Genomic DNA, 72,089 nt, shown 5'->3' on the forward strand with positions numbered 1-72,089 from the left:
TCTGCCTGCCTCTGCCATTGGTCTCATAGGCAACTTTCCACAGGGTTATAACCTCACGCATCTCATTTGCAAAGTGAGGATAATCATAGTATCTGATGCAAAGGTTGTGATGAGGAAATACTTGTAGTTTTCAGAAAAGTCTCTGGTGCATAGTATGTCTTAAATAGTCTTTGTTAAATAATAGAAAATAAATTATATTTCAAAATCATTGTTTCCTACTCCCTTCCCTGTTGTTCCTTATCCATTGGCCATACCTTCAATCACACAAAAAAGTATAAAATGGGGTTAAATAATTTAATCAACACCTCTCCTTTCATTTTTCTCTGGCTTTGGTGATAAGTGTATTGCTGCCAATATTCAAGCATGGATGGGCTATGTGTGCATGTGGAGAAGGGGAGCATACTGATGCATCCAGAATTCATTTAGAAATTAGGCTGCACATAATTTAAAATATTAATGAACAATGCTAACATTTATTAGATGGAGATTTTTAAATATTTTAATTGGAAGACACACTTTTTTCATAATTCCCTTTCACTTTGTAATTCTACGAAGGACCATTTAAATATTTTCTCTGAGAATTGGCAGTTTAATAAAATAGTTTACACTGGAATAATTTGTTTGGCACTATCAAGAACCTGCTTGTTTAAAACATTTGTCATCATATTTTAAGGCCAGGAAAATATGTGTTCAAGGACAGAACAAGCTGACATGATTTGTACAATTCTGAGTCAAAACAACTTCTTGATCTCCTTAAATATGTTGTCTCTACTGAGTTCTAAAGAGTAAGCACAGAGCTGGCTCTGAGTGAAAATGTCAAGTACAGATCCTCAGCCCATCATTCAAAGTCCTCCCTGTTTTGTCCCTTCTTTTCCTTCCTAATCTCACACTGAATACACTCATCAGGTACCGTGGGTTCTGGATTTTTTCTTTTTAAGTTGGACTGACTTACAAGCAGCCCTCGGAAACCACACTCCTCTTCTTGGCCCTGGACAAGCCTGAAGAACAGCCAGGGTTGTCAGGACCAGGGCAGCCCCGCGCTGAAACCCCAGCATCTGGCCTGCACAGCCTGCCTTTCACTGCTCTTCAGCCCTCTCACTTCTTTCCCACCTTCTATTTCCTGCACCGCCAAAACTGAGTAGGAAAATAAATATCTGAAAAATAAAAAGAATACTAAAACACTGATGTATGTCCAGGCTACAGGCCCTAAAAAGGGTCACCCACAAGGTTTTTCCTCCTATCCGTAGTCACTGACCCCTCACCAAGTGGTAAAGTCTATCCCCCCCCCCTTGAACCCGGACTGGTCTTGAGACAGGTTTTGTCTCCACATTTTGAAAGTGACCTTCCAGTCCAAGCCCAGCCCTTACCAGTACCGGCAGCTTTTCTGTTTTGTCGTTTCCTTTTGGAACCAGCCTGCACCTTAGATCAGGCCGTGAGGAAGCCGAGCGCACCGCAGGGCAAGCCCTGTCCCTGAGGCCGCCGTGGCCTTTCGGGCCCAGCTGGCACGGCCGCTGGCGCATCTGATGTCATGTGCAGCAGAACCACTCAGCTCGCCGCATCACTCTGCAGAATTTGAGAAAGAAATGATGCTGCTCACGTCACTGAGTTTGCAGAAGATCTGTTACTCGGCAGTAAGCAATCGAAAGTGTCTTGAACTGCTTAGAAGAAAAATAAATGTGCAGTGAAGAAATTAAAAATAAAACGCAAACCATGTGAGGATCATCTTTGAATTTTATCCATGCTACCTGTGCATTTATTATTATTGATTTTTTAAAATTTCACTAATTGGAGTATCATCCTGCCTTCTTCGCTTGCTAGCTCTAGGAACTTGGCCAGGTTACTTAATCTCTTAACCTCTCTGTGCCTTAACGTCATCCTCATGAAAATGAAGATAATAGACCTCTGAGCTAAGGTATGTAAAGAGCTTATCACGTCATGTATGTAAAGTGCTTAGAAAAATATCAAGCATGTAGAAATGCTACAGAAGTGTTCACAATTATTATTCTTCTCATTATTCCCAAGAGATGTTAATTCTGAAAGCAAGATAAGAAAAAATGAGTTTTTAGAAAATTATCACTTTATGGTAAGTCTCAGATAAAAACATTCTTTTTAGATCTAAGTACTGTGTAAGAAATTTCACATTAATTAGTTTTAAAAACTAACATGTTTTAGCCTATGTTTCTCCTTTTACTTTCTTTTAAAATATTTCAAAATTCAATTTACATTTTAGCAATTAAAATGTTTAGAATTATTAAAATTACCCATATTTGGTCTATTTATTTTTCTAACTTTTCTTAAAATACTAATTTATACTGTAGTCATATTTTATTTGTATATTTGTATTTTATGTATTTATTATAAATATTCAGTCATGAAATATATTGTGTTACTATACTCAATGCTTTGTATAAAGTGCTAAAAATTTAAAGAGGTGACAAGAAATATAAAACGAAAAAACAACAATTCCCTGTATTCATAGAAATTATTATTTTTTAACCCAGGGGATTGAAAATTACAAAAGTCACAAATTAATGTAATATTACAATTGTGAGTGTAATAGACTAATTTAACTGGATAAAAAAACTACTTAGAAAAATACAAAAAAGATTCCTAAGAAAATGGCAACTGAGCTACATTGTGAAGAAGGTGATAACGCATGAAAGCTGTGTGTGTGCGTGTGTGTGTGTGTGTCTAACTCCAAGTATGGAAGGTTGTGTGAAAGTTAATGGGGCAGAGACGTAGGTAGTGGCCTGTAAAACTTTTTCGGGATTAGGGAGGGAGTGCAGGTATATATTTTCAGATTCAGGTTTGAAAGATCACTATGTGGGGAAAAAGGAGAAGGCAAGTGTAGCTGTGTCAACAGGAAAATAACTGAATGAATTATTGTCTATTCAACTCAGGCAACATTTTGTAGTCATTGAAAATAATGAATCAGAAGCGTCTGGATTAATTTATAGTAATATCTACAAGTTGTTAAGAGAAATATAAAACTGCAGCAAATAATTTAAATACTTCTAATATATGCATGTGTGTATATATAAACCTCTGATTTTACTGTGTTGTCATACCAAAAATAATTCCACTGTCAGTAGTACCCCCTTATTATTGGTTTCAAACGCTTTCTGTGATTTCAGTTACCCATGGTCAACCACAGTTCAAAAATATTAAATGGAAAAATTCCATAAATAAACAATTTAAAAGTTTTAAATTATGCAAAATTCTGAGTAACATGATGAAATCTCGCGCTATCCTACTCTGACCCATTCAGGTCATGAATCATCCCTTTGTCCAGTGTCTCCACATTGTATATGGTACCAACGTGTTACTTGGTAGCTGTTCAGGTTATCAGATCAACTGTCAAGGTATTGCAGTGCTTGTGTTCAAGTCACCAGTATTTTAAGTAATAATGTCCCCAAAGTACAAGAGCAGTGATGCTGCCAATTTGGATATGACAAAGAGAAGCCATAAAGTGCTCCCTTTAGGTGAAAGGATAAAAGTCTCAACTTACAAAGGAAAGCAAAAAATTCTATGCTGAGTTTACTAATATCTAAGGTGAGAACAAATCTATCCATGAAATTAGGTATTTTGACAGCAAGAAAGAGACCACATTCATTTAACTTTTATTCCAGATACTGTTATAATTTTAATACTTTATTATTAGTTATTGTTGTTAATCTCTTACTGTGCCTAATTTATAAATTAAACTTTATCATAGGTGCATATGTATAGGAAAAAACATAGTGTATTAGTGTTCGGTACTATCTAGTGTTTTCAGGCATTCATTGAGGGTCTTGGGACATACACCCACAGATAAGGAAGGGCAACTATATAGGATTCAAATGTAGTTTATTTTACTTACTGAATGAGACACTTATAATACACTAGATGACAATTTCAATTTTTGTGTGTTTGGGCAAATAAAGGCTACATTTGGGGGATGAGTTCAAATAAGGAGTTGTTTTTAAATTAATTTGTAATGCCCACATATATAGTTAGTTAACTTTCAACAAAGGTGTCAAGATACATAATGGGGAAAGGACAGTCTCTTTAATAAACGGTGTTGGGAAAGCTGTATAGCACATGCAAGAAAATGAAGTTACACCTTTCTTTACACCATACACAAAATGAACTCAAAATGGAATAAGGACTTGAACTGAATACCTGAAACTGCAGATGTTTATATCTGATTATCCAAATTACTCCCTATAATTCTTGTGCAAACTTTGATTCTACATAAGAAAATAGGAGGGATTTGCATGTTCCTAGTGCAAAAGAATATTGAGTCAGCTTTTTCTATCTGAATACAGTGCACTGGGATTTGTGTCTGCATCTTTAGTCAATTCGGGGAATTAAATAAATCTCCTTTCCCCAACCATACTTTCACCCCATCACCAAAATTTCTGTATGTATTGCGAATTTTCAATGTATTGTTTCGATATATATGCCATGGACTATTAAAATGTAACAAAGAAAAGTGAGGTTTTCTTTGCTGAGGTAATAAGCAACAAAAGAGCCCCAGAGGTTTTCTTTTGTATCACAAAGTGCTTTTAAAGCAGTTTTATCTAACAGCACTTATGCATTTTTCTAAACTAACACTCAGTGAGCTATTCAACGTATTGCTAAAGTGCTGCAGAAGCTTTTTGTATCAAAAGAGTTAATTTCAGCATATATATTATCTCCCCACTTGAGATATCCAAAGAGGACCATGAACCAACAAATGCTGACATACATACATAGCATTTCGCATTTCACATAATGTGGTCGCTGGATCAGTACCATATGCAACTTTTTAGAAATGCAAATTCTTAGACCATCCTCTCCAAAACTTCCTAAGTAGGAAACTCTTCAAGGTAGAGCCCAGAAACTTGTGGTTGGACAAGCTGTATTGGCCATAAAAACATGACACTCAGATCTCCTGCTCCTGGAGCAAGATTTGTGGATGGTCCCAACTATAGCCCTTTGAATTTGCCCTATTTTGTGTGTGTGTGTGCAAAAGCTGCTCCTGCTTAGTAGAGTAAGTATACTAAAGAAGCTGTATTCTTGCAGGATGCAGGACTCCTTTAAAAGGCAACTTTGGCCCATTGCCTCAGTCTTGCCAAAGCATTTTTAGACCTGTGCTGCAGTCTGAGACTCTTTTTTGTTTTTTTAAATATATCTTTATTGATTTCAGAGAAAGGAAGGGAGGGGAGGGGGATTTAAAGAGAGAAACATCAATGATGAGAGAGGCATTGATCGGCTGCCTCCTGCAGCCCCTGACTGGGGATCAGACCCCCAACCCGGGCATGTGCCCTGACCGGGAATCAAACCATGATCTCCTGGATCCTAGGTCGATGCTCAACCGCTGAGCCATGCCCAGCGAGGGGGCAGTCTGAGTCTCTCTATCAAATATTCTTTCCTTTATCCACTCCTTCACTGGGGTCACACTTACCTCTTGGTCTGAATTCTTTCTCTACTTTTTTTTACTCTCTCCCCTTTATTTTTACCTGTTATTTTCTCTAATTCCTCTCTTGTACCCTCTCATTTCATTTTAGAATTGGCTTATCAGAGGACCCCCACTAACCCAAGTGGTGCCAGGAATAATGCTAGAAAGCAGGAAATATGGGTTTTTGGAAGAACTTAGCATTCAAGCTCATCAGGGACCCGGATGCTCATTGAACTTTGAGAACTAGTGCTCTAGACCTTTTCCATTTTTGCTAGTGTTGTCAGTACTAAGTGGATCACAATCCTCATACTGGGAGATTATCATGTGTTTTGAACTGAGGACATTGATCCCTAGACGATTACTGAATTCACAGGGGAATTGACAAAGGAAATATTTAACTCTATCTATTAAATTTCTAATCAAACTGAAAAGCAAAGAGAGCTGAACGTATTCTGTACAAAGTAAAGAGAATACATGAAGATAGAAAAAACATCCTTGAGAATAACTAAGTTCTTTGGATTGATGAAACAAAGTGTGTTCTTGTTTCAGATTCTTAATTGGAGGACCTTCCTTCCACGAAGTCCTCTCAAAGCTTGTTATCCTGACTCCTTGGCTGTTATCCTACCCGGGGTTATCTCCTTTAAAACAAACAAGTTGCTAGCCACGATTGCGTGATATTCTCAATAGGAATGCAGTCTTCTGAAAGCCTTCAAATACTTATTGACACTGTGAAGATTTTGATCTTTACCTTTTTCACCTTATAAATCTTGCAAGAAATGATGTTTAGAGATCCTGCAGAATATATTCAGAAGAAAAACATTCCTTCCGTGAGACGGTGAAGGAAGCCTTGTCCAATATGTTTTCATTTTCACAAATGCTGGCCGCTGATATGACTTCTTAAAGAAAGAAATATTTTTTCTAAACACAGTTTCATATTGATTTTTTTCAAAGTACATAAAATTTTGCTTTCATCCCTTGTGGTCAAGGAGAACAGGATGCACTTCTTGCTGAAAATTGTTTCGTACTCTCTAGTCATGGGGAACTAAAAATGCCTATTCCGTATCCAGGTATTTTCTAAATAGAACTGATTTCATCATCTTGGTAAATTCTTAAGTTTTTTGTTTGTTTTGCAGATTTACCTTTGCATGCTTTTTAGTTAAAATGGATTCTTTTTGCAGAAGGATCACCAAATAACTCATTTAATAAGCATTTTTAAACTAGGTTTACCACATAAACATATTTAATGAAATGCTTTTTTTCCCCCCATTTTTTAATTGATTTTAGAGAGGGAGAGAGAGAAAAAAATCACACATCTATTTGTCTTTCCACTTATTTACGCATTCATTGGTTAATTCCTGTATGTGCCCTGACCAGTGATAGAACCCATAACCTTGGCGTATTGGGACAATGCTCTAACCAACTGAACTACCCAGACAGGGCTTAATTTTCATTATTTTTTATATTTAAATAGAATTTTGCATAGCAATTCTATACTATATCTTAATCCTGACTTCCCTAGATCAGGCTTGCGACAAAGGTGTAGGTTTTATTGATGGTAAGTGATGGTATCATGGGTATTTGCATATGTCCAAACTCATCACTGTACATGTTAAATATGTGCAGTTCTTTGCATATCAATTATGTCTCAATAAACCTGTTTTTAAAAGTTTAGGGTCTGCCTTTATATTTATATCCTGTCACTTAACTGTAAATGCTGTTAGACCCTGAGATTCATTTTTCACATACATATAATGGAGAAAGAATATAATGCTAGTATATACACTGCAAATCCTTTAATTGTAATGCTATTACTGCAGAAAAAGTACAGGTTAATAAAAATTCAGAAAAGTAAAAAATAATTTTCAAAAGCATTATAAATGTATTAATTTAAAACATAAACTTATGTTGAAATGTCAGCCAACGGCACTTACTTTAAACAGTTGTATTAAATGATATTCTGATGTTATCTTAAAAGAAATCCTATACATAATATATTCTCTGAGGGAAATAAAGGCTCTGTGAAGGAGACATGAAGGAGATTTTTTTTTAGATTATTATGACTTTCTCCCATTCTTTATACTTGCCTCTCCTATGCTTACTTAATGAATTTTAAAGCATCTCTGATTTATTGAGTCTATTTAAAGCATTCCCAGAAGTTTTCATATGGGGGGAAAAAAGACCACTTTTTTGTACTTTATTTTTATTTTTACTTACTTTGTCATTATAAATTCAATAAAATACATACATCTTAAGTGTACAGTGAGATATATTTTTACATATGTATATCTCTCTATAACCTTTAACCAAATCAAGGGATAGAACATTCCCTTCACTCCTGAGCTTAGTTTCCCTTGTTTCTTACCCCTTCTGTTTAATATCTGCCTCCCACAATATTATCACTAACTTGACATCTGTCACCATAGATAAGTGTGGCCAGTTCTGAACTTCATATAAATGGAATCATACAGAATCATACAGACTCTTTTGTGTCTACCGAAGAGAAGTATATGATTGTCACCCTCACCTCCCATTTCTTTAACTTTCAATATATGTATCTTTTAGCACCCCCCCAGCAGTGTAAACATCATAGAATTACTTTCACAACATGAGGTATTCTACTGACCTCATTCTCAAGAAGACCCCTTTCCCAGAGTCTCCTGGTATGACCCCAGTGTGCATGGGTGGCTCATGTCATTCATTGGCTGTAGAGCCGATGAACTTGGGTTTTTCTTCCTGTATCATCTTGGATTTTCCCTTCAGATCTCCCTATTTTGAATTTCCTCTTTCTTGGGGCTCTGGATATTTCCTCTTCTTGATTTAGATTATTTAGTGATATTCCTTTCAGGAACTTACTTAGTACCAGGCAATGGTTTAAAAATGTGCATGTATTTTCTCATTTACAGATAAAGAAGAAAAAAAAGCTAAGACAGCCTTAATACTTTGCCTAAGGCCACAGAGCTAGGAAGGGTGGACTTAAACCCCAGGTCAATTTGACAGCAACTTAATGCTCTTATTCAGGGTACTATATATATAGTGATATCATAGCAAAGGGATCAAGTAACTATATAATCCACAAATTAAGTAGTTTCTTCCTAGACGTATAAGTATCAGTTAAAATGGCACTTTAATGATTACAGCAATCATATTCTCAAAGATCCTGTAATAAACAAAAATTGCATTTAAAAAAAATCTAACAAAAACAAAAATTTTCATTATCATCCCAAGACGCAGTGTCAAAAGATCACAGTTTCTTGCTTTTAGCCCAACAATACCCATGAGTTTTGTAATGATAAAGTTTTTTCTTTCGAGGCCTTTTACACACGTGTTTCTGCAAGAAAAAGATATAAGGAGAGGTATTTTACAAGACTTCCGCCTTTCAATATCTGAAAGCTTTTTTACTCCATTGGGTATTTTACTAGCGTTTTCATTTTTGTCTTCATTTTCTGTCTTAGTAACTTATCTGCAGGCTAGTTGCTCTCGGAACTGATGGCTTCAGACAGCTTCAGCTGGGGGGTGGGCGTTGCTAGGCAACCTGCCCTGTAAGAGCAGTGTTGCTGGGCTTTGTGCCTCTGAGACCCTAGTTTTGGCGAGAACCTGAGGCAAAGACTACTTCTAATGCTTGTGCCTTTAGGCCTTGAAAAACAGAGATTTGGAATAGACACTTAAGGTACTTAAAAAGGATTGTCTTCTAATAGAAAAACTCATATGTCAATATTTTACTCTCAGGCTTTAAGTGACATTGTAAATAATTTCCTTCAACAAATTTTAATTATCAGATCAATGTGTTATTAAGATCTTAAAATATGACCTGAGGCACATTTATTCCTTCTGTTTGTAGGTTCTTCTGGGCTGACCTTTCTAGTTCTTTTAAACACAACTTCGAAATTATTTACATGTTATTACATATAAATAACATTGTGGTTATGATTATTTTCTTTGAAACAAGTTGTTCTTATAATACCTTCAATCTTGGAGAAGTAGCACAAAATGAATATTGAGAAATATTACAGGGCTACTGTAGTATTATATAATTCAATGTTATGGCTGTGTCTATTAGATAACTATTGATTATGATCCAGTTATAGGGAAGAGAGGAGGAATGAAATATTGCCGTTAGATTTGGTTCATAGAGGTAGTAAATTTTTATACCTCATTAGAAGCCAAATCTCTACTTGAAGACCTTTAAATAAGAGGTAAATTCTCTGGGGGAGTCAAGAGTGCGATTTTCTGCCACTTTGCATTCCCTACAACTCTGATGTCATCTCAGAACAAGAGACAAGATTTGATTGGCTCACAAATGGAAAGCAGTTGCTAAATGTGGTCTGCTCTGTTGGAGCAAATCTGTTCATTAGTTTGTTTTTAGATTTACTATGGCCTATTCCTCTATCATGCTCCTAAGGCCCCACACACTCATTACTGGGACTGTTAATCCTTCTCAAGACCTTGGATATTTTCCCAGGGTCCCAAAATGATATTCTGGTATTTTACCTATTTTATATCTAAGCTAGACCATCCTAAATATGCTCAGAGTTAGTTAAAATGTACCCCATCATTTCCACATAATGTCAGAATGGACAAATAGAAACACTTGTCCATTATATGCAAAAGAATTTTATGTATGAACAGAAACAATAATGTACTTATTTTGATTGAGTAATTGGAGAAAGTTCTTTAAGTTATCAAAGTTCCTTACTCAAAGGAAGTATTTCTAGTAAATAAAATTTTAGTTTCCTTATAAGTTTGAAGTCTTAATATTATGATGATGGTTTGGGAAGTAAGCACTTATTCATTAGAATGTCCCAAATTGTTAAGACCCTCAAAGTTCACAGATTGGCATCATTTTTGCATTACTTATATTATAATCTGAAACAATTAGGAGCTATGGAAAGTTGAAATGGAACATCCTCCTCCTCTTTAATCACTTATTGCACTCACTGGCTTTCCCTTTTTCAATTATTTACTCTCATTACATGTCCTTGCCATTTTCTGCGTAGGACCCCCCTCTCCCTCCAATCTCTCTTCCTCTCTCTGATGCATCTCAACTCTTCCTTTAAAGTAATTTTCATGTTTACATCTGATGATAAGGACAAGTACAGTAGATAAATTATGTGAATTACGAGTTTTAAACTTTATGGTCTCAGGAGTTATGAACAAGCCTCTTACTTTACATGGGCTTGAGTTTTAAACCAAGATTGATTGAAAATGGAGAGTTCAAAGAATTGTCTACCCAAATAACTGTGTCGGGGAGAGAGGAGGTGTGCATCCGCCCACGTGGGTGCTCTTTTTCATCTGCATTGAACCAGGAAATATGAAGCATGAATAACAAATGGAGGAGTACAATTCTAAGAAAAAAATATATGATGGGATTTGTTTATTTTTCTTCATATTTCAAAACAAAATTTTCATAGGGTAAGCTCCAATTTCAAGCTGTCATTTCAAGCTAGACTTGTGAAATGTTCTCAGTCACTTATGTATATTTTGTTTGCATACTTCCTAGAGCTGCAATGGAAATTATTTGAAAGAAATAAGTTCTGGGAGGTATTATGCATCCCCTAAATGTTATACCCTCAGGTTATTGTACTGATTGCTAAAGAAAATGCACTGCAGGAAAAATGTTGATAGAGAAGCAAATAGGGTATAGCCACCAGTGCCCCACCACCTAGGTTTATAGCCCAGCTCCACCACTCTCTTTCTCTAGCAAGTAATTCGCCATCAGTAAAATGAGATAATAATGGCACCTAACTCTGTATTGTTTTGGGAAGAAAGTACTTATTATAATGTAATAAGTGTGCCTGGCTTAGAGTAAGGATAGATCCTTCAGTTTGCACAATTCTTTGGGACATGGTTCATGTTGAATTCTTTGTGGTAAGGTCCTGCTGGAACACAATGTAGCTTGTGACCAGAGCCCCTTGACATTGTTCTATACAACAGTGCTGTGTGGCATAATGTAAACTAGCTAGTTTTATTATTGTGATTTGGGCTGGGGTGACTTTGTTCTTTGTTTACCTAGGACAGTCTCAGTTTATATATCATCCTGGAAAAAATATTAATAACGTCTTTCATTCTTGGAATCCATTTATTTAAGCCTATTTAGAAGAAATTTGCTACCTTGTGTGTTTAATGAAGAGCATTTTACTTTTATTTAAATTTTAGTATCTATGGATTTAGGCTCCATTAAGTCTACATGGCTTATTATACAAAGTTGGAATTTTTCCCCATTGTTGTTACTTTTGTCTCCCGAATGATATTTTTATTTTATCACACTTTCCATAGTTATTTTGACATGATTTCATCACTTTTAACATGTTATGCTATAAAAGCATCATTTCTAGATAATTGAAGAACACTACACACTTGCTCAGTGTTCCCAAATTTTTCAGACCATCACCCCCATGAAAAGTGATACTTGCATGGAACTAAAATGTAAGGGAGCTGGGACATTTATAAGAAACCTGGTAACATAATTCATCACATTTTCTTTAAATTATACAATTATAAGAAAAATAGAGGTTAGCAAAAATATTAAATATCAAACTTATCTAAAACTTCTGAACAATATCTTTTTATTTTTTAAAGGAACATCTAGAGCTTGTTTTCATAAACATATATCAGATTTTACACATAATTCTGAGCAGTGTTTAAAAATAATCTTTTCATTTTACTTCCAGTAACCATTAGTGATAAATTTGACCTGAATAAGTAGCAATAAATGCCTTAAAAAAATGTGTGCGTGTGTGTGTGTGTGTGTGTGTGTGTGTGTGTGTGAGACTCATTGTCAAAATCATCTTTCTCACCATTATTTCAAATTTGATTAATTCTATATCTTTAAATTGTATTTCAGGGTATAATTGTTTAGAAATCTAACAGTTTGTTCTTTAAAAATAAGTGTTATGTTGAAACTTCTTGTGAAAATAAGTTTCAAAATCAATTGGACTTCTTATCAATCACTTAAAAGTAATCATAAAGTTTTCCTCCAAGAATATGCAGTGGTTATTCTACTAGTTTGGATTTTTTTAGTATACATTTCATTCTCCAAAGTTACATTTTTTTCTCCCTATAAGTCTATGTCTTTCATCAGCACATGTTAGTCTATGTTCATGGTCCTGTCAATTTCCAATTAAGTTCATTCATATATTCAAAATTATTTAATTTACTTATTTTTAAGGACAATGACTATCCTTCAACAAACTGAAAGTGAGAATCATTCGCAAGTTTCTTTAGTGCACAAGTTTTTTTTACATTTTAAAAAATTAAAGCAGCTTTATTGAAATATAATTAATATATTAAAATCTGTACATATTTAATGTATATAATATTATATGAGTTTGGACATATGTGTTCACTCATGGAAACATAACAATAATTAAGGTAATAAACATATTCATCACCTCCAAAAGTTTCCTCTTGCTACTTTGTTGTTTTTATTTTTCTTGTGGTAACAACACAACATGAGGTCTACCCTCTTCAGGAAATTTTTAGGTGCATAAAATAACATTGTTAATTATAGTTGCTATATTCTACAGCAGATGTTTAGAACTTATTCACCTTGTTTAATTGAAACTTATAAGCAGGTCCCCATTGTCCACTCCCCAGTCCCTGAAAACCACCTTTCTACTCTCTGCTTCTATGAGTTTGAATATTTTAGATAACTCATGTAAGTGGAATCATGCAGTATTTTTAATTCTGTGACTAACTTCTTTGACTTAGCATAATATCCTCCAGATTCATTCATGCTGTCACATATGGCAAGATTTCCTTCTTTTGTAAGGATGAAAAACATTCTTGTGTGTGTGTGTGTGTGTGTGTGTGTGTGTATTTGGGTATAAAGGCAAAAGAATTAAAATAAGAATTTTGAAGATATATATAAACTTCCATGTTCATTGCAGCATCATTCTCAATAGCCAAGATATGAAAACAATCTAAAAGTCCCTGGGTGGATGAATGGACAGAGCACGTGAACTCTTGAAAATATCCTCTGGACAACCCCCTCTTCTGTATGAAATAGAGGAGTGCTGAGATTGGGCCTGTCTTCCTACATCAAAGCTGGAAAGAGGTGAGTCTAGCAACTTTGATTTTATTGTATTCAGTCATTTGATATACTTATTTATTTAATTCAGATCTATAAGACAATGTGTACATGTAAGAGTGTCTCTGGGACTAAAACCATGATTTATTGCCATCTCAGTGTTTTCTGATTGCAGACGTAAATATATGTCTTCCTATTCTGATTGTGCCAGCACCATCATTTCACACACTTATGCAAGTTTCAAAAATATCTCATTTTTAAAAAGTATTCATATTTTACTTTGAAGTTTGTTTTGGCATATTTTTACTGAACACATACATTTACTTCAACAATTTTTCTCCAGGGATTCTATCTAGTGCTATTAACTGTGCACAGGGACTAATATCTGTATATCCAATATGCAATAGATATTTCTTAAATCTAATAATCATCTGGATTTATGTTATCTTTGTCATCTGACATGTTGTCACATCCTGTCATAAGGTTTTCTTCAATAGTTAAATATTTTATTTCTTTGCTAAATTAGTGTGGAACATAGCATTGAAAATTGCAAGTCAGCTGGGAAAATAGGCAATTTTGCAACTATGCGAGACATTTTGAATTTAACCGTTGATTGCAATATTTTCTTAAAAGCTCTTGAGTTGATCTCAAAATGTAATAACTGATCTCATAGAAGCATAGTGCTTCTTAATTTGTACTTACAAAAGAAAGCTGAAATGAGTTCAGTTGTGTTTTTTTTTTTGGTCAAGTGCTGGTGGTGTGGTTGGCACCATTGTATTATTTCAAAACGTTTTCATGTAGATAAAACTCTTACGCTAAGAAAGAGAAACATACTGAGGAATATAAATTATATTGAGATAATCCTCACATATAATAGCTATTATCCTGGTGTGCAGTATAGGAAACATTTTATATTAATTTTCATTTAATTCAATAACTGTAATTACTTAAATAATATAAATTTTATGCTCATATAACATCTAATTTTTTTGAAAAAGTAATTTCTGAAGGTGTAAAGGTCGCTTTTATGAATGATTAAATTGAAAGATTTTCAATTATTATTTTTGTAAGTAAGCACTATGTGGTATTTTGGAAAACAAGCAATAACTTATAACATAATTCCATCATGAGCAAGATTTTGAGTAATTGTTAACATCAAAAGCCAAAAATCAACCTATAACACCATAATTAATTATACTCTATATAGAAACATCTAATATCAAATACAACTACTAATACTGTTGATAAAGATATAAGTCATAATACACTCTTTACAAAAATATTGTGAAAACTTTGGAATGATTTAAATCAAAATAAGTACTAGGCCTTTTACACATATAAGAAAAATGACTTTGCTATCTAACTCACATCCAAAGAAATAATCACACTTTGCTGATGTTTCAAGGAAAAGGTCAAGTTCAGGTCTTGTGAGACCCCAGAACAGAACATTCTGACTCCTGGGGATGTGCATTAAATCTTTTATTACTAAATAAAAAATTATTAAATGTAGGCAGGTTACAGAATGATCCATACAAATATTATCTTAATATTATTACAACTGTTACAAAATTTTGTGGGTTTCTTAGAATGATTTTGTATATTTTAATACTATAAAAATGTATAAACATTGATATTTTATGGCACAGTGTATCCACTTGTGGCTCAACTGAAGGCCACATCATACCAAATTTTGAAGCTTTGTATTATGTATAACTTTATATAGATAAGTAACTTAGAAAAAAATGGTAAACCACTAAAAGTAAGATATTTAAAATATTATAGGGAGATTTTGAGTATACCCAAATATCCTCAGCGAACTGTTTCTCACCACTCTTTTGACTAGAGTTTAAAAAAGAAATATTCCTTTTGAGGTAAAGTGTTTATCATTGTACAGGAAGGTGACACAGAAATATAGAATACCTTTGAAATATGTTAATTATAATATTACCAAAAATGATGTTCATCCAGATTCAATATGAACAAGTTGTTTCCATAAAAATTAACATATTTGTGCTCAAGACCATATTGTCAAATATGTCTTATATAGAAGGGGAAACAGCCTCAGAGTAATTAAAAGAATTTCACTAAAATCACATAGTTCATAAGATTAGAATATACTCTGAAATTTTAAAGTTTGCCTGAATTCCACATAACCTCAAGTTTGTTAAATGTAGCTTGATGAATGAGATAAATGCTCAATAAGCTTCAGTAGCAGTAACTATTAGCTATATAGGGAATTCTAAAAGTGGCGGATACTTATCGTAAACTGGCCGTGACAGAGGCATTTGGGTTTAATTTGGGCAATACATTTTCTAATAGAAAATAAAAAATAGTAATAAAGAGATGTCACCTTTATTCACTAGATTTCACACTTCAAGAATGTTGTATTGGTGTAGTTCCCTCTGCCCAAAATAAATATAGACAATATCTAAACCACATTGCTAATACTCTTTGACAATACTGAGGGAACAGTAAATTAGCATTGTGCATTTATATGTATAACATACTTTAAATCTATACATTATAAAATAATGTTAAAATGCTAAAAAACTTTCATTCTTGTTGAATTTATACAATCTATCAAACATTCTCAAGAATTGTACAGAAACAAAAGGAAGCTTAATGGTCAGTGTTCTGTGAGGTTCCTGTTATACTTTTTTCTACTTTACCCTTTATGACATAGGTCTACCCTCTTCACTTTGATTTTTTTCTTTTATATTAATTGATTAACAAGCTTTGTCTTCCACTCTCAGTTAATCTCTTCCATCAGAAATTTCATTCTACTTCTTCCTGAGCGTAATCACATTCCCTGCTTGGTAATTTCAAGCTTATTTTCTGACTATGGTTGCCCACACTGCCTTCTACACCCAAGAGGGGAAAACTTTACCCTGCCTTAAACTCAATGAAATATTGTTCACCATCAATTCACAGAATCATAAATTTCTTGTGACTTCGGGACTCACTCTTTAACAGTAATAATAGTCACAAAATGCATTATCTGTTTGCACTTTCATACCTACTTGTGTATGTGTGTGTGTGTGTGTCATGGACTTTGATTGAACACAACATTTTAATTGAACACAAAAAATTCAGGCTCACAAAAGAAGATGTTTAGTACATGGTGTTTAAACATAAGAACTCCATTAATACTTTTAATAAAAATGATTATTTTTAAAAAATATTTTACATTACAGGTTTTTTTTTTCAGAATACTAATACTCCCACAATTAAAACTAAAATTATAATTTTATTATTCCTTTTTCACTTATTAATAGTCACATATTCTTTTATGCCTCCCTTTATTTTTCTATTTTTTTTATTACCCATCTGCTTGCTAACTGTAGTTTGAATACAGTACTCCAGGAGTAAAACTAGAGCTCAGGCTTTTTATAAAGATTCTATTAGTTTTTAAATTTGGAATTGTATGTAATAATGTTCCTGAGAGTGAGCATACTTTTCAATTTTACTGAGAGGAGTCACTGTGTGATCCTAACATCATTCCAGCAAATAGAAATGCTGCAGCATTCAAAAAGAAATAAAAAGGTTAATGAAAACTTTTCTAACAGATTTTCAAAAGCAAGATTGAAAAACGTAGATGCAGTGTATTGGTTTCCTTGGTGATATTTTTTTCAGCGGTATTGTATCAATTATTTTGTGCTACACACAGATGGCCAGTTATTCAGAAGGGCTGATAAAGCAATAATTTGTGAAAATAAAGATAAAAAGCAGATACCTAAGTATCCAAGTCAGTATTTTCTAGACACTATTGACAGGCAAAAGGAATCAGAGAAAAATGCAGGAAAATAAAGGTAAAAAGCTTCATTCTGGATGGACAGGAAATAAAGGACATAAAATATCATGGAGTTGCTAACACAAAAATCAACATGGTGAGACTCATGAGGGTAAGGAATTTCACGTTTTCTTCTGGCATATCTCACGTACCCACAGCAAAGGAGATACACAATGTATATTTGAAACTGGACACAAAACTGGCCCGGGCCGCCTGTCACTACTTGAACCAAATTAAGCAGAGACACAGTTGAATCATCTATGAGGGTTTATTCCAATAATTCCGGCAGTATGGAGAGAGCAGCAGGTCATCCTGTAAATTCTGCCCTAACCTCTCCCACTAGCTGGCTGATTATGATAAGGCAGAAAGGCTACATGCAAGAGGGAAAGGGGGCAGGGAAGGGTTCCAGGGTCTGAAGTCTGTGTGTCTCCTTCCAGGATCTTGAAGTTGGATAACAAGGTAGTTAATTGTCTATGTTGTTAAAAGCAGCTCCACCTACTCCTAGGACTGGAGAATCATCAACATTCCTGAGGAAAACTCCCGGAGAGGGACAGGGTCCAGGCACAGCAACCAAATCAAAGCATGTCCTGTCCTTAGTTAGTTCTAAAAATGTTATTTTCTTTTCTTGGTGCTGGACCCATCCAGGCTCTGAGGTGTTTTATCTTTTTACAACCCTGTTTTTCTTCTTGCAGCACATCTTCCTATTTCCCAGGGTCTGTAAGAAACCTCTTGTCTATAGTTAATAATATGAATAATTATTAAACAACCGTGGTCTTATTCCTATTATGTGCCCTTCCCCCTGGCAAATTGAATTAATGAAAGCATAAATAGATAAGAAATAGCTATCCGGTCTTGCTTGATGTAAACCAGGAGGTAAAACTCAAAAGAACAAGGAAATACAAGAACAGGAGCCAAATATGAACCCAGGTAATCAAATATTTTTAAAGTAATCTGAATAAAACTGGCCAAGAAAGAGGGGAGGCTCTGAATACTGTTATCAGATGATCTTATTTGACTATATGTCTGTTTATCATCATCTATCTATCATCTATCTATCTATCTATCTATCTATCTATCTATCTATCTATCTATCATCTATCTATCATCTATCTATCTATATCTATCATCTATCTATCATCTATCATCTATCATCCTCTATCGATCGATCTATCATCTATCTACGTTCCATTCACGTTCAAGCTTAGCTGCTCCTAAATGCAGATAAACTTCACCTTCCCTGTAACTCCTAAAATAGTTTTGAGGACCCAGCCTGCAAGGAGGGAGGAGTAGCCATGGGATGGAAATGTTTATTTTAATAGAAGGAATATAATGACCCAGATTGACAACTTCCATTTATTCATACAATAAAGGCAAAACCATTCACTGTTTCACCTTATGAAATGTTAGATTTGAGGCATGCTACATGCGTTGACAAATTGAGAAGATTTGTTGAATGTCTCACATATACTATGGCATTTCTGGAGGTGAATAGGTGTGCAAGATGGGACGAAACACTTTCCACCTTAGCCTTTCTGAGATAAGATCCTTTTCTCTTAGAGAAAGATTACAAAAGCCCGCAAGTCATAGTCCTCTCCAGTGGGCAGGAAAGCTGTCCTGTAGTTACTGTAGTTACTCTCAAGTCACAGAGAACATCCCCAAAGAGCTATCTTGAATCCCAAACTTCAGTCAATGTGACAACTGGGGGCTGACATCTGAGATCTTTACTGAGGAGGAAGCAACGCAGTGACCTCTTTTTTCTTCCAGTCTGCACTCTGCTTTTCTGTAAATCACAGTTTAACTGCCTCTCAGTGTCTGCAGCTACTGAGAAAGAAGCAGTATGCCAAGTCCTATTACTCAGTAATCATGAGGGATCGCCGTTCCCTTCTTTGAGATTTATTCTTAGCTCTCTGCCAGTGGGTTTTGGCCAGGCCCAGTGCAGGCCCAATTACACAATAAAATAAATAGATTTTGGATACTTATAACTTTGGCACATCTAGGAATTTCTTCCACTGTGATGCAAGCTTTTATTGGTGGTACTTGTTATCTTTTTGTCTCTCTAACGTAGCCCTTGTTCCTAGAACAAGGACACATAGTATGTGTCAAAAGTACTTGCTCACAGGAGGATCACGGGCAGGCCCTTGTTTACTCATCCGGCCTTATCTCCCAGTAATAAGGGAATGAGCCTGTTCTTAACTTCACTCTTCATATCTTGCAGTCCCTTATTCTGTGAGCATAGGGTTGACTGCTAAACCCAGGTCTGCCTCCAGGAAGACTCGGAAGGACCTGAGGAGTGAATCTTATCTTTATGTCGCTGGTCTCGTACTAGGCTAAAGTGAAAGCACCCCACCACCTTTGAACCTCTGTGAATGTCTTCCCTCTATTCTCTGCTCTTTCATAGGCAAACAAAGTTGCAGTTCCTTTCATCCATCACTTATAGCAATAATATTGGCCATATACTTGCAGAGAACATAACTTATCTCAACCTAGTGCCTAATACGTTAGTTGAAAACCGGGTGCTTTTAAAGAACTGTGTTTGCCAGATGAAAAAGACAATATATTAAAATGTGAGACATGATGGAAGTCTTCTGGAACAATATGAGTAGGAAACCAGATGTGGTTACGACAATTAGGTAAGTGAAAACATAAGCCTCTATGTGAACACTTCAAAATGGGGGACACAGATAAAAATCAAATTCAAAGATGGACTGAGCTCCTTAGGCTAGAGAGGACTTGGCACCTGATTGGGAAGGAAATCCTGTGAACTCTGCTTTAGAGTGTGAATTTGCGTACAAGGGAAGAGGCAGGGCATTGCATTAGAAACTGGCTACATTAATGCCATGCTTTCTCTATGGAAGGACAGAAAACAGGCCTCTCCTTTTCTTTGCTGTGGTCTTCCACAATTTATGAGAAGCGCCTGTTAATTAAAACCCAAGATTGTTGGCTCCTCTGATTCAAACCGCATCTCTGTTCAAACTGTGGGACAAGATTAGGCTACTCTCAAGGTTGCATTCTTCCAATCCCCTCCTCCCTGCTGTTTTAGCAACTTCAAGATAATTCATACCAAGGAGAAAGTTCTCTCCCCTGTCCCCTTCAAACAAGCCTCTTTGGAACTCTGTCACCTTTGTTCTAAGCTTTTTTTACAGGCTTGGGAAAAATACTGATAAGACACCTCCTTAGGACATCTAAGGGGACTGTCTCCTGGAAAGCAAACAAACTGTAACTTTTGGAGACAAATCCCCGGTATCTGGTCAACTTCAACACAATCTCTCTTGCTTCCTTGTCTCTTGACAGCAGCAACTGCTTACTCTTTAAATGTGCGAGCCACTCTTTCTTCCCTTCCCTGAATTGACTAGAAATACATGGCCCTTTCCTCTCTTGGAAAGTAAAATAATTTTCCTCACTGCATCTTTTCTCTTAGTTGTGAATTCTTCCACAGCCTGCATCACCAGCCCAAACCCTATCACTCTAGTTTACTGAGTGAGTCCCAGGCACATTTTCCTTATTTCTTTCCTCAAATTAGTTATTTTTTTTCCCCACCTGAGGGCCTTTGGCATGCAATTTCCTTTTCCTGGAATGCATTTTGCTCCCCTTCTTTCTCCTTGATTCATACCAGTTTCCTTTTAGTTCTCAGCTGAAATTGTGTTTCTTTTTAAATATATCTTTATTGATCTCAGAGAGGAAGGGAGAGGGAGAGGGAGAGAGAGAGAGAGAAACATCAATGATGAGAGTCATTGATCACCTGCCTCTTGCTCGCCCCCGACTGGGGACTAAGCCTGCAACCCGGGCATGTGCGCTGACCTGGAATCAAACTGCAATCTCCTGGATCCTACTTTGACGCTCAACCGCTAAACCACACCCACCTGGGCAAAATTGTATTTCTTTATGAAAACCTTACCACTCCTCCTCTCTCTGCTCACCCAGATAACCACTGCTCTCACTCTGATTGGGCTAGCTTCTTCTACCATACACCTTCATAGCATTTAATAAATCTTCATGGGACATTTGCCCTGACTGTAATGAAATAAAACAATTTTAATTTTTTATTTATGGTCTTAATTGTTTTATGACTGGACTGTTAACTCCATGCTTGAAGAGATCTCATCCTCCAAATCAGCACCTAACACAATAATTTCAATAGAGGACACTCATTAAATTTTTATTAAATAACTGAATGAGCAGGAGTTTTCTAAAGTATAGGTCCAAAGATGGCAGGGTCCTCAAAATGTCTAGATGATTTGAGTTCTATAACCTCTGTGGCAAAATTTAATAGTCTACTATGGAAAACCCTGAGCCTTTAGACACCATGGACAGCTATAATTTAAGAAGTTGAAAATTCAAGAAGCCAAATAATTGTTCCCACTAACAATGTTTTCTAATTTTATTTTTTGATTATAGTTGGTGTACAATATATTAGTTTCCAGTGTACAACAGAGTGATTAGGCATTTATATAACTTATGAAGTGATCACCCCATAAGTCTACTACCCATCTGACACCACACATAGTTATTACAATATTACTGACTATATTCCCTATGTTGTTGTACTTTATATCCTTGTGACTAGTTTTGATAACTGGCAATTTCTACTTCGTAATCCCTGTCACCTTTTTTGCCCATCTCCCGGACTCCCTTCCATCTGGTGACTATCAGTTTGTTCTCTGTGCATGGGAGTTTGTGTCTGTTCTATTTATTTTGTTTCCTATACTCCATGTATAAGTGAAATCATATGGTATTTGTCTTTCTCTGTATGACTTATTTCACTTGGCATGGACTCTCTAGGTCCTTACATGTCACAAATGGCAAGATTTTACTCTTTTTTGTGGCTGAGTAATATTCCATTGCCTATATGTACCACTTCTTTATACATTTGTCTATTGATGGACACTTAGGTTGCTTCCATATCTCGGCTATTGTAAATAATGCTGCAGCAAACATAAAGGTGCATATATCCTCAACATCTTACAGTTTTTTAAGTATAGGTCCTTTACCATCTTGAATAAATGTATTCCTAGGTATTTTATTCCTTTTGATGCAATTGGCATTGTTGCATTAATTTCCCTTTCTGATAGTTTGTTATCAGAGTGTTTCCCACTAACAATTTATGAAAAAGGATTGTTGCTATTGTTGTTTTAGGAGATGCTCACATAACTCAATCATATTGGTTCTGGATGTTGAGCAAAGACTTCTGCCTGCTGACTCCTCCCATTTCAACCTGGGCCCAGAATGTAGTGAAGCCTTTAGGAGGTTCAGTCCCTCCCCGTTTCTCATCTCTGTCATACTTAGTCACCAAACAAATGCAGTTCCCTCTGGCCAAGGATCATGTGGGGTTTTTTTGTCTATTGTACTCTGGTTCTTTCTTTGATAACAACACCCTCACCTACCTAATACTCCTCAACTTACTCACTTTAGCCCTCAGCACATTTTAATAATTTTAATCATGCTGTCTACATTTTCTCCCTTTATCACAATGTAATCTCTACCCATTTGCCTCAACTGTGACTGGATCTTTTCAGGGGACACACTTTCCATATGTCCCTCTTAAGTGAAAGCAGTTTCCTCTTTCATATCCCAGAAATGTGGGGTCTAGGGATATTCTCTGTAACTTTCAGGCTCCTTACCACTAATTTAAAGATATTACTTTTCTACTGGCTTAAAACAACAAACCATAACACACACAACCCTTCTACACCGAAGTCCTTAACCTCTCATTTTACTATATAGGCTCAACCCCTCTCTGTTGTAGTCACCAACAAAGCTTTTGCCACCCATTTCCACTCACAGAAAACTTTGAAAAATTAAGTCCTAGACTTCCTATACCTTAATGTCTGTCATCGTCAGGATGACTTATAGTCCATACAGCTGAACCACGCCATGCCTTAATGATTCCTACTGTATGCAAACAAACAAACTTGATCTCTTTTCAGTTATTTCCACACTTCTTTCTCTTCCCTCCCCGAGTCCCCTTTCCTTCTGTCTCTGTCTGTCATTCCAGTACACACTGGAATACACACTGGAATATCTTAACTACTATGTTGTGGACAATATTAATTTTATAGTGATGATAATTTTATACATGTAATTGAAAATGAACCTAGAATAAAAAAATCTCAAATTTACCATCTTTACCATCAGTGTGTATTGCAGGCCTTTAAGGCAGGGTGGCTTTGAGGGATCCAAATAACTCGTATTGCCAGAGCCTTTTCTCCTTTGAGATAAGGCCCTTTACCTCCCTTACTGTCTCATGTGAACAAATGCTAGATTAGGCCTGATGCGTGCTTGAGTCACTCAAAGCAGGGAGTCTCTGTGGATGACAAGCTCCACTGCAACAGGACAAAAACATTCACTTTACAGAAAATAACATTGATTTTCTTGATTTCCCACAGAGCCATGCCCAGGAAATTGCTTTGTGTTTATACATCTAAAATATCTAAAGGGTTCATTCAAGAGATTACACTTAAATCAAAGAAATTTGTTTTAAAGAAGAGTAGGAGTCTCCACATACAGTGAGACAGGGTAATAACATGCAAATAACAGTTTATGCAGCTTTATCCACCAACTTTTTAAAAATAAAAATTAAGAAAGACTAAGGAGAGGAATGTTAAAGGAAAGAAAAGAGAAAAAACATAAATGTATGCTCAAGTTGAAGAAGCACAACTCCCAGCAGTTAAACAGAGAACGTGGAATGGAGAATAAGTGTTGATCCAGATTTCTGTCCTTCAGGTCAGCAACGTCTTTTCTCATTCTCACACAGCTCACATTGGAGACCAGCTGTAGGACAGAAATTTCTGGGTTGATGAAAATGCTCTATAATACACTGGACCTGAGCCACATGTGCATATTGAGCACTTGAAAGGTGTCTAGTGTGAATGAAGAATTAAATTTTGAACTTTATTTAAATTTACTTGAATTTTATGTAGCCACATGTGGTTCATGGCTATGGTGTTAGGCAGCATCCCTGGAAACATTTTTCAGGTTTCAATGCTCTTCCACACCCACACCACTGACTGCTCTCACTGGCCAGTTGTGAACTTTTTCCTCTTAGTACTTCACCCTTACAATATAAGTTTTATATCACCTTTTTATCTCTCATAATTAATGTAGAGTATGGTACATGTTAAGAGCTAAAAAAAAATCAAATGAATGACTGATGAATAGACAAATTGAAAGTTACAAATTCTTCAATTCTTGAAAATGTTTTACTCCATTCAAAAGTGTCATTAAGAATAATGAATGATCATTTTAAGGCTGTAGGAATTTATTATCCCCCCCCCGAAGACATCATTTTGTTATACAGCTATTTGTTTTAAAGATTGTCCTGAAAATATTATTAATATATGAATATAATAAAATAAACAGATATTAAAATAATACATGCATGTTTTTGGAGTGAAAAGAAAATAGGTTACAAGAGATATTAAAATGCTTACTTAAATCAGAAGATTCCATTTAATTATTTATTCTTTCAAGTAATGTTTTATGAATCATAGATGCACAGAATTGGATAAACCGTAATCTAGGATTCACGGTCATCTTTGAATTATGCAGTGATTCCATCCCTATGAATTTATCCCAAGGAAATAATGAAAGAAAACACACAATTCCTAAATGGTATTTATTTAATGCTACTTTCTAGCAACCACTGTCACCTCAAGCTCACTATAGAAGCAAAATAGGGAAGGAACGCAAGGAGAACATGACATGGATCCTGTCATGTTTCTATAGTACTCTCTGGACTATAGTGAACATTCAATAAGTGCTCATTAATGGGTTCTGTTATATTTTGCTAATAACATTTAAGAATCAGATTTTTTTTTAAAAATCTGAAGTCATATCTGGTATGCAAAACAACCTCATAAAGAAAATCAGATATGGACAACTAGATAAGGAATCCATTAAAAATTCTTTAATATAATAATTTAAGATCCTATGAAGAGCAGTCAATAATGAGAGTAAAGGGGCAAACAGGCACAGATGAAGCCACATTGAATAGGTTGTTTTAATAGCTTCGTCAACTGGCTAATATAGAATGAGTATGCTTCTGGGTTTAATTCCATTTATGGATAATATTCACAATTTAATATAATTTTTAAAATATCTCAACCATAAAAATAGAGATTTTAGTGAAAAGCAAGCTTGTGTAAAAGGAAATTCATGTTCAACAGGCAAGAAATTAGACATATTATTGAGGAAATTGGGGGCAGCAAGTTGCACTGAGGGGGAAAAAGCCTTTCATGTGAGATGGAAATATAAGTGCACTTTTGAGTCTTGAATAAGAGCTGGCTATATTACAATATTGTCAGTACAGGAGAAAATTCCAAGAACAGATCATTTCTAGTGGAACAGATTTGAACTTTACTTCTTCTGAAGGAACTCAGAGATTTTAATTGCTGGCTTGATAAAAAAAAGGCAGATCATGTAATGTTCTTCCTGCATGCACCTTCAGGACTGACAATGAGATCAGCAAGAACAGTTTTTTTCAATTACTGTTACAAATAGGAAACACTTTCTGCAAACCCACCCTCAGAAATAAAAGGACAATTAACATAATGAGATATCATTTTGCATCAACAAATTATTTACTTTGTCATTATTTTTATGTAAAACATGGCTTATTGTCTATTTGATAGTCACCCCAACTTCTCCTAGTCTCCTCCATCCCTCAAACATACTCACAAACACATAATGTAAGCTTGTGAGAACAAAAAAGGCTGCTCTGTTTGATATTGTATCCCCAGGGCCTGGAAGTGTGCTTAAATAATATAGTATGTATGTGGGATAAATTAATTTAGTAAAAATTAAAATAAAAAAGCTCACCGGGATGAAAAAGTTGTAAGAAAGCATTTACTGTTAAACCTATTGGTAGTTACGATTCTAGAGAATAGTTAGGGTTTTTATTCTTAAACTCATCTGGTTCTACATTTTTATAAGAGCTGAACTTGCAACTCCTACTACCTTGAATCTGGTACCTTTTACTTAATATCCTCTAAAAAACCTCAATGCCCACCAGAGTTTTGCAGATTTTTCTGGGACTTTTAGGACGATATATGTGTTTTATCTTACACAAGTCCCAAACTACTTAGAACTGAATATTAGCATATCCTTTGAAAGTTGTGTGGCAATTGCACCAGCAAACAGGAATTTCACAGGAGCCATCTTTCTCTGCAGGATCTTGCCTCCTCTGATGTCTTCAGGATCCTGTCTGCCCTCTGGCCTCCATCACACCTCCAACTTCTAATATTTTTTATGCATAAAACTTTAGCATACAGTTGTACTTATATCTTCTTATAAGACACTTAAAGACACACTGCCACCTCCAAAATGATCTACAGATATCGAATGTAATTTTTTTCTTTTGCAAGAGGAATTTTAATACTAGTTGTTAAAAAAAATTTGAATCATCATTATAAAATAAGTAGTGCACATAGATTTTTGTACTATAAAAATTTACCCAGGATATGTTAATCACGTTGTGTGTGTGAGAGAAAGAAAGGGAAAGAGTGGGTATATACAAATATATGAGATAATGTTGGCATGTAGTAGAAATGTAATTTTATTTTTCCCTTAATTCTATTGTATATTGGGAGATTTTTTCCAGTGAAGATATAATCTTTTTATAATAACTTGCAAAAAATATATTTTTCAAAGAAATAATTTTAGTCCTCTGTTATATGTTCATTTGTTTTAATATTAATTTCTGACCTCTGTTGCTAAGATTGCCTGTATATGACCCTTTTACTCTCTTAAAAATTTCAGGGCCAAAATTCAGACTCAGTGACTACCATATACAGGGACCTGTATCCATTCTATGATGCTTTTATATCCTTAAAATATGTCTATTTTAAATTTAATTTTGGATTTAAAATTTTTGTTATGATTTTTTTGTAAGCTTTCGCTCAAAGTGTAGTATTTATTTGCTTTTTAATTCACTGTTTTGTTTTAGTATCTGTGTAAAAGACTAGCCTCTTTTTCTCCATAGAAGTACAGGACATTTCCAACCTCATGTCTTACCAATCTTTCCCTTTCCCATATTACTTCAGCCACAGTTGTTTCCTTACTGTTTCTCAAACATGCAACTGTTTCAACATCAGGGTTTAGCACATGTTCTTTCTCTGTCTGGAATGCTCTAATCCCAAATGCCCATATCCCATATGGTAGTATCCTTTACTAGCTATAGGCCTTAACATAAATAGAAACTTCTTAATAATTGCCTTTCTGGACCTGTCTATTTAAAATTGCAACACCATCTGGTACATTTGACATCCCATCTGGTATACTCTATTCCCTTCTCTATTTTTTTATTCTTTGTAGCCATTTTCACCGTCTAATATACTATATAGTTACATGTCCTTTCTTATTGACTGCTTCCCTTTATTGGAAAATAAGTTCCTTGAATGCAGGGATTTTTATTCAATTTATTCATTGCTGTGTCTCTAGTACTTATAAAAGTGCCTGTTAACTGCTCAATAAAACCCCTTTGTATGAATGGATAAACTTCCTTGTATACAAAATTGGAAACAGTTGTTATTTAATATGACAACCACCTGAAATCAGGAGACGGAGATTCACCTCTCACATCTTCACATGCTGTTTACTATTTTCATGACTGAGAAAATTACCTGTATTTTTCCATTTCTTTAGCTGTAAAATTGTTATTTTTCACTAAGCAGTGTGACTAAATTTAATTTAATGCATCGAAAAAATACTTAGCAGCCCAGATGTTGGTTTCTAAATAACATTCTAAAGGGATCAGAGATCTTTTGAAAACTTGCTGATGCTAAGACCAAGAGCCTGGAATATCTTGTGTAGAAATTAAAAGAATATTAAAAAAAAATGATAAACATAGAAGTAAAGACACAGGAGTCCTAATATAGGAGAGGGGTGTGAGAACTATATAAATCAACCTCAGTCAAACAAAGTTGTCAGGAGTCTCCTATGTGCTGCCTGACATGGAATTTGGCTAACCAGAGATGGAAGCAGACCACTAAGAGCCTCTAGAACAAAGAAAATTCCTGCAAAGTTGGATTAATAGCTGTTCACCCATACCTTACCGCTTACCCATACCATAAAAGGAAAACACAAAATATACCTTGTAAAGGTTAAAGTCAATCCCTTTTTTTTTTTTCCATTCTCTATCTCCCCCCACCAACAATTATCAATAGAAACCAGCAATTTTCCATAGAAAATCCATAGAAGCTCGCCCTCTAGAGATGTTGGAGCCTCTCTTCCTTGCCTGGTGAGGAGAGTCTGCGCTCTGTCTGTGGAGTCGCTTTTCTTGCTCGCCCTCTCTGCTCAATAAAACACTTTTCCACTTTAACCTCAGGGGCTCGAGCATGAGTCTCACTAGCCCAATCTGGGGCAATTTGACTATCAAAGTTGACTTGTTAGTGACAATAATTCCCATATAATGTGTTCATGTTCTAGTAAATATATACGAAATAAATGGGAGAGAGTTTGCTGACTCCTCCGATACATTGATTTCAAAGTACCCAAAGGACATTAGCTTCCCTAATGATTTCTGTAAATAAACAATTGCATAACGACCATAGCACCACTTTAGTGCCTCACTCCATTTCAAAATCCGCGTGGTTACAAGCAATGTTGTGAAATAACAAAGTAAACAAAACATGTGCCAAAATTTTTGTTGTTAAAATGCATTATATAAAAACATCATAGCAAGTAGTTCACTATCTTTTATAGGCAATAACATAATTAAATATCTTGATTAATTTGAAATAAGTATTGCAGAAAGCAAAACTTTTAACAGTTTATCCATTCATTGATATATAGACTTCATTGATTTCAACAATTAGTTCTCAATAAATTTAATTTTTTTCTCTTTTTTTTCTTTGTTGCTCAGTCCTCCACCCCATCTGTAAATTAAACTTTTTAAAACTTTGGAAAAAACAATTATTTTAAATGCCTTGCACATTTGTTCAAAAATATCAGTAAGTATAGATGAAACATAAAAATGTAATACTATATTTAATTTAATTTAATTATGCCATCTTTAATTTATCCAAAAATTAAGTTCTGTGAATTTCTTTTTGAAAGATTTAGCTTTTGATACTTAATCATTTAAATTATAGTTAAAACTTACACTTTTACTACATATAGGTCTTTTAGGACTTTATCAGGGGAAAACATGGAACAGTAGAGAAACCATTGATTTGAGAACTGAGAGGCCAAAATTCTATGTTGGGATTCACTAGTATTAGTACATGACATTGGAAAAATCAATTTCTCTCTACTTACAATTTTAGAAAGAACTAAATTAAAATTGTCGAAAAGCCCACAGCTGTCCAACCAATTTCCTGCAAGTATGGTTGTGCTATCCATAATACAATTTTCCACCACTGAAGCCAGCACCAGCCTTAAAATTGTTCTTAAGACTGAAGTTCATGTGGCCTCTAACAAAAAAGTAGATGTCATTTGAGAAAAATTTATTTGCCATCAAATACTAGAATATTTCCAAGATCTCTTTTAATTCTAAAGTTCAGTGTTCCTAGTGTCCGAGTTTTTAGTTTTGAAAAAAATTATAAAATATCAATTTTCTTTATTGCATTATTGGATTGGACTTTGAGTGACTTCATAAACTCAAATGCATCCTATCCTTTAAATAGTACTTTAGGAAATTGTACTAAAAAGTTATGTTTCTTCTTGAACTAACCCCAATAAATCAAGAACGTCCTGAAGTCCTTAATTTAAATGATATCACTTTAATGGTAGATTTGAAGACTTACAAAAGATTAATAATCAGATTAAATTTCATACAGAGGCAGATATAATCCTATAACAGAAATCCAGGTTCTACTGCCTGCCCCAAGAAAGCTAAACTCATGAGACAGGTGCTGGTAAAAAAAAAAAAGCAAAAAAAAAAAGCAGTTTATTTAAGTGCCAGCATCTCAAGAAGATACGGGATTTTTTCCCAATCCTCAAAAACCCATCTTAAGATCTCAGTGCAGGCGGAGGTTTTTATAAGGAGGGAGGAGAAAGCAAAACAGAGATCAGGGATAGGCCCTGTGGGCATGCGGGCAGTGTCCTTGCTGATCCGAATATGGATTTTCATCGTTAGCATCCTTGAGTTGGCCATCTGGTTTTTCTTATCACTGAATTTCTGTGTCTTAGTGGTCAGCGTTAGCCAGGGCCTTGAAGGTCAGGCTACTTCTTAGGTTCACACAGGAACTGAAACTGCTGGATTGTGAAGTATATTAAAAAAAACTTCATGTAAGCTCCAGTTTTGAGAGAAAAATCAAGTTAAAGTAATAAGCAGTGTTTAACATTTACCGAGATTAATATGGGTAGCTTTACATAAGTATAGTGCATTTATTCCCTATTACAATCCAGTGGTTTGTATTTAGTAAAAAACCTTTAATAGTTGAGACCATATGCTTTTGTGACTGAGTCCTTCTAAGCTGAAAATAATCTTGAGAATAGAAACACTTAATAAAATGTAAAACCATGTAATAAAATAAAATAGCTAAATATTTTTAAATATTGTGAATATTTACTGAGTTTCTGGTTTGCCCTTGGATTTGGAACTTTGTGGATACTATCACAGGGCTATTCTAAGAAGAGCCCTGGACAGATGCATTGTGAGAACATTAACATTCCAAGTGAGATTTTTAAAGTATGTATTTGAATCTTTAAAAAAAGAATAAAGATTTTATGATAAGGTAAATGAAATTTTAAAAATCAAGAATAAAGTGAGAAAAAGAAGCTATGATTTGGGTATCACATTAATTTCCAACCTTCCTTAACAAACGTGAATAAAGAAAATATAAAATTTTACTTATCTTTATAAAGTTGGAGGAACCATACTCGTCCTTCAGGGAAAGCAATAATTAACATTTGATTTATTTCAAAATGTTTGAAACCCTCTTGTACCTTCCTTCCTACACTATACTGGAAAAGTAGAGTGAACACTGATCTTGAGTTACTTAAATTCTATTAAATAGAAATTAAAGAATTTTTTTAAGTGAAATACTGGAAGCACCTAAAACAAACAAACAAAAAACCCATTACCACAGTAATGGAAGGAAGTGAATTAAAATTAAAATGAGTCATTGCTTTTTGAGTTTGTAATTTAAAAATGTGAATTATTATAAAGATTTTGTTAAAGTATTTTTCATTTAAATAACTTTGACTCATATAGACCTGACTCACAGAGAGAAAAAAATGAAAGTAGTAGCAACAACCAAAAAGGAAAAATCTGTGAGTCTGGCATTAATTTTTACCTCTATAAATATGTAATTAATTGTTAACTCAGAACATATTCATTGACCATTATTCATTGTTAGGCATTTTTTTCAAGTGCAAGAGTTTAAATATTACAATCAGATTTCTTATCTTTTGTTTACAATAGTTAAAAAAACAACCAACCTCCTGTAACTGGACTGGACTGAAGGGATCACTTTGCCTGCAGGCATCAGAGCCCAATCGGAGTCTGAGCAAAGGAAGTAAGAATTTATTATTTGAGGAAGTGGCCGACATCCAGAGACACAGGTAAGCTAATCAAAAACCTGGCTCCCCTAAACTTCCAGGGGAAGTGTTATATAGAGGAAAAATCAATCATGGTGACTAAAGGTGGCCAGGGTCATGGTCTCTACTGATTGGTCAGTGCTAGAGTAAAGGGTTATCAATCACTTCATCTGGCCCTAATGTCAGCCATGGTTTCACAGCTTTTCTGGGCCTGGAGCTGAAACTCAACTGAAGCCTAGATGTTATCCTTACTGAGTTTGATTGAAACTCAGTCTCTTTGGTCGATAGCCCTGAGGCTTTGTTCCTAAGATTCTGTGATGCAGATCAGAATGTCATTGTCCTGAGGCCTTAATGATTAAGGGAGTGGTCGTGCAAGAGAGAAAGAGGAGGGTGAGTCAGGGTGCTGGATGTGCCCAGTTTGAATCAAAAAAGAAAGAAAAAAAGATCATATTAAATAAATGAAGTTTCTGGAAGGTTACACCAAAACAAAAGACTAGATTGAGTGATTTCAGAGCCCAGAATGGAGAATCAATGACAAGTTGTACTCATAGCTTCCCTTCCATGCATTTCCTCCATAAACTCACTTTACACAGTCCAAATCCTACTTCTGGCCATTTTCCAAAGGAGCTAATGTTTTTGCTTTGACTATTTCCTCCAACTGTTTCACTCTGTTCCTAGAATTCAACCCCATCCCTCCTTTACATTCTTTAAATTCTCTTTCCAATTTCACCTGCTTTATCAAATATTCTGTAGACCACCTCTCCTTCCAGACAGAGCCGCCCGACCATTCCCCTACCATCAAATAATTTACACTTTTCTAAACTGCTAGCTCATTTATCTGTATCTCCCTTGGGGTTTGTCTTGCTTTACACTGTATGTTTGAGTTTTTATTTGCATAAATTACTTCTTCTTTGTGGAGAACATGAAAACGTGTCACTCAGATCTTCTCTGGTGAAAAACATATTTGACTGACAGCTCCAGCAGCTGCTCTCCTAGATTTATCACTACATTCCTGCCAAGACTGTGCTTCCTCAGTCTGCTCCCAGACACTGACTGAGCATTGCATGGGTGCTAACAGAGGTCCATTCCTAAAGGAGGGGCAATGTTTTGACGGGAACCTTTAGCTTGAGAAATATACTCCGCCCTGGTCAAAACTCCCTTAGAACTGCATATTGATATTCTTCATAACCAGTCAGTCCTCTGTCACCAGCCCTTTTTCACAGCTGTCAGCACTGAATGGTGGTGCACAAGTTCCCCCTTCTTATACTTACTCTCCTCTATTTTTCATAGGCCTTTCTCCCAATACATTTCTTGCATATATAATCTAATCTTGTCATCTGCTTTTCATAGGATCCAAAGTAAAACAAGTAGAGCTAGGGCTGGCAAAAGAAAAGAGGCAATATAAATGGATTTGGAGACTGGCTCTCTTACAAACTCCCAGAATGGATCATCCTGAGTTATATAATAGGGCACAAGGTGATAACCCAACTGCCGTCATAGCTGGTGACAAGGAGAAACACCCAGTATACATTTGATGATTTAGGCATTTGAAATATATGCCTACAAAGCCAGCAGAGTTGACTGGTTACTGCTAAGTGGTACTGATGAGATACTGAGTTCATTAATAAGCAGTTAAGGCCTAAATATGAGAGCAGAGATTTTTTGATGGCTTAAAGTGATCTGTATCTCCTGAAGTGGACAAGCCACAATAGTTGAGCAGCAGCTGACCTAATAGAGTTGCAGAGCTCTAGAGATGTATAAATGCTCAGCCAACGTAAGTCTTTTATTATAAAATCCAGGACCCTGATTGAGAAAACCTGGGACCATGAAACATGGATGAAAATATCTGGGTGGAATTCCTAAAGATGTTAGCTCAGCAGATCTCCATCAAATCTCAGAGCTTAATAAAGCTAAGAAAACCATCAGAAATCATTGATTATGTGTGCTGAATATTTTAGAAGTTAATCAGCACTATTTAAGCAGAATATAAAACTCAATAATTGTTTTTCTTATAGTGAGACAAAAAATTACTTAGTCATAAGACATTGCATGCACAGTTATTTAGACAAAGCCCAAAGGATGTCAGAATCACAACTGCACATCTGAGAACATTTCTACCTGCGGTGCTGTGAATTTATTTGTCAGTGTTTTTTCTACCTGGAAGTTTTTGAAAATGAAAGGAAGAAAATCAATTATTAGTGAAATGATATGCTCAGCAGCTCTTTATAGCACAGCTTTTATATTGTAAAAATTGTCCTGGCACAGCTACAGGTTACTGTCAAACAGAATGTGAAAATTTGCCTTTGGCAATTAACAAGTATTTATTAACTTTGGTAACCCTAGTGTGCATAATTATAATGACATAGGTATCAATTATCAGAGCAGCAAATTTAATTGTGTTACTTTGGTGTGACACTGTATAGTCATGTAATAGCCTTTTTCCTTTTTTTTTTTTTTTTTGTCAAGCTATTGTTTAGGCAGGTGCTGGAGAGATATTTATTTGTTCTCTCTCTTTCCTCCCCCGACCCCCCACCCTCACTCTGATACAGTAAATCATTAGACCTGGATATTACTCTTTTTTACTAGCAACACATGAGGTTTAATTATTATATTTAAATGGGCATTTAAGAGATTTATTAATTGATTTTAATGGTATGAACACATGAAATCTACCCTCTTTACGAATTTTTAAGTGCACAATGCAGTATTGGTAACTATAGGTACAATGCTATACAACAGATTTCTAGAACTTATTCATTTTGCATAACTGAAACTTTATTCCTGTTACACAACTTGCCACACCCCCTCCCCCCTAGACTCTGGAAACCACCATTCTACTCTTTGGGTCTATGAGTTTTACTACTTTAGATATCTCATGTAATTGAAATCATGCAGTATTTTTTCTCCTGTGATTGGCTTCTTTTATTACAATATCTTCCAGGTTCATTCCGTTGTTAAACATGGCAGGGTTTTCTTCTTTTTAAGGCTGAATAATATTATAGTGTATGTATATACCATATTTTCTTTATTAATTCATCCATTGGTAGTTGTTTCCGTATCTTAGCTGTTATGAATAATTCTGAAATAAACGTTGGAGGCAAATATCTCTTTAAGATACTGTATTTGAATTCTTTTACATATATACCCAGATGTGGGATTGCTGAATCATAGTACTTCTATTTTTATTTTTTTCTGGAACTTTTATACTGTTTTCCATAGTGTCTACATCATTTTACATTTCCACCAACAGTGTACATACAAGAGTCTCAATTTCTCAACAATCTCAGCAACATTTGTTACCTTTTCTTATAATAGGTATTAAGGTGATACCTTATGGTGGTTTTGAAGAATCACACTTCCTGATTTCAAAATATATTACAAAGTAATGGTAATAAAGACAGTATGGTACTAGCATGAAAACTAACATATCTACTAATAGAACAGTACAGAGAACACAGAAATAAACTCACACATACATGGTCAACTGATCTTGAACAATGATGCCAAAAGCACACAATGGGGAAAGAATACTATTTTCAATAAATAGGGTTGAAAAACTGAATATCAACATACGGAAGAATGCAACTGAACTCTTATTTAGACCATGAACAAAAATCAACTCAAAAAGGATTACAGACTTAAACAGTAGACCTGAAACTATGAAGCTCCTAGAAGAATATATAGGGAAAAATATTTCATGATATTGTTCTTAGCAATGATTTCTTGGATATGGCACCAAAAGCACAAGCAGCAGAAGCAAAAATAGACAAGTCTGACTACATCAAATTAAAGGCTTCTGTTCAGCAAAGGAAACGATCAACAGCCAAAAGGCAACCTACAGAATGGGAGAAAATATTTATAATTGATGTATCTGATAAGACGGTTAATATCCAAAACATATAAGGAACTCCTACAACTCAATGACAAAACAAACCCCAAACAAACAAACATAAATCAGTTTAATTCTAAATAAATCAGGCTTTTCTTATGCCAGGTAATGTCATATGTTATCATTTTAAAATAGACACTCCCAAAAGACCTTTGCTATTCCAAGGCTGATTTGGTTGGGTTGATAATTAAGTGCTATCGACTGAGTATTGAACAGGGGTTTTGTTGTGTTTGTTTTTTTTTTAAATCAACTTGATTTTAATATATATTATGCATAATGAGTTATATCCATTTAAGTTGTACAATATATTGAGTCTGATCATTATATACTTGTTTACTAAGTCTTAGAATCAGGTGCCAAGTTCCCAATTTTGTTTTTTTTCTTGTTTTGGCCCTTCTAGAACATTTGCATGACAATATAAATTTTAGAATTGCCTTGTCAATTTCCATAAGGAAGTCGGTTGAGATTTGATTGAGATTAAATGACTCTATAGATCAGTTTGTTAAGAAATGCCATGTTAACAATATTACTAACTTTATTCAGATCTTTCATTTCTTTGAACAGCATTCTGTATTTTTCAAATCTTATATTCCTTTTGCTAAATTTTTCATAAGCACTTTGTTTTTCAGCTTAAAAATGTAATTTATTTAATTTTATCCTGCAATTGTTTGCTGCTAGTATAAATATATAATTTATACTTTTAATATTAACCATGCATTTGGCAAAGTTGCTATATTTTCTAATTATTTCTAATAATTATTTTATTATATAAGTTTTATTGTCTACAAAAACAATCATAACATCTTCAAACAGATTTACTTTATTTGTTCTGATTTTTTCACTTTCTTTTGTTTTTCCTTTTTGCACTGACTGTAACCTCTAGGGCATAATTAAATAGAAAACTTGATATTGAACAGCTTTTCCTTGTTCCTAATATTAGGAGAAAACCATTCAACATTTTATTAGTCATGTTGTAAGTTATAGAAGGAAGTGTTTTACAGGTAAAGGAATCAATATTTAAAGAGGTTCAGAGACAAAAGGGAGTATAGTAGGCTGATGAATCTTCAAGCTATTTAATAAAATTAGAGCAGAGTGCATAAAGCAGGAACTGGGGAGAGGTGAGGCTGGAGAAGTAAACCCATACACACACTTATTTGGATTTCCTCTATTTTTCATTCCTGGCCTTAGTTGCTGAATATAGCTTGGTTCAATTGCTGAATTAACTTCAATATTTTCTACAAATTACCCCTCTGTTGCTGTACCTTGTCTTCACCTATGATTCCTGTCTTCTGAATATCTTGGTGCTGCAATATAAGTCTGGCTATTCCACACAGCTGCTTCTGACCACGATTCAGAATCTTTCCTCTTATATTTGTCTCCAAAATGCAGTTGGAGCCTATGATAAAAGAAAGAATAAGAAAGAAAAAAGAAAGAAGAAAGAAAGAAAGAAAGAAAGAAAGAAAGAAAGAAAGAAAGAAAGAAAGAAAGAAAGAAAGAAAGAAAGAAAAGGAAGGGAGGAAGGAAGGAAGGAAGGAAGGAAGGAAGGAAGGAAGGAAGGAAGGAAGGAAGGAAGGAAGGAAGGAAGGAAGGAAGGAAGAAGGAAGGAAGGGGGAGGGAGGGAGGGAGGGAGGGAGGGAGGGAGGGAGGGAGGGAGGGAGGGAGGGAGGGAGGGAGGGAGGGAGTTTTCTTCAAAAAAATTCCATACTCGGTGCTTTATGTATTGGTTGGTTTTCTAGGCCCATCTTTTACTGGGATTTTGTTAGGCAACTCCTCAGTTGAGGCCCACATACATTGGAATGAGATTCCATAATGCAGATAGGGCCAGAGGGACTGAGCAACCCCAAATAGTCTGTGATACATCCCCAACTGAAAGCCATTCTCTGCCACAGCTGGGCAGAATCATGGCTGCTGCCCTGTACAACTGAAGAAAATAAACTTAGATCTTGCAGCTATCATAGTGGTTAAAAGCATACACTTTGAAATCATTAATATCTGGGTTTAAACCCTAATTTCTCTAGTTATCACCTTTGTGACTTTGGGAAATTTGCCTAACATTTTTTAAAGCTGTCTAAACATTTTTGAAAAAACTGCATAAGGCAAGTGCAAATGATACTGAATACCTTGTAGAGTTGTTGTGGGTTTAAAAGAGTTAATTTTTATAAAGTTCTCATAAATGATTCTATCTGTGACCCACACATCCTCTTGGCCCCCACCGTTTCTGTGCAGGTCACCCGACTTCCATCTGCCAGCAGTCATGTTTCTTGTCTGAAGAGCTTTATCTGGCCATTTGAGACTGCTTTGCTCACAGATGGGACAGATTAGAAAACGTGGAGAATTATTCCTTGAGAGCAGCTGTTAACCGATGATTGACAGGAGGAGACGATAAACATTTCAGCTCCTTCTCTGCTATAATGGAATGATCCTAATACATTTGTTCTATATGGTCTCCCAGTGGGACTCAGCTCCAGTCAACTCGAGCAACAACTTTTTTGATAATTCCCTTTTGACTGATTTTTTTCCCTTCCTCATCTCATGAATGAAGGTAGGACTATTAGTAATATGAAATCAGGGATTTTTAATAGAGATTAAAATTTAGAAAATTATGAGAGCTAGTAGAAAAGTCTATGGAAGGCTATTGCCTCGGCATTGTGTGGAGGACCTGAAGTCATTATATAGGTCAGCAGCACTGGAAGTCAGGAGAAGAAACTTGATGTGAAGTGAGGGAAAGAGAGGCCGATTGGAATCCATGAGGCCAGAGAGGGACCCATGTTCGTCTCTCACAGTCTCTGACCTCACTGGCACAGCGAGCTGTGGAAAAGGCTGGAGCTCTTTGCCTCAGAACTGTCCATGTGCTGCCAGGAATCCCAGTGCCTGGAGGGGCTGTGTTGTGGGATCAGGAGATGCTGCAGACCTGGCTTGCTGCCACACACTGACAAGGTGACCCAATAAATGGATGAGAGGTGAGCGAGTCACAGAAATCTCCGGCACTCTCCTTGAACTCCTAAGTGATAGCTGCTACTTAGCTCTGTCTTCCCATTCTTGTGCATATTTTGGCCAAATTTGACCTGGAACCATACAGGGAAGGTAATTATGGGACGCAGAGTTGACGCAGTACAAAATCACCACACTTAGTATAATATCCTCAAGGTCCATCCATATTGTCACAGATGGCAGTATTTCATCTTTTCTTATGGCTGCGTAGTAGTCCATAGCATATATGTACCACATCTTCAGTCAAAAAGGCTAAGAACCATATGATTTCGCTCATATGTGGGATATAAAACTGAAATTCGTGGTCACGAACAGCAGTGTGGTGGTTGCCAGAGGGACGGGGGTGGGGGGGGTAAGGGAGTCTTAATATACGGTGATGGGAGAAGATATGATTTGGGTGGTGGGCACACAGCGCAATATACCGATCTTATAGCATAGAAACCCACACCTGAAACCTATATGTTCATGTTGACCATTCTCACCCCAAAACTAACTAATAACTAACTAACTAACTAATAATCGCCATACTTTGTTCTCCCCACCTGTTGTTTTCTTCATCATTAAAATAAACTACTTGTACTTAAATTCTTTCTCTGGGTTTGGGTTTCTTTCTGGGGGGAACCTAATTTAAGACATTGATTGACACAGTATATAGTAAGAATGAAAAACATATCTTGTCATTTATACTCTTCAAAGCAATCTTCCCTGATGGCCACTAAAATAAATGTGTCGTCCCCATCTTTCCAAACCTACTCTCTGAAACTATAACTGTTGTCATATTTTAGCATATTATATCAAACAGCTATTTTATTTTCCTCCCTCCCTCCCTCCCTCCCTCCCTCCCTCCCTCCCTCCCTCCCTCCCTCCCTCCCTCCCTCCAACTAAATATTTCAAAGTACACACACAATCATAGATATAGCAACTATATTGTAACTTTATGCCTTTAAGAAATATTTTAATTGCTTGGCATTGACACTGCTGTTGGCAAGTTTAAAAAGGATAATTGAAACTCTTCAGCCAAATATTTCAAAATACACACAAAACCATAAATATAGCAACTATATTATAACTTTATGTCTTTGAGAAATATTTTAATTGCTTGGCATTGATACTTCTGTTGGCAGGTTTAAAAAGGGAACCCATAGAGCTCTGCAAATTTTGGCAGGATTTCCCTATCTCTCTACCAAATACTATGCAAATGGCCATCACAATCTGTGTAAGAGACTAGTTCCAGGAAAGGGACTATAATTAGAGTGGACCATTGATCTCTTCTAAGAGACTTTCAGGATGAATTCCTCCTTCATTATAACTGTGTTAACCTCAGTAACAATAGAAAATTCAATACTCATAGTTTATGCTTCATTCATCTCTGTAAACTGTTTATCTGACCCTATCTCCTGATGTCTCCAACTTTTCCTCTTAGATGGCTGGAGCACATAATGAGGCTTCAGCAAGTTATCTGTCTTAATGTCTTGTCTGAATGTCCCCTTAACTTTATCACTCTAACAGAAATCTGGCTGTCCTCTGGGAACACTGCCTGACATAAAGTACAACTTTATAACCTCTCACTCCAAGGAAACGGTCCTTTAGATCTTTATTAAACTTTGCATATCACTGTTACTCTCTCCTGCCTAACATCTTCCCTTGAAGATCATTACATCAGACAGATTCACCTGCAAGCCCATCTAGTTCTTGCATATTGATTGGTATGCTCCTTCATTTCTTAATAATTTATTCATTCTCATTCTCTCTCTTTCTCTCTCTTCTCTGGTCTCTTATGTCTTTAGGCTTTTCATATCCTGACCCTCAAACCCTCTCCCAACATGACCATGGCCTTTTTTTTTTCCTTTCCAGGAATTCCACACCTTCCAAAATCTTAAAGCATCTCACATTCCATTGACTGCCTATCGTGTTTTCATTTTACTCATACTAATAGCCCAATGCAAAAAACTTTTCTTACTGGCACATCCTATCTATTGATGTTTCCATTGCCTATCGTCTGCCTCAAAGACTTATTCCACTCCTTTCCTGCTTTAGATTCAATGACTTATTTACTTATTGTCAATGCCATTGCCCCCTCTCTCTCTCTGAGAACTCACCCAAACACACCTGCAATCTGAGTTCAATACTAGTGTCTCTCTACTCTTTTCCCATAGGTATAGAAAAATTCACAAGCCTACTAACTGGCTTCAGTTTAAATTTATGACCATATGAGCCTTTAGTGGATCCCATCAATTCTACTATATTTAAGCTAGTGAAGTACTTTCCCTCTCTCTGACATTTCTTTTACACACCTTGACTCAAGCTTTCAACACACCACCTCATTTCTCGTTCTTTTGAAGAGAATGAAGAAATCAGGAAAAACAAAACAAAATAAAAACTTCTGCATACTTCAACACCGGATCTACCCATCTGCCTGTATCATTACCCATGTATTCTGGTTTCTTCTTGAATTTCAATGGATGCACTTTCCATAAGTATAAGGGCATCTCTTCACTGTGCATTTCTTTCTATTCTTCTTGCCTATTCAGTGACTTTATGGTAAAAGTTATTCTCTTCTTTTATTGTTAATTTTTACCTCTCTATTTATTATCAACAGAATACACAGACATATTAGTTTACAAAGCCCTTCTCCAAGTCTACACCCCTGCCTGGCCATCACCTCCTGTATCTGCCTTCTGTCTCACAAAGCTCCTGGAACAGCTGTCCATTCCCGTGTCTACTTCCTCTTAAACCCACTGCACCCCATTCAAACTGGTAGATCATTTGTTAAGTGTTTTTATCCCATCATCATCATCATCATCATCATCGTGGTGGAGGAAAACTTTTGGAGGTGATAGATATGTTTATAACACAGATTGTGGTGATGGTTTTCAAGATCTATACTTTTTTCCAAAGTCATCAAGTTATGTCCATTAATGTGCACAGCATTTGCATGTCGATTAATCATATCTCAATAAAGTGGTTTATACATAGACTTAATTAATGAATGAAAACTGCTCTTACCAAGACCACCAGCTTAGGCCAAGAACTTTGGAGTAGATTTTTTTTTTCCCTTTTTTCCCTCTCACTTTCCACATTTTATTCATCAACAAATTATGTTGGAAAGTCTTATTGTTTCTCTCAAGTTTACTCTAATCCAAACCACATCTGAATAATTACTATAGTTTCCTAAGGGTCTCTTCATTTCTAATTGCCCCACCCTTTTGACTATATTACTCACAAAACAATCCTTGTGTGCCCTGGCTGGTGTGGCTTAGTTGGTGGAGCATCACCCCCTGCGCCAAAATATCACCAGTTGGATTCCTGGTCAGGGCACATGCTCCAGATCCCCAGTGGGAGATGCACAGGAGGCAGCTGATTGATTTCTCTCTCTCTCCTCCTCTCTCTTCCTCTCTCTCTAAAATCAATAAAAACATACTTAAAAACAAAAAAACCAATCATTGTTACTGTTTTTAAATGATGTCAAATTATGTTACTCTTCCTCTCAAAACCCTCTAATAGCTTCTCACCATACTCAGAATTTATAATTCGATTTTAATATGATTACAGTGCCCTACAAGCTGGACATTGCTGGGGCGCTCTGCTGATTTGCTCAGATAATGTGTCTCCGCTTCACCCCTCCATTCCCACCACCCTGCCCCCTGGCTCTCTACCTTGCCTACCCCAAGAAAATGCTAGTTTTGTATTTATCATTTACTCTACTTAGAGGGCTCTTTTCAAGGTATGGGCAAGACTCCTTTTAGGGGGAAGTTTGAAAGGTAGAAGCTAAATGGTTTCTATTCTCACAAAAGCTAACAGATTCACTGGCAAAGCAAATATTGGTAGGAAAGGACAAAGCGGGAGAATTATGGGGACATTGAGAACACATGGCCATGCAAGGAATGGTTCACTCCTTCATTCTCTCTGAATTGTTTGCTTTTCTTTAATATTTTCTGAACTTGAATCTATAGATAGAGCGAATACTTACGTTTGCAATATGTACACTATGACCATGCTCATGTACTTTGAAAAGTAGGAATCTGCCATAGCAAAAATTCAACAAACACTAAACAGACAGGTATTTTGTCGAATTCACATTTCTTGACCCAAATTCAAAGTGGTGTATTTGGGGCCACACTAGATAGGAAAATTTTAAAAATCTTTATGATGTCTGTTTTAAAATACTAAAATCAAAATGCTTCTTTATTAAAATACTAATTGTTCCTCTTTTATACTTCTTTTATTCTTCCCCGGGTCTAACCTTTAAATGCTCAAAACCTTGAAAATCATAGATTTGTCTAGTGCTCAATAATAAATGCATTTTCTCCCTTTTCTAAGTGAGTTTCTAAAAGCTGAAATTTTTTTACAATCATGTTGATAAATAAATTCAGGGCATTAAGTATGTCTTTGTTAGATACAGGGCAAAGGGGCGTTGTAAAAGAAGAAATATAGAAACAAAAAATTCTACCTAAAAGCTGTAAACAAAGAACAACAACAAAAAATATGTAGAAAAAGGCAAGTCAACAACTTTCTAGAGTCAGCTCTGTTGTCTACCAGGCTAGGCCAGACCCAGGTGGTCTTTTGTGCAATCTGGCTTCCTCATAAGCCAGAGTTCATTTTGCATGTGTTCTGGATCCCTCTGCATTATCAATCAACACCTCATTATTTTATTAATTTCAGAGTTTTATTGAATCATCTATCTATGGTTCAATTCCTGTTTTTTTTAATTCATATTATTACTTTTGTATACTTTCAAATAGAGAAGCATACCATTGTTTATTTGTTTGTTTGTTTAACCCTCACCTGAGGATATTTTTTCCATTGTTTTCAGAGAGAGTGGGAGTGAGAGAGAGAGAGAGAGGGAGGGAGAGACACATCAGTTGGTTGCCTCCAGCTTGCAACTGCAGTATGTGCCCTTGGTCGAAATCGAACCTGGGACCCTTCAGTCCACAGGCTGACATTCTAACCACAGAGCCAAACTGGTCAGGATTATACCGTTATTTTTAATTCACCACCTTGAATGAGAAATCTAGGTTTTCTTCTGGTTAATTATATTTTTTCATGATACTCTCAGCCCCTCTCATAACTTTCTCTAACATCTAAGTGCTGATCAGTTACAAATCTACTTCCTGGAAATTTATTAACAATTTCTTAGAAAAATTAGAATAATTTTTATTTATTACTTTTTAAATGTTTTAATGTACTCTATCAGCTAATTTAATTTAATATTTTAATTGAATTTATTTACCTAGTTTCTTTTTAAATACTTAGAATGAGGCAGTAGTGCACAACACAGCTTTCAAATATTTCAAGTTAAGATACATTCCATGGAGAATAAAAAACGATACACAACCTGTGATGATAACTATGTAGAATTGAGAAGGTACATATAAAAATGTTAGAATGGAATAAAGAAATAAAAGTTGATTTGCAAAGAAGTGGAATATCTACTGATTGTTTTCTTTTTGATTTTTGAGTTGTTATGATGTTGTCTCTATAATATTTTTAAAACTAAAGTACTATAAATATAAATGCACATAACAAGTTACACTGTTTTATGTTCTCTAGAGCTTATCAAACATGAGATTGTACTAGGCCAAGAGAGATGGAGAGTTAAATAGTAAGAAGAGCGGGGACAGAAAGACAATTAGCAAATGATTTTTTCAAAGCTGCTCACTGAGCCACACATGATGGGAGATACACATTAGTAAAGACACTGTTTTCTTAACAGGTTTTACCATAAGGGAAAGAACAGACTTTATTAATTTAATAAATTTTTTGTTTCTTTGCAAATATCTAGTCTCAATTTACCTTCCCCTAGCTACTGGAACTTAAGAAAAAATACACAGAGCATTTTAAACTTAGAAGACATGCTGTTTTCAACTATATCTTAGATAAAGCTTCCAAAGCAGAAATGATCCAACCTCTTCTTGCCTTAAAACAGCCACTTTAAAAGTAAGTTAAAAAAAGTTTTGATCTTTTACTTATTCATAATTAACAAAATAACAAGGTGCCTTTGACAGTAATGATGACAAAATTTGAATTTGTGATTGCTGGAAAGAGGTTTTATTTTATCCCTGTCTTGAGCTTATAAATACTGCACAATGTTCCTGTAACGAAGTATCTATAGAGAAATAAATTGCATCGTGTTCATTTCAAACTTCTCAGCTTTGTTGGTAGCTTGCTACATAGCTGAAAAGCTGCCTGGCTTTATAGAGATTCCCTTTCCTCAAGTGAGATTGCCTTTTCACACCAGGACAGAACTCTAGCTCTTTCTTTTTAATTGTTTCATAGTCTTCCATTGTATGGATCTCCTCTAACTTATTTCACTGATTGTTCATTGGATGGTTATGTTGCTTCCAACCATTTGCTATCATAAGCAATGCTTCATAACTATATTATTTTATGTACTTTTATCACTATAACTATTAATTAATCAAAGAACTTATATATTTATAGGCATAACCCATGGACACGGACATTGGTGAGGGGAATACCTGGGAGTGGGGTGGATGTGGGGTGGAGAGGGTCAATGGAGGTAAAAGGGGAACATCTGTAATATGTTCAAAAATAAAGAAAACATTAAAAAATTAAATTTAAAAAATAATGAATTAGTTAATTAATGGAAAGCCCATGGATCGTATTAGCAATTTATGTAATAAACCAAGAGACTGTTTTTATAAATCAATCAATCAATCAATCAATCAATCAATCCCTAGAGTGGACTTGCTGGGCCTAGTGGATGTGCACTTTCAACTTGGAAAGATGTTTCCAACTGTACTCTAAAGAGTTTCAATATTATATAATTTTGCATGTTTTCAAATGTTTTTATTAACATTAAGCAATATCTAGTTTTGTGTTTTCGGCAAATTTGATAGCTGAAAAAATTGGTCTTGAGGTATATTTTATCAATTAGATGTGATCTTTATTTGGAGATTTTGAGAGCCCTGGATACAGATTTGTCGTTATTGCAGCTTCTCCAGTTGAATATTGTTAGCAAGGGGTTGGCGACTCAAGGGGCCAGAGGAGGCTTGACGGTGCTGCGGAGAGCTCATGAATGCTGCTCATAATTCTCCTAATGAAAATTCCACAAGAAAATCAACGCTCAGTACTTGGGGCTTCTTAAAAACAGCCAACATAAAACGAGATAATGGAAGAAAGCAACTTGCAGAAATTAAAATAAATAGTTCATGTGGGAGGAGAACGTAGGTCCTTGAACATGAAGAGACGTTATGAAAGTCATTTCAGCAATTGAGAACATTTAATTTTAATGGCCACCCACTGGAGATTTATTTGTCCAAGCGGTAATAAGGCTGTATTTCTACGCTGCCTACTTTCAACTCCTGAAAGTTTAACATCGTATGAATCCAGTAGAAGCTTGAGATATATCTAGTTGTGGATCAAAGAAGCCTTTTGATTTGGTATAAATGAAAATTTATTGAGGACCATTTCCTCAAGAGATGGACATCAGATAAACTTTTGTGCTCTGGCTAACCTCACTGAAATGGTTATATCCTGAAGAAGCTCTCTTAGACAGGAAAACCTGCTTTGTTTGAAATTGTAAATCTCTAAATAATAATCACTATTACCAAAGCAGTGGTTTCTTCTTTAATATGGTCTCTCTCTACCCAAATTAAACTGTAGCATATTCAAATCCAATAAATATGGATAGTGTTATTATGCATAATCACTTTTAATATTATTAACACAGCTAAATGTTTATAGGTAATGAAAATAAAAACTGAAATGGCAAAGAAGTGATAATACTTAATGACAGTTTAGGACTTTGAAATCTCACTGGCAAAATGGTTTTGGATTTCATGCTGCCCTCTTGATAGAAATGGTTTGTTTCAATTTTGTGCATAGCCCCGAGATAGCAGAAAAGCATGGGAAAACCATTAGACATCTTTAAAATCATGCTTACATAAACTGCCATTCTTAAGAAATGCTATAAACTCATTAAAGTGACAGAATGGAAAACATCCTAGGAAAAAAGTCCTCTTCCATCATTCCACACCTAAGAAAATCATCTATATTGTTTATACGACTGAAAAGGCTTTGTAGTACCTAAACAATGGGAATTCCTGATGCCTACTAGTGAGCTCCTTTCACAATACAAAAGTAATGAAAAAATTGTGAGGTAAAAGAATAGCCTGTATAATTAATCTGTATAGATGTGAGTAAGTTCAAATAAAAATCCCGGCAGGTTTTTCTTTATGGCATCAGTGACACTACAGTACCTGGTGAAAACGTAGTCCTTTGAATAAATGGTGCTAGGTCATTTGGAATCCATATAAAAATATGAATAAATTTTGGTCTTTGTTTTACATCATGCACAAAAATCATTCCAGATGGATTATAGTTCTAAATGTGAAAGTTAAGTGATATGGTTTTTGGAAGATACCAGAGGAGTATACATTTATTAGCCAAGAGTAGGGAAAGATTTCTTGGGACAAGAAAAGCATTAACTACTCCAGAAAAATGTAATGACTAATTACATTATATTAATAAGAAGAAGAATTGCTACTTATCAATACTTACCAATAGAAGAGTGAAAAGGTAAGGCACGGGGGAGAGAATATTTGATATGTGTAACAGAAGATGAAAGAAATGCATAAATAAATGCTACGAACCAATTTTAAAAAGATGGTGCAGTAGTTTAAATCAGCAAATAATTAAGCACTTCAAAAATGAGATTATTCAAATGAACAATAAATATATAAAAAGTTTACCCATTTCATTAATCATCAGAAAAGATACAAATAAAACTATAAGTCACCACTGCCTCACCCAAGGATGCTAAAATGAAAAAGACTATCACCATAAGCTGGCAAGAATGAGACACAGGCAGAATTCCCAGACATTGCTGGTAGCAGCATGAATTACTTTCAAATGCTTTGAAAATCTATTCTGCAGCACCTACTCAAATTGAATGTATGCATCCTCTATGACTCAGCAATTTTATATGCCCAATAGAATAGTACACTCAGTAAAAGCTGTGTCCATGAATGTCCACAGAAACACTGTAACAGCCTCAACACTACCAACCCCAAATGCCTATCAACAACAAGACAGGTGTATGAATTATATATTTATGAAATGCAGGGTTATAAGCAGGAGAAATAAACACCTTATTCAAAATATCATAAAATATTATAGAGAAGGCTGAGCAAAAGAATCCAGAAACAAGACGTACATATAGCCAAATTCAGCTTTGAGTTGTAAAATGTGATTTGGTAATTGGAAAATTATTAGTGACATAAAACACCAAAAATTAAATAAAAATTAAAATTAAACACCAAGAAAGAAAATAAAATTCCCCTGGGTTAATGACTGACAAAAAGTGAGGGAGGCTGCACTAATGTTTTAGAGCAGTATGAATTGGAAGTGGAAAAGAGATTAAATCATATCCAGAGGGAGTCCAGAAAGATAGGATGGCATAGAGAATGAAGATGAAATACAGTTGTTGAAAACATTAGACAGAAGAATATAAAATATGTAACAGGGACTTAGTAAGCTTACTAAAAAGTACATCAGTGCAAAGAGAACTCAAAGACAACACAAAAACAGAGATAAGGGAAGGAATTAAGAAGTAGTATAAAAAACAAATAAAAATTAACGAGCAAGCCCTGGCCGGTGTTGCTCAGTTGGTCAGAGCGTTGTCCTGTGCATCGGAGGGTCCAGGGTTTGATTCTGGTCAGGGCACAAACCTAAGTTGCCCATTCGATCCCTGGTCCTGGCACCAACGGGAAGCAACAGGTCTCTCTCTCTCTCTCTCTCCAACCCCTCATCCCTCTCTAAATAAAAAAAAATCAAAAAGAAAAATTAATGAGCAAACACAGTAAAGATTTGCAGTAAGGAAGGTAAGACTGGATAGGAATAATAATATATAGGCCCGATGTTATTAGTAGTGTAAATAGCATTTATAATCTTGCAGACAAAAGAATTCTAGGAGAATAAAATTAAGTAGTACAATCCATAAACTCAGCATGGACGTCTTTATATATCAAGAGAAGTAAAGAAAGTGACTTCATCAGATATACTCAAATCAGCTAACATATCATCAGCTGTTGAAAAAGATTTGGTAATAAATATTTATAAAACCTGAATGATAACTCATTCATTCTGCCTTGTCTGTCATTACAGGTCAAGTGCTGCAATTCCTACATGTACTAATAAAGGAATAGATAAATTGGAATATATAAAATACATCATACCATGTAAATTTTACTTCAATTAATAGGAAACAATGAGAGTACTTAGGTCTGGGTAGTTGAGGGGGAAAGAGGATTATTTCTCACATTGCCTTCTTCCATTCTACAGCTCCGTCATAGAATTGCAGCTCTAACTACTTTTGATAGACTGTTTTGTTTTAGTTAGAGAAACAAGTTTGATAATTCAAAACATATTTAGAACTTGTTGGCCACTTAAAGGTATCATGGATTCTTGAAACATTTTAAGTCAAAATACTTGGTCTCCGAGCCTTCAGTGCGTATGGTAAAAATCTTACTTCCCATATTTAAGAAGGGAAAATTGAAATGATATTCTTTGAATATTTTCTCAGATTTTAAGAGAGAATTTGAGATGTGGGAACATTAGTAGGTTTGATTACAAGTTGGGCAGCTTGGAATTCTCAATTATCGGTTGAAAGATTACAGATATGACCTCTATCTCCACTTAGTGTCCGAAACAGCAGCGTTTCAATGTCTGCCGCAGGTTGCGAGCTGCACTCCAAGGCCTTCTTACTGCGGAACAGGCTGTGGAGCTGGGAGGGACGGGGCTCCTGAGGTTCTGCTTTCTAATCAGTGTTGATTTCTCCCTGTGCTCCTTTCTCTCTAAGTGGCTCTTCAACTTGTTTACTCTCCTGCAGAGGCGAAACGCCTGTTCTTATAATGCAAGACATTAACATGTTTGATAATATAATTGTTGAAATAGTCTTCTTTGCAATTTCCCTGTGGCTCCCACCAAACACTTTTAGGTCTCCCCTTTGGACCATGCAAAACGGGTCTCATTCCTCTTTCACAGAGAAAATTTTCCAGTATCTGAAGGCATTCCTAGTTGTTTCAGGTTCTTTTAAGATGACACTTTGTCAAATTTAAATGTGCTCAAACTCAAACTACTTTTCTTTTTTTTATTTTTCTTCTCTTTTTAAAATATCCTCACCCGAGGATATTTTTTCCACTGCTTTTCAGAGAGAGTGGAAGGGAAAGAGAGAGAAAAAGAGAGAGCGAGACATCGATTGGTTGCCTCACACTTGAGCACCTGCAACAGAGATATATGCCCTTGTCAGGAATTGAACCCAGGACCCTTCAGTCCACGGCTGATGCTCTAACCACTGAGCCAAACCAGCTAGGGCCAAGCTACTTTTCTTGAAGAAAGGCCAAAATTAGATACACGATGCAGCTGAGCGTCTAAAAGTTTGGATACTAGGCCCCTACCCCTGGTTCTGGTATTATCTTGCTTTTTCTCATTGCCTAGATAAAGGTGAATATCCAAAATTGAGGGATTTTTAATTCCTCATTTGAAATTTATTTTGTAACTTAAAGAATATACTAAAGTTCTGAGTAATAACATATACTGTTTCACCCAGACTTGGATGAAGACAGCTCCATATATTGTCCACTTTATGCTGAAATAAAGGAATGTCACCCTCTCTGCTGCACAAACCCATTTACTTTCATCATGCTCTTTAAATATTTCTCTCCCAAGTGCCGGAAATCCTTCCACTGGCACCTGGTATGGACTAAATTGTGCTCCCCACCAATTTGTCTGCTGAAGTCTTAATACCTAATATATCTGCATTTGGAAATAGGGTCTTTAAAAAGGTAATTAAGGTTAAAGAGGTCATAAAGATGGGGCCCTAACCCAATAGGATTCGTGCCCTTCTAAGAAGATCAAGAGATACCAGGAATTTGAAGATATAGCAAGAAAACTGTCATCTGCAAGACAAGGAGGGAGGCCTCAGAAGAAACCAAATGGGCCAATAACTTGACCTTGGACTTCCGGCCTCCTGAACTGTGAGAAAATACAGTTCTGTCATTTAAATCATCCAATCTGTGGTATTTTGTTCTGGTAGCCCTAGCTGATTAATTAACACAGAACTCCAGGACCTTCTCTTGAGTACACAACCACGAGCTACCACCCAGAGAAAGTATTTATCTATCAACCTATCCTCATTCTAAACTAACAAAGTTAAGACAAATAATACATATTTCTTAAGTGATAGCAGATACAATTCTATATTCTAGGATCTGTTCATCTGTTACTTCTTAGAATGAGGAGTTGGACACATTGTGATTTGAACATTAAAATCTTTTTCTTCAAAATATCTCTCAAGTTTCACTTTATTCAGCCCCACTTTGGATGGCAAATTTGAGCATAAGCAAATTTCTCAATTTTGGATATTCACTTTCATCTAAGCAGGTGAGAGAAAAATGAAATGGTGAGGTAAGCATGACTTAAGACAAACCCTAGAAGGAAGGCTGATATTAACTGAGAGGAAAAGGGTTCCAATATTTTAAGTGCTGTCATGCCACAGAGGTTTAAGTCTTTCTGGCTTTGGTACTAAGAAGTAGAAAGAGGGAAAAAAGATTTAAAAAACAGACAGGTTTTATCTCCTGTGTTTAAGAGATATCTCAGTCTTGCAACTCCAAAGCTGACACCTTGATTCTCTCACAAATTAAACCTCATCTTATGATGGTCAGCCCACATATTAGTAAATTAAATCCAAAACATTCTTTGCTCAAGTCAAAAACTTGAGAGGCAACCAACTGCCAATTTTTTTTTTTTAACTTTCCTTCTACATGCACTTTGTGAAAAAGACCTGTGAGCCTTCAAAACATATTTAGAAATCATCCACTTACCATCTTCACTGCTACAAATTTAGTCCCAGAAAACACCATCTAACGGCAACAGGCTTCTAACTGCACTCTGGCCTATTATCAGAAAGGTTGTTTCTTTAAAAATATAAAAGTAATGTCACTTCCTTGTTTATAATAATCTGCTCTTCAAAAGAAACTTTATTTCCACAATAGGACATACAATGCAGATAAGTCCCAGCCCCTCTCCCACCCTGACAGTTTCCTTTCTTCAGACACACAGACCTGCTTTCTTTACCTACAATAGATCATGCTTGTTTCCTGCCTTAGGAAATCTGAATGAGGTTTTCTTTTTCCACTGCATGGGATATTTTTCTTCCTGTCGTCACATATTAAGAGTTTCTATACTATTCTAGTTTTAGTTTAAATGCTCTTAGAAAGGCCTGTAACCATCCAATTTAAAATGCACTCTCACTCAGTTTTCATCTTATTAACTTGTTTTGGATTCTTCAAAGCCATTTTTAATGTTTTCTTGATTTTTTATTTGTTTTTTATTATCTCTTCCATTAATGTATAAGTTCCACAGGACTAATAATCTCGCCTTTCTGTGTGTGGTTAAATCTTGAAAGCTTGGAACTTGTCTGGCATTAGTACAAATATCTCAGTCAGAAGAAATCACCCAAAGATGGAAAGGGCTAGGATCAGGTTTTGTCCTTGGAAACATTTATCAGTAGGTGGACTGTGGGTATTGCAGAGTGGAATTCAACCATGTGTTTGGGGGCATCGTGCTGTATACACATTAAGGGTATTTATAAGCATGGGATTCGCTGCATCGACAATGAAGAATCGTTTTCATGTGAGGCTCTTTGGCAGGTCATATATGCTGATGATGAACGAAGGCTTCGGAGATTGATGAGTCAGGATTCTACCATTTATTAACTCTGTTATCTTGGGATAATTAACTTAATCTCTCCATATCCCAGAATCTTCATTAGTAATATTGGTTAATAATGAGATTTATCTTTTAGAACTTGGGATGCATTAAATAAACATAATGAGTTCAACACTATTAGAATGACTGTCACAGTGCCTGGCATGTAACAAGTGCTCAAAAAAAAAAAAATCTGTTTCTTTAGATTTATATCGAATGACAGGTTTACATGGAGAAAATAATTCTCAAAAATGACTTTATGTTAGCATGATGGTTATATGACCTCTGTAACTTCAAATTAAATTAATTGTATCGACATTATCTCTGAGCCATATTCCCATATTTGGTCTCCAGTTCTTTGTTGTTTTTTCCTTTGGCCCCATAACATCCATTCCTAGATATTGTGGAGCTTCTAAAGCTTATTGTAAGATAAAGTGTTTTCTTTTATGGCAGAGACTCATAATGTTTTCCAAATAATTACAGATCCAAAAAAACTTATGAGATCATTTTTCTGTAGTATAGATGATATTGAAAATGTTTCTGATAAACACTGGCCCTTGGGCAGATGGGTAATGATTTTCCAAGTGTTTTTTGTTTTTGTTTTTTAATAAATTGTAAAGGCTCCTTTATAGTGGGAGAGAAAAAAATGATATGAATAGCTTACAATCAAAGGAACTTTTTAAAAATGGCTTTTTTTCCTAGATGAGATGGTGGACTTTACTAAGCAATAAAAGATTCTGAGATCTCTAAGCATGTCCTGTTCTCAATGAATACTTCTATTCAGAAAAGTTTCAAGTAAAAGATGCATTAAAATGTATTGTGATGTTAATATTTACATGATGTCCAGACAATTTTGTACTTAATCTTCCAAAAATAGATTATTTGGGAAAACCAAATAAAGTACAAAATATTCAGATTTGAAATCACACTCTTATAACAATCTGATCTGCCTTCAGGAATATAAAGGGGAAACTAAATATAATATTATGTTGTAATTGCTGTTGCTCGTAGGACGTGTTGTTAAACATTCAAATAAATTTTGATTGGTCATAGAGGGAGATTTTCAATGATAGATCTTACATACTGATATAATTAAAACTAAGTCTTCAGTTATATTTTAAAAACCAAAAAAAACTGGCATGTTTAAATTCTACAGAGGGAAAATGGTTTTGTTAAATGATGTCGAAAATTAGTTCATTTTGGTGATAATAAAATAGATGGGCTATAAAATGTAAAATGTACAAATAAAAGCAAAATAATTCTTCGTATGTATTCAAACGTCTTAATTGAATCGAGCAAATAAAAATGTAAGTGGAAACATTTTAAAGTATAAGATAGATTATTATCAAACAGTTTAAAGATTTAAGACTGCTGTTTCTGGTTTTTGGATTTATTTATTTTTAACCATTTTACTTCATTCAAAACAATCCAAGGCCCTAAGAATGCACATGCGAATAGCAGTGTCTTAGTGTCGTTTGTTTGTTTTCTCCAAAAGTAAAAGGAGACCAGACTTGGTCTAGTGATCGGACGTGAACCCAGGGAGCACCATGTGTATAGTTTTGGAAGCAGCGAAGTAAAATGAAGACATTGAGGTGCCACAGAGACAATATAACTTCCTGAATACGTTCTTATAAAAATATAATCATTTATTGAGCTCTTACACTCTAGTAGGGTTTGAAGACACTGAAGGCAGGTGATTTCAAATTTCTCAGATTCAGAACCTCATTTAATAGATTTTCATGTGGCTTAAATGCTAAATATCTCTTACTTTAAATAAAGTAACACCGAGATTCATGAAAGCTGTACAATATTATACTGCTACACTAAACTTGATTTTTTTAGTATATAAATATTCTGATTTTCACAAAAAATGTGAGCTAGTTTTGTAACTAAAATAATTAAGGTGTTTTTTTCAATTTTGTGATATCAAATAAGAATTCAATAAATGAAGTTTTATCTTATACAATAAATGTCATCTTATTTATACAGTGAAAAGCAAATAGGTGAAATTACTTCAATAATAACCTCAACTGTAATTTTTATGTGATCAAAAAAAATTTTTGAGGGCTCTAAGATTTTTCCATATTGCTAAGTTTGTGAATTTTTGTCATCATTTAAGAGTGCGGTGTTGTTACTACACTTGCCATTGTCCTCCTTTTGCAATGTTTATGGTCAGAATTTCTGTCTATGATTTAAAATTAAAGATTGATATGACTTTTATATGATAAAACAACAGGCCATTCTCCTGCTTTAAGTGAGTAAGTGTTTGGGAAAAGGAAGGTGGCCATTAAGTGGAAAAATATGAATTCAGCCAGCTTTCCCTATACTAACAATTATACAGTTAATACATTTTTACAGGTCTGATCCCCCTAAGATCATAAGCATCTCTTTTAATCAGTGACAAATTATATTTAAGTGATAGGAACAGCTTTCATCAGTCTAAGATATATTTAAATCAGTTAAGGTGGCAACAATCACATACAATTCTGTTTAGGATGATACAATGCCATAGTATATTCTGAAATATCTGTGTAAATATATTTTACTCTTATAGAAACTTACTAGAAAGCAGAAGCACTTTTAGTGTATTTTTAACAGAATTTCACGGAATCATTAGATAATTTAATGGTGTTCTGAAAGAAAGAAAAAAATGTTGCTGCTCTTTATTGTTATTGTTAATTTTTCTATGGTTAAAAGCTGCTGGAGATTACATTATTGGCATTTCTCCTTCTGAAAATAAAACACGAGTAAAGTGCAAAAAGAAAATGAAATATCCCCACTGACAACAAAATGACTTTTTTCCATATTCCTGTTTCTTCAGCCTCATAAGAAATTTTTCATTTTCTTTGCTAATACCTTTAAAATAAAAGAACCAACCCTCATTTGCACTAAATTTTCTAATCTTTTATCTCCTGCTATTTTATCTCTTATTATTTGAAAATTCCAAACAAAGAAAATGAAAAAGAAGACATCAGAAGCTTCGCTATAGATTATGTCTAAACTCAAAGTCCCAGAGCATTAGCTTTGATCGCGAATCCATCAGAGCTGAGCATTTCGACGGGTCTTACTCAGTGCCTTACACTGTAGCAACAGGCAACCATCCTATTCCACAGAACACGACTTTTTCTTTAATCAGGTATCTTTAAAAGATTAAGTTATACGCATACACACACACATTCTCAAATTCAAATTTTCCAAAAAAATTTGAAAAATAAAGAAAAGCCCACCAGGAAGCTGATATTCCCTTGGGGGGGGGGGTGCTCATGGTCCTACAGTTGGGAAATGCATGACTTCTGTGTTGCAGTTTGGGGGTTTCTTTTATTGGGCATGCATTTAAAGTGGGGCCAGATTGCAGAGGGCTTTGAATGTGAAGCCGATGTGTTTATGTAGCTGTCTATTGGTCATGGGGAAAATATAAAGTATTCTAATGAGAAAAATACAGAGTAAAAAAGACAATTTCTTCTTTTCAAGCAACGTCTTTGAAGAACCCAGTACTTTCTAGACCCTGTGCATGGTCCTAGGGCAACAAAAATACGATGCAATCTCTGTATTCTGAGAACTCATGCTAGGGTGGGACAAAAACATGTAATTGGATAAACTGGGAGATGATATAAATGCTGTCATATAGATATAGATTAATAATATAGACTTTAAGGCACAGCTAATTCATTCTAGAGGATTTGGGAAGGATATTTCTTGTTAAAGATTAATTTCTAAGTGATGGAAAGGATGGATTTAGAGGGAAAATAAAATCAATAGTTAATTGTAATTATGCAGATGTGAATTGATAGCTGCCAGGGGTTGTGATGGGGCAATTATAATTTGGAGAGAAATATGAGATATTTTATTACTATGATAATTCTATTTTTATTTAAAAATGAATTTTATAACTCTTACTCTTCTTTACCCCATAAAATAATATCTCTATTAAGATGTCTTTAGTTTAAGCTTAGTCTAAATAACAGCAACGTAAACTAAAAAAATTATACAATAAACATAAAATGAGAAACACAGCATCGAGTAAACTGTTAAATATTAGTCAGAGCCCAGTAGCACAATAAAAATTATACATCGTGACTAAACGAAGTAAATTGGAGAATACAAGGGTAGTGCTCCATGAAGATATTAATAAATTCCTTTATGTTAACCGAAAGTGTTGTTACAAGCAGGAGTGAGCAAAATGTAAGCAATAGAAGGGGTACTCTGTCAGCAAAATATGAGAGAAAAAAATGAGAATCCTGCAAAATTAAATTGAGTGTGTTTTTTATTTACAGGGGGTTTAACTCTGGGCAGAAACGGGATAGTCTCTTGTTTACTAATTTTTTCTTATTTATCAAATGTGCAGTTAAAGTTTTCTGGGGTCGTATGTGTTTCCCTTGTCCCCTCTAAGTGCACTTTTTCAAATGTTCTGTGACCCTCAAGAGAGAGAAAGTTGGATCCTCCGTCATCTCCCCACTTCCACGGTCATATGTGAACTTCAGGATGCTGGGGTTCTGCAGGCCACAGGAAGAGTAGCACCTCGTGGGTAATTTGGTTCACGGTGATTTATTTGGTTTAGAGCATAGCAAAGGAAATGTTTGCATGAAAATAAATCAATAAATAACGACAGAAATCAGGTGAAAATTCTGTAAATTCAACAGAGTAAATCCAATAGTGTGTGCCTGTGGGGCTGCAGGAGCGAGCCTCACTCATGGGCACCACTGCTCTCTGCACATTCTTGCGGGCTCCTTCTCGGGGCGCCTTTCTTCCTGGACGGAAAGGCGGGGAGCTCGGCTCCCTCCTCGTTTGCGGGGTGTAGGCAGAGAGAGTGGGAGCGCGGCACAGCCCCGAGGAGGGCTGGTGCCTCTGGGCTGTCAGGTGAGCAGGCGGCTGAGCAGCAGCTGCACTGTGCAGACGGTCTAGACGGGCACTTCCAGCGCTGGTGTAAAACCTATGCTTACGTGTGCTTCCACTTGATTTTTAAGTGATCTTTGGTATAAGAACATGTACCACGTTCTTTCAACTCTGTAATCTTCATTGAAGTAATGGGAATGCAGTCGATTCACAAGAACATGTGAACGCAGCCCTGTGAGTAAGCTGCCACCCAGAGCGAAAGTGACTGTCCTCTAGCGCCCTAGGCGCCTCTGCAGGCCCGGCCCTTCACCCTCAGGGAGACTGTGGACAGCATGCGGTTCCCAGTCCCGCACAGCACCCCACTTCCACTCTCCCGCATGGAGACGGGCCCAGCCATCTATCATTCTCATTGTATGCGCTACTCAGAATGCCATTTTTGTTTATATAACTTTTCCTTAAAAAGAGGTCTTATATTACATTTGTATGTATGTATATGTGTCTATACAAACGTATTTTTCCACTTTTTTATCAGGAAAAAAATAGCTATTTCTTGAGATAAGGAACTGCTTTTTACTTACCTAGCTCTAAAACCTTGTTCAAAAGCAGTTGGTTAATAAATGTTGAATAAATGTGTGGTAGAGACGGATGAGTATTTGCATGAGAACACCCAAGATGCTCGCCAAACTGCAGGCAATCACTGTTGGCCTGATGGTCATTATATAATCTCTCTAAATAATGTCAGTAAGAAGTTTGAAACCTTTTTGTCCGTTCTGTTCAGAATTTTAATAATTCTTTAAATATAGGCGCATTGGTGCCAAGATACAATTATCTTCAAGGTTAAATATACATACCACTCAGAGCTAGTTTTTATTGGACTCTGAAGTCATAGAAAAGAATAAATACAGCACAATCCAATGTCATTTTCCTTTACTTATTCATTAAATGAATATTTAAGTGCTTGCTGTGTCCCAGGCCCTTTGACGGTCATGCAAAGGTGAAAAGACTAATTTATTTCTCTCAATTAGTTTATGTAATAACTGGGAGACAATCATGTGAACAAGCAACATTAAGATAATATCTTGGGGAGAGAGGTGATGGTGCGATACAGCATTAAGGCCATCTCAGAGCAGCCAGATGGCTAGGGCTCCAGGGTTAAACACCAGAATGACGGACAGGCAGGTTTAGGAAGCGTGTGTTGCTGTTGCTGCCACTCTTTCCGTGTCCCCTCAGTGTGTCCACTCTGCCTTCACTGACACCCCCTGAGGGGTCCTGAGCAAGAAAGGCAGTCTTTCTAAAAGACAGGGGAAGGCAGAGTCTACGTGCATCATGCACAAGAAGCCAATTTTAATGCAAACTGAAATTTTTGATCCCTAATAAATTTAGAGTTAATTTCAGTCCTCTCATGTAAATGAAATTTCTTAAGAAAGCATTTCTTCTCTTTAAATTTAAATATAGATATATATTTTATTGTCATAATTAAATAGAAGAGCTGGTGAATGAGCTGAAGTAGAATATCCGTGGACCAACAGATAAGGGGATGGTGTCCACAAAGCACATCGGTGGAAAAAGTAGTTGTTACAGGGCCCCTCCAGCACCTCCACCAGTGTCAGGCTGCCAGGCTGAGCCAGTTTACTATCAGTAGCACACATATTAATGTTGGTATCAAAAAAGAAAATGAATATATTTGCAGCACTTGCTTGCCAACATCGGTATTTTAAACAAGGTATTCATTAAACCCAATCAATGCAAGTGCACTTACGCTTTAGATTTGGTGTATGATTTAGTGCATGTGTTTCTTTCTAGTTATCAAGCTAAGTCTAAAAAATGACTCTATTCTACTTTGGCTCATTCACCAGCTCTTCTATTTAATTTATGACAATAAAATATATATCTATATTTAAATTTAAAGAGAAGAAATGCTTTCTTAACAAATTTCATTTACATGAGAGGACTGAAATTAATCTAACTCTAAATTTATTATGGATCAAAAATTTCTCAGAATTGAGCAGTTTGTTGAACATACCTTGTACTGTCATTACAAAGGAAATTTTTCATTCCCTCTCTCTTTCTCTCTCTCTGGAAGGAAGAGTAGACAATAGACAAAAAAGAAAAAAGAGCAAAAGGAGAAGAGAAAAGATGAGAAGATGGACAGGAAGAGAGGAGGGAGGGTTCCAACCGGGAGAACATGTGTTCTAGGAGGATTTTAAGATTATTTTGGTCAAGCCTCTTCTCTCATTTTACAGAGAAGACGGATTAAGCTCTGGAAGATTAAATGGTTTATCAAAGGATCTAGAGTGACCTCGTGGCAGAGCCAGAGGAAAGCAGCTTTCTTATTTTTAGCTCAGTGTTCTGCTTTCCCAGAAAACAAAGATACGTTTTTGTTATTCTGGGACGCGGCTACATAATTACTCCCTAACCAATTTGTATTTCCGTCTTTTGCAAAGCATTGGAAACACTGTGAATTTTGCCATTATTCTGTAAAATTTGACAGTATAACAGTTGTAGAAGACATGGTCTGATTAGAATTGACAAAAACCTATCACTCCATTCTAGCAACATTCAAAAAGTCTGACAATGCATTGGAGCAAAGATACTGTTTTTGACAAGTGGTGCTGGAACAAGTGGACATTCACATGCAAAAAAAAAATGAATCTAGATAGATCTTATATTCTTCATAAAAATTAACTAAAAAAAAAATCACAGACCTAACTGTAAAAAACAAAGCTATAAAGTGTCTACAAGCTAGCATAGAAGAAAATCCAGATGACCTTAAGTATAGTGGTTATTTTTTAGAAACAATACAAAGACACAATCATCCATGAAAGAATAAGACTTCATTGAAATTAAAACCTTTTGCTCTGTAAAAGACAACGTTAACAGAATGAGAAGACAAGCCACAGACTGGGAATCAATATTTGCAAGACACATCTGATAAAGGACTGTTACCCAAAATATACGAAGAACTCTTAAAGCTCAAAAATAAAAAAATGAACAACCAGATTTAAAAATGGGCCAAAGACCTCAATAGATACCTCATCAAAGAAGATATACAGATGACATATCATAATATTGAGAAGATGTTCCACATCCTATGTCAGCGGAGAAACACAAATTAAAACAACTATGAGATACCGTTACGCACTCATTAGAATTGCCAAAATCCAGAGCCCTGGCAACACCAAGAGCTAGCAAGGATACGGAGCAACAGAAAGTCTCAATTGCTGGTGGAAATGCAAAATATAACCCCTTTGGAAGACAGTTTGGTGGTTTCTTATAAAACTAAACATACCTTTACCCTACAACCCAAAAATTGTGCTCCTTGGTATTTTCCCAAAAGTGTTAAAAACTTATGTCCACAAAAAACCTGCACACAGATGTTTATAGCAGCTTTATTTATGATTGCCAAAACTTGAAAGCAATCAAGGTGTCCTTTGGTAGATAAATGGATAAATGAACTTTTGTACATCCAGACAATGGAATATTATTCAGTGCTAAAAATGAAGGAGCTACCAAGTCATAAAAAGTCAGGGAGGAAATTTAAATATATATTACTAAGTGTGAGAAGCCGATCTGAAAAAGCTACACACTCTATACGATTCCTATATGACATCCTGGAAAAGGCGTAACACATCATGGAGACAGCAAAAATATCAGGGGCTGTCAGGGACTGGAAAAGGGGGAAGATGAACAGAGGTTCTTTTAGGGCAGCGAAAATATTCTGCATATTAAAATAATGGGTACCTGTCATAATGCATTTGTCCAAACCCACAGAACTCACAACACGGAGAGTGAACCCTAACGTGAACTCTGGTCTTCGGGTGATTGTGATGTGTCAGTGCAGGTCCATCAGTTGTAAGAAAAGAACCATTCTGCGGCGGATGTTGACCATGAGGGAGAATAGGAATGCAGGGGGGAGGGGTACATGGAAAATCGCCACCTTTTTCTCAGTTTTGTAAGAACATAGGAAATAGTCTTTAGAAACTGTCTCTTTTTTTCTTTTTTACTATTTTCAAAACATAAGGGTGATCATTTGATTAATGTACTATCAAATGATCATGTCTGTCGTTTTTAAACAGTTTCTAATTTGGAGCCTCACTTAGCCTGCAAATAATTCCTAACTTTCAGCCTTATGCTCCCCTTGACTGCTCTTCACGTTGTATTTTGAAGACTGTGATTAGGTCTGTGGAGTGCTGTCCTGATTTTAACCACCCTCACAAAGTTCTCTTAAGTTTGGTTGTTGCTGATTTTTAATATGCACGGTTTGCTCTGCTTTGCCTCCCTTCCTACAGCTGCGTCTCCCGGAGCTAAAGAATACGACACAATAAGAGAAAAGCGGTGTGTTTCTCACCCGGCAGCCCTCGTCTGTCCAGTTTAAGGTTACATTCTCGCTCAGTTCTGAGTTATGGAAGGAGCCAATAAATGCGCTGCTCTGTTTTTATTGTCTGAAAAAGCTTTATAAAATCATAAATACTTAACTCGGAATTCTTGCGGCGATCCCTGATACTGGAATTGATCTGTTCGTTTGTCAGACGGGTGGCGTTGGCCTGTGCCATGCAGCGCTGGTTAACCCGTCCCTGCCTCATCTCCTGCAGCCCCAGAGCTGCCTGAAAAACGGACGCCTATGAAGTGGTAGTAAATGCAACACTCGCTGTTAGGTTGTTATTGACGTTGAAACCTCATATTGTTTTTAGACACATTTTTAAACTGGCAAATAGAACAGGTAAACAAGAAGAAATATGCCAGTTGTTTTTCAAAGCAATTAATTCATTGCTTCTGTATATAAAAGGTAAAACACAAAGTATCTCCGTCTCAGGAAGGAGAAACAGTCAGCCCAGCCGTTAAACCACATTTTATTTGCTCTCCTGTCACAGTTTTCTAGCTCCTGTACATTCATATTCCACAAAAATCACTGTCAGTACAAAATATTCATATAAATTCTGGAGCAAAATTCAGGGCAAATAAATTTCATATCAACTTATATGTAGTGTTACTGTTGAATAGATATGTATTATTTCAGCTATTAAGATTGAAACAAATTTCACATAGCAGTTTATTCTACAGACAGCAAAACGTGTTATTGTCTGGGGCCAGGGGTGTGGAGAGCTGCTACCGAGCCCCAGATGCAGCCCCTGCGCCCCAGGAATTTGCTGGTGTGTCCAAGTGGCCTGCTCGCCACGGGCCTGGGTTTTGTTCTTTAATGGGGTTCCTATGAGGGGCTCCCAAAAATGGCTGTAGGACACTTTCCCAAAGTGGGACCATTTTCAGTGTGCTGTAGTTTCCGGATATTTTTCTTTTCATGCTCTTTATAACCTTTATCGTGTCCACCGACTTCAGATTTTAGTTAAAACTTGGGAAATTTTTTTCGGATACTGAGGATTATTCACAGAAGGGCGCGGGGTTGGTCCAAGTGCAGTTATGGAGCCGCTGGTGAAATGAATTGTTCTTGGCTTCATGTCTCAGCCACGTTCTCTGAACGCTGCTCAGACGGAAATCAGTTGAATATGTTTATTTGTCCTCTAGAGAATAAAATTTCAAAATAGATGTTAAGTTTTCTATGAAAAATATATAAAATTTTATACATGTGATTTTCTTTAAAACTTTCTCGTAAGAATTATTATATAATTTGAAAAGCTCATTTCACGATGGATTATATACACAGCAATAAATGCCACTAGAATAATTTGTATTTTATTTGATAAAAAAAGCTAAGAAATATTTACTAAAATAGGAGTGTTAGGAAGCTATAACAGAAGTCACTAAAATATGAATAATCAATATATGAATTGATTAATCATATTTTCAAAATGAGATATGGTCTAAGGTATTAAATTCTGAATGCTGTCTCCAATTGTTTTATTTTTTTTTTCCTAGAATGACTTTTTCCAGTCATGTACAGTTGTCTCCCGTTTAGAGTAATTTTTATCAGAAATAAAGGAGTTTTTGGAGTCAGACATATTTGAGTTCAAATCCAATAGTATTCCTTTAATAGCTGTATGACCTTGTCAAGTTCTTTTAATTCCCCAAAACCTATGTTTTCTCACACTGAAAATTAATATGTGATTGCTGTCTTCAAAGAGCTGTTCTGTGGGTGAAATACTACTTGCAAATTAAATAGCAAGATGGTTGATACGTAGTAGGTGTTTAATCAGTGTTAGCTCCTGTTCCCTTCCGATGTATGATAATTGTTACTTGTAAATGTGAACGGCTTGTGAATTTTTTATGATGCGTCTCTTCTTTGCATCTTAATAGCTGTTTGATCCTATTGCTCATTCCTGACACTGGCTGCATGGATCATTATAATCCCAAACCATTTAGTCATTTCAGACTATCAGTCAGATACCTTTGTCTGCAAAACGTTAATCAACAATTAACTAAATTTGAAGGTATGTTTTTGGATCCAAAGGACTAAAAAGTCTTAGATGAGCTCAAAGTTTCACAAGTAACATTAAGTTTGTACCTTTCCTCGCTGGGAATTTGAGCAGTGAATAGCCTGAGCTGTAGGTGAATGTTGCACCCAGGACTAAAATTGCTGGTGAAATCATTTCACTAATGGCAGTTCCCGATGTGTAGTCTGATGGAAGGAGAGTGGGAAATAAGTCTGGAGAAGTAAGGGGTAGTCAATGTGAAGGATCGTGTAAGTTATATCTTAGTGTAGTTTATTAAACTAATGTTTAATTCTGCTTTTCTCAACTGTTGAAGTTCTCTGAAAGATGTCCTGATCCCATTGGAGATAAGGAAATGTTCTCTATCTTAATTTGTCATTTTGGGATGAGCCGCTTTCATATATAGGCCTGTGTTCCTTGGAAGAGGGAATGAGACACCTAGCACATATTTGTTTTCTGCATGTCACTGAGTCTGGTAAGTTAGAGAACTCACGTGAATCATTAATGTCTGTGCCTTAAAAATCAATTGTTTTTTTATTAAATAAAATCTTAGTTTCACACTTTTACAATATATACTTAAATCACTAACTTTTATACCCTTCCAAGAATCTTGTCTACATCTCCATACTTTCAACTTGTAATGTAACTTTTCTTTTATAAAATATGGGTTCTAAAATCTTCACTGTTAATCTTTGTAACCTTGAATAATTTTTAATACAAAGAAGTAAGAAATAATAAACATAGAATGACAGAAACAGAAAATCAGATGAAGCAGTATCAAATTATTTCCAAGAATTCTATGTGCAAAATATATTTTCTCATCTCAGGAAATGGAAATTAAATACAGTCACCATCTGAATATTTAATTAAGAAAAGGTGAAGCTAGCATAATCTAATTGTAATTCATGCCTAATATCAAGATAGAAGTGATATACCATTCAACTATATTTAGGTTCCTAATTATTTAGTTGGCTTAGGTTGACTGTAAAATTAATCTTTCTTAGAATGACTTCAGTTCTTCTTGCTCTTTGGAATGACTTCTCGGTTATTCTTGCTCTTTGAAAAGCTCCAATGCTGTAAAAACTTTCCCAGGCTCCTAGTCTTATCATGTGTCTTGTCTTCCATAATTTCAAAGCCTGTGTCTATATTTCTGTCACCCCCTTATTACATTCTGCTTTTACAATACTTAGTTGAGCATAAATCTGTCTTTCTCATCAGGAAGTATATTACTTCAAGGTAAGATCATGGCCTTTTTCTGCCCTACCTTCCATTTCTGCATCTTTTCTTCCTTTCCTTATTAAAAATTATTGCTGAGGATATTTGATAGATTTTATTTTCTACTAAATCTACCATTATGAATGGTGCAAATAGTTATAACAGTTCTACAACTATATAAAGTGCTTAAAATTCTCATAAGCATCATTATTTTGAAACAATTTTCTTTATATAATAGAAAAAACAAGAAATTATGGTTTTCAGAATCAATAATTTCCATTGTTATGAGGATATAATTATAATCAAAAAAATGGTTAAAAACTATAGTATCCCAATGGAACTGGAAATATTAGTTTGGACTCAACATTTTAAAACATATTCTTCAAGCCCTTTCTGTTGAAATGGCCGTCAGGCAATGTCATTATAGTGGAAATGAGCGCCTCTAACCCCACAACTTGCTTTCCTAACGCCTTCCACTGAAAGAAACCAGAACTCCTTAGAGAAATGCCTGATTCTAGATGGGTCTCTTTTCCAGTATTAATATTTGGGAGGGCTTCATCGCACCGGTCTCATGCCTCTGAAACCCCAGAGGAGGAAGTGTGAGGTGCGGAATCGGGCAGTGCCTCCCTGGTACAGTTTCTCAGAAGGGATTTACAGGCTTCTGTAGGCTGAGTCTTCATTAGAAAATGATATGTCGATCTTCTCCGAGGCCTAAGGAAAGGCAGAGCTTTCCCTCTACTGCTGTTCAATGTCATTCTGTAAACCTAAAGAAAAATTCAATTTTGTACTTGTCTCCCACTTGGCAAGACCAGTTACCTCGGAAGAACCCTAAGCTTTTAAAGCATGCTTTTAGTTCATCCACCAATGTGCCTGCCCCAGTTCTCTGCCCCTGCCCTCTGTGATACAACAACAAACCAGAAACAGCGAGACAGGGTCAGGAACACAAATTTGATCCAAGATTTTTCAAGAATTCTGTAGATAATTTTTAAAATACTTAGGATTTTTTATTATATGAAAAATAGGCATCTATTGCCCATTACTCTACATCATGAATGCTGTCTCTCAATAGTGCTGGTCTCTTTCCTGTAGGAACAATGGCCAAAGCCCGCGATGAGCCCTCCCTTGAATGCCAGTCACAGATCCACCCAAGGGAAGAGAGGGGTGCTCTCTAGAGTTAAAATTGAATCTCCTGATCCGGTTTGAGTGGGGCAGGCAACTTCCCAAAGCACTCCCGAACTGCAAAAGAGATAAAACAATCATGACGAAAGAAGTAATCTTAGTTAAAACTAATGAGGAAGCTAATTGGAGTCATTTGTCTTCATGTCAGGTTCATCACTATCCTAGGCTCCGCTTCATCTGGAAGCAGTGAAAGTGTCCATGTGTATAAACAGTTTAGCAGGTACTTGCATTGTTGAAATAAGTGGTTTGTTCACAACTCCCTTTGATTTTTTTCATTTTTTAAAAGTAAAACTTTATATTTCTACATACTGTCCATTAAGTATATAATTGAACCACTTGGGTGATGCAACTTTATGAAGCAATTTCCTTCTTTTAGGACTGTTAAAATCATTCTATTTGTAGATGTTGTTTCTCTCCTACTAAAAAAGCTCTTATGTAGTATATGAATGGGCATTATGAAATCAATTTTAAATTTGGTATGTGTTTTGTTTCATGCTTTTATTATACATCAAAATAAAATGCTTAAAACGTTTAATTCTTTTTAAATGAACTCATTCCCTCAAAAGTCACATCTCAGTAATTTTACAAATGAAATACCTCCCCACTATTTTTTGCCTCACTTTATTAACAAAATAATTTTATATTTGAGTTACATTACAGATGACATCTAGTACAATTATTCTCATCTTAGCTGCACATTCAAATCAGCCAACCTGCAACTTTTACTTTTTAACTGAACTCAAGAGCCTTGCATATGCCTATTTTTCTTAGAAATTCATTGGACACATTTTTACTGAGCACCTTCTATGCACCAAAGAAAATACTGCTGATTTTCTGGGATACCTGCTAAAATGAAAGGGATTAAGATAAGTATTTAAAGCATAATTTAGGATGTCCTCAGACAATATCCACAGCTATGTAACATGGCTTGTAATTCATTATCTGTGTCAATGTAATAGGTTTGACCAAAACAATTGTCACACACGAGAACCTTCTCTATGACCTTTTACTCTTTCGTCATATTATCTGATCCAGAAAACAGTCTTGAACTTGAGGTATAACCTTATTTTATCTTCTATAAATGCATTTGAAAAATGTCAATGTAAACTGACAGCAATATTGGTAGCCATCGATTTTAGGGAGGCTAAGAGCAGCAGTACCAATTAAATATACAGAAATCTTCTACTGACAGTTTATTTTCTTGACTCAATAAAATAGCTAATAATAATATTGATTATTTCTTTTTAGCCTTGTGCTAAGGACCTTACCTCTGGTGTGTATCATAAATGGTTATACAAATCCTTTCTCCAAAACAGCTAAACTGGCTTCGTTTGCCCAGGGCTATGCAGCTACTGAGAAATGGAGTTTGTCTTCAAATCCTAGGCCTGACTTACTTCTAATGGTTGCTTTAGAGAAACCTGTGTGTCCCCCCAATCCATCTTATACTTTGGGACAATAACAGATAGTAGTTTTCTTCTCAGGGTGCCAGGAGTAAGAAAGAATAGAATACAGAACTACAAAGAGTTACTGCTCCTGCTCCAAATGAAGGGAACAGAAAGGAGTGGGCATAAGGCTGATAAAATATTGCCTTCACAGCACCTGCAGAAGTCAGGATTCTCCAACAAATAAAACAGAATCCACAGGAGACTGTACATACATGAGAGGGAGATATTTACTTTAAGGAACTGGCTTATGCAATTGTAGAATCTGCAAGTTTGAAGTCTGTAGGAAGGCTGAACAACCATGGAATAGTTAATGTTGCAAATTAAGTCTAAAGGGAGTCCAGAGGCAGAACTTCTTCCTCAGGGACTGTCAGGGCTCTTTCCCTAAAGGCCTTTAACTGACTGGATGAGACTCATATTATGGAGAGTAATATACTTTACTCAAAGTCTACTGATTTAAATGTTAATCATATCTAAAAATACCTTTACAGCAACCTCGAGGCTAAAGTTTCACCCAAAATTTGTACCTTGGGTACCAAGACCTATCCAAGTTGCCAAATAAAATTACCCATCAAAGCAGAGAAGTAGCAGTTGAAAAACACTACACAGAACATTGGAAAAAACATAAAAAGAGATATTAAATTATTATTAAAAAGAGTATTTTCTACTGCTACTGAATCTTAATGTTGCTAACCTTCACAATGCCAATACTTATCAATTACATACAGTAATATCACTTTCCCTCAGACAAGATAATACACAGAAACATCTTCAGAAATATTAATTGAATTATCTTAGTGTTTACTGAAGCTTTCACACATGCCATGCAAAATGTCAAGTACCGGGTCCAAAAAGAGAAAACAACATAGTTTCTGTCCTCAGGAGCTTACAGTCTTCAGAGGGGAGCAGGGAAACAGAATGCTTGCCTAAGAAACAATTAGATATTTTCACTACTAGCCTGTGTCATTGTCAGGGTTATTATATTTATTAAAGCTGGATTAAGGCACCCTTGGCTGATGAAGGTGAGCTCTATAATTCCAAGAATATTTTCTTTTTGTAAATAACTTCGCAGCACAAATAGGAACATTAACAACCCTTTTCAGATCAGTAATAACAGCTTTCTGAAAATGCAATCCATGGACATTAGGACTAAAAGGACTGTAAACTGCAATGATTTAGGAAAATAGTTACAATGGAAGTTATTCTTTTAAATATCCAAATGCTATATAGGTACTATGCAAAAATATGAAAAGAATCTTGCTCAGAGAATTAAAGCCACTAGTAGTTCTCAGACTCAGCGGGAAAGTGGGTACTTTTGACCTAGACCTGCGTTTAAAAATCTGCTTTGTCACTATCACTTGCGGCCTTGAGAAAGCTACTTGAACTCCAGAGTCTAACCTAGTTTTCCTGGTAATTATATCAATTGCGTTTCACAGTTGTAAAGATTAATTGTGATTGTACATGTGAAAGTACCAAGCAGCATCTGAGAGTAGTGTGCTCTTAGTAAGAATGATTTCCTTATTTATATTAGATTCACAACTTAGACAAACAAAGAACAGCTCGTCGCTTTATTGTGTTATGAGACTGCTTGTTATATTTTGCATCATTTATATCCTTTACTTTGGTATATAGACTGATAATGTGATATGAGATAAAATGTTGCCTGTTTCCCACCTGCATCACTGTAGCTCACACACACACCCTCCTGGTGAAATATGCCACTCAGTTCTACTTAAAGGTGTCTCAAATGATCAAAAAGGTGAAGTATGCTTGAAATGCACTGCTTTGTACAAGAATAACCCATAGGCTTATAAGAGAAGCTGTTGAAAATACCCGACAGAAAGGGAAGGGAGCAAACAGACCTGAATTGTGAGCCCGGCCTTTGTTCTAGCCGCTCCCTGATCATTCCACCTCTCGCTAGGACACTTAGGAAGACGTGTGTTGGTCTGAGATGCGAACATTGTGTCCTCTGAAAAGGGTGGATGTGCTTTTCGTACCTTTTGGTTCAGTCTGGAAAGCAAGCCTGGGTTTTGACAGATGTTGCTTAGAGCACCATATAAGAATGAAGAGAGTGAGAGGCTGAACATCCAGCTGGGGGCTTTTCAGCTGTGATCACACAACTTGAGCGATGGATGGATGGATGCCTGAGCTCTATTAGACTGAGCTTCTCCTTTTACAGAGGAGGGGATTGAAATTCAAAGAATTTGAGGTCAGATTGTTGTCAGAGAGAGAGAGAGCTTACTCTTCATTAATTACAAATTATAAAATCGTACTTTAGCACTCAGAAAAATTGTGAAAGTAACTTGTCTTGGAAAGTGCAAAGTGTTAGAAAAGTGCTAAGATGAAGTATGTGTTTTCTTAAATAAGTTGCATTCTTGGGCTTTCCCATATGGTCTTTTGTCATTACACAGGCAAAAATCTCCTACATTTAGGAAATGAACTTCTCTTTTAGCTTGTGACATTAATGTTGGTAATATTGATAAAGCAAAGGTTGAACTTGCTTTAGATTTTTGAGTCCCAGGATTAGAAACTTCCTGAGCTAAAGTATATGTCATTAAAACAGCTTTTAATTATTGTAATGTGCATAGATACTTTTAAAGTCAGGTATTAATTTTACATATATGGCTTATTACATTAATTATAAAATATTTGAATTATAAAAAGTAATATATTTAACAGATATAAAGTAAGTTACATGTCACTTAGACATGTAAAGTAACTTCGATATATAAAATAAGTTAGCCATAACTGGTACATATAATAATAATATAAATACTTGTGAATACACTATCTAACTTCAAGAGGTTTCATCTTTGGATACAGATTCCTCCATTTCTTCATTTCACTTGCATCCCTGTGTTAGTTTCTGTACATTTTATAAAACAGCCACCACTCCCAGGCTTGAAGGAGTGGCCTCGTGTAGGAGATGAGCATTAATGTTCAACCCTGCCCCAGCTCTATTTTTTTTTAATCTTTATTATTGAGAGTATTACAGATGCCTGTCTTTTTCCCCAGTTGCCCCCTCCACCTGGTTCCCACCCCACCCCAGTCCTTCACTAGCTCCTCCTTAGCTTTCAAACCTTTGTGATGGTCGGAACAGTGTAATTCATCTTCATGGCTCCCATAAGTGGTGGTGTGCCATAACCCTCCGCTGTCTCGAATGGGGAAGATCTGCCAGCCCCCAGATTCAGGCTGATGGGAAGCCAGGCCTCAGGCAGCAGCCTTTAAAGTACACTGATTTATCCCTTCAGGCCTATGGGACCAGAAGCGCAACCCCACCCTGAGCCCCACCAGTGGCAGGTGTGTGGAGGTGGGCCCTCATGGAAAACCAGGGCAGCAGACCTGAAACACCTGTGAAAGCCCCCCCCATGGAGAGAGCCTTGCTCAGGAGCCCCAGGGGGGAAAGAAAGGGCAAAGGTGGGGCTGCCCCTCTCTGCCCCGGAGGGCACCCCAGCAGCAACCCAGAGCGTGTCAGCTCAGATGCCTGCTCTGAGACGAGCCCGGCCCAGCGGAGCCCGCGTTCCCTGACCGCTGCTCCATCTGGGCCCGGGCCGTGAGCCCAGCCTTGAGTCTTTAAGAGCCTTCCCCGACGGCTATGGCTCTGGGGTCCCCGCGCCGCGGGCGGCTCTCAAAGCTACATGTTTGGGCGCTTGTTGCTCAGGGGCAGGCTTTAAAAGGTGAGGATGCCTGATGTGGGTTCAAGCCTTTCTCTCGTCTGGGGGAAGGACCTGGGGGCGAGAAGGTGCCTCAGCTTCCCCACCTGCTTCCATGGGGGCCTCCTCTCGGCCTCACCACGGGTGGGCATTGCTCAGCCAGTTTCTGGTTTTTTCCATAGGAGGTTGTTCCACATGAAACTGTAGATTTCACGTGTTTTGGAGAGAAGGTGAGTTCAAGATCCACTGACATCACCATCTCGAACCATAATTTATCTAACTTAAGAGGTAATATTCTTCCAATGTTTCTCTTGACCCTCCCTCTTCCTCCTGTCTTCCTGGTTTATGAAGTGGCCCTTATCTGGAATTTTGCTTTTTAAATTCCTTATCATTTCTTAGGCTATTTTAAATAGATTTATCCCTCACATATGTCCATGAAAACAGATTATCACTTCATTTTGCTTGTTTTAAAATCTTCATAGAAATGGTTCTGTCTGGTCTATGTTATCTGTGTCTTGCTTCGTTTATTCAACATTATCCAACAATATGTTCAGATTACTCCTCGTGTGTGTGTGTGTGTGTGTGCTTGTGTGTGTGTGTGATATGATACAAATGGAAGTTGGCCACAGCAACTTCATACAATATTTGCTAGCTGGAAACGATATTTCTTGAAGGACAATTTTTTTTACCTAAGCCAAATAAAGGTGTATTTAAACATTTATTTCTTGATTGACACTTTCTCTGATCATGATCTATTTTGTAGCCTGAAATTCACAACTGTAAACGTTAATTTTGGTTCCGAAGATAGCATCTCTCCTTTCTCAGGCCCCACTGTAAAGTAATGTCCTAATTTACCTCCTGGGTATTTTGAAGAGTAATTCTGACCGTGACCTAATGGCAAAGCTAACAATACTAGGGATTTTGGACTTGAAATGAAAAGATGTGAATGTCTATGGGAGGAAAGGAGGGGTAGGTTCCAGGCAGAGGATTTTAAAGATACTACCCAAATTTAGAAATCTTATATTTAGTTTCTATAATTTAGGTCAATAATTTTATT

Source organism: Miniopterus schreibersii (genome assembly GCF_964146895.1).
Source record: "Miniopterus schreibersii genome assembly, chromosome: 12".
Taxonomy (NCBI): Eukaryota; Metazoa; Chordata; class Mammalia; order Chiroptera; family Miniopteridae; genus Miniopterus; species Miniopterus schreibersii.